This window comes from Anomaloglossus baeobatrachus, chromosome 1 (assembly GCF_048569485.1).
Source record: "Anomaloglossus baeobatrachus isolate aAnoBae1 chromosome 1, aAnoBae1.hap1, whole genome shotgun sequence".
Taxonomy (NCBI): Eukaryota; Metazoa; Chordata; class Amphibia; order Anura; family Aromobatidae; genus Anomaloglossus; species Anomaloglossus baeobatrachus.
This window is the reverse complement of record NC_134353.1, coordinates 179,100,836-179,172,924: the sequence shown is the minus strand read 5'-3', so window position 1 is coordinate 179,172,924 and position 72,089 is coordinate 179,100,836. Positions and strand designations below refer to the sequence as shown.

Below are 72,089 nucleotides of genomic sequence, written 5' to 3'. Positions count from 1 at the left end.
TATCGTCATCTGTAGCGTATCAAGCGGCCAACGTTGCCACATCTGAGTTACATCAGTGACGGTTCTCGTCAGACTTTTATGAACTATATAACATGAAGTTGCATTCAGGAACGTTTCCTGCTCACCGCTGCTTTGCAAAGGTTGGGTATTGTATATGGTTACTTTGGATTGTTTGGATGCATAGATTGAATAATAATGTTCTCTTTCTCGTATCACATAATATTCTATAGCGCTTTACTAATATGATATAATTTTAAAGTTATGGAATCTTAACACAAATTGTATGTCCATTTACAGAACTCGTTTTTTATATCTTTGATTAATCTGAAACATAAAGTAAATTTGGACATGGTCATTGCCGGTTCAAGAGACTTTGCATAAATCAAGAGAAAATAATAAACTTTGTAATATATCTTAATATAAATGTTTGCTTATTTTTCAACTTATTAGTTACTTTCTCACCCCCGCTTCCTGAACCCTTTATCCAAACTGCCGCTAGGACAAGAAGGGTTGTCAGTAGTGATGGGCGAACCTGAACTGTAAAGCTTGGGGTCTGTACCAGGAACCTCATGCTGCGCACAGACCCAGAACACAGATTTCTTAGGGAATTCCATGTTACTGTTTGAGTTCGGCCACCTGGATAAAAAAAAAATTAAAAAAAAGAAAAAGTAAGCTAAATGGGGTTTAAAGCAGGACAATTATACTTACAAAATGTCCGCATGGCTGTCACACTACTTCCACTTTTACTCACTAAAAGTTATGAATATTCACTGCTTCCCTGCCTACCCACTTTGACAGCGTCTGTGATTGGTTCCAGTCAGACTACCAGCATGCTCCTGGCAGAAAAACACATCAAAACCGCATTGAATTTTCTGTGTGTTTTTTGCCAGGAGATGCAGATTTTCTGCAACCAAATACTTAACGTGCACACATAGCCTAAGTCGGAAATCTGGCATTGAGTATTAAGTTCACCTCAGTTGAGTTTACTGAGTTCATTAAGTTCACTTGAGGTCACAGCTGGGGTACCATGGGAGCTTCCAGCAGTGACCTCAGGTGAACTTACTGATGTCACCGCTCTCCCAGCTGCAGCTCCATCAGTATGTCCCCATAGCTGCAGTGATTGGTCACTGTGTGGGACGTTGTGTCTGTGAATCACGTCAGACCTGCAGCAGTGTTTTGAGAATTAATAAATTGGTGAAAGAGTGTGGGTTATTTTTTTTTTAATAAAGGATTTAAAATTTGTGGTGCCCATTCAAACTCACATGTGGCATGTAGCAGATGTGGGCAATATAAAAATAACACTTGAAACCAGATAAAAAGGGGAGAATTTAACTCAATATTTGCATTGTGTAGCTGTGTGTGCCACACAATGCATGGAGAACAGAGAGAGAACAGAACTGTCTGAGGACTTGAGTACTAACACTGTTCAAAAATATCAACAATCTTAAGGTTACAAGTCCATCTCCAGAGATCTTGATGCTTCTTTAGCCATTGTACGCAACATAATCAAGAAATTTACACCCGATGGCACAGTAGCTAATCTCACTGGACATGTGCAGCAAAGAAAAATTGGTGAAAGGTTGCAACGCAGGATAGTCTGGATGGTGAATAAGGAAGTTTCAAAGAAATTCAAGATGTACTAAAGACTCAGGGTGCATCAGTATCCATTGACATTTGAATATAATTAAAAAGCTAGATTGCCGTTCACCAAAGTGTACGTGAGTAAGCCAAAATCCTTCTAGGAAAGTGTTGTGCATAGATGAGACCAAGATAGAGCTTTTTGTTAAAGCACATAATTCTACTGTTTACTGAAAAACAGAATGAAGCCTAAAAAGAAAAGAACAAAGTACCTACAGTCAAATATGGTGGAGGCTCAAAGATTATTTTGGGTTGTCTTGCTGTCTCTCACACTGGATGTCTTCAAAATGGAGTAGAGAAGGGGTTAAACGCCGCGCATCAGCCAAATGAAACTGTATAGATGTTGATGAATAAATATCTTTCCTTTATGTCATCGGTCTACGCGTTTCGAGCTCGAAACCTCTTCCTCAGGATCAGTACAGCAACAAAAGCAAAGCATAGATGTATATAGATCTGCTATCTGGATCTATGCTTTGCGTTTGTTGATGTACTAGTCCTGAGGAAGAGGTTTCGACCTCGAAACACGTAGACCGATGAAATAAAGGAAAGATATTTATTCATCAACATCTATACAATTTCATTTGACTGATGCATGGCGTTTAACCCCTTCTATACTCCATTTTGAATGCTTATCCACGTGGGGCTGCAGCAGACGCCATTATCTTATGCTTATCAGTGGTTGTAACTTTCACAACCGAATTAGGTAAGTGTATATTTCCTATATACTACACTTGTTCACCTCGTGTTACACTATCAGCGCTTCTTATTTTTAGATTTACACTGGATGTCTTGACTGTGTGCAAATAAGGAATAACGTTTGGAACACCATTCTAAGTCTAAACTGGGTGCAAAAATCTAAAAAAACATCACTATGGGGAGAGAAGGTATGCACACCAGTGACTATGTAAGGGGAATATATGCAATAGCAGAAATTGCTGTGTGAATACTGACTTGAAAAATCCAATAGCTATATGTAAGAGTGAAAATGTGAAAAATGGAACCTGCATTACTGCCATGAACATATGAATTAAGAGAAATTTAGCTACTGAATTGATCAATGCAATAGAGCCCCAACACTACTCCAAAGTATTTCTCTACGTTGGGGTCCCTAGCTTGTGTGTGTCCTCTCATGCAGTTAAAAAACTTACCGTGTATGGGAAGCTGAGACCCAGGCTATTTATGCGTATGATGTGGATTGGCAATAGGTGTGGTTGGGGAGGGTTCACAAACAAAAAACTACTAACAAATAAGGAATAACGTTTGGAACACCATTCTAAGTCTAAACTGGGTGCAGTCACTTTTCCCACCTCCAGGCCTGTGAACTCCTCTGTGGGTGGGGCCAACCGCTTGGCTTCACCCCACCTGGTGTGGACATCAAACACTGGAGGGAGGCAACAAGGGTTTTGTGTTTGGCTGGTGTCCCTGTCTAATGGGGGTGGGGGTGTTTGTGTGTTATCTGTGACGACCTGGCTAGTCCAGGGCGCCACACATGCTTCTGACCGGGTGTGTGGACTTGTGTCCTGTGGGCTATACGCCTTTCCAGGCCACATGTTTCTGTTGGCATTGGCTGGCCAGGACCAAATGACAACTCGCTTTCACAAGGAGACCACTAGAGTTCAGTTTCAACAACAACTCTTAATGGTTCATCTTCATCAACTCTACACGAGATAGCGGGTACACATATTCCAGCACGTTTTCAGTTTCAAAAATAATGTTCAGACACATTTGCAGTTCCTGCTGGGTTGTTTTGGTTCTTACTGCTCCTATGTGTTCCACCACAACCCAGCCTAACATTACAGTCTAATTTGTTATAGTCACCTTCCCTTCTCCATGGCTCCCTGTTTCTTCTCCTTATAGAGGAGAGAGTAAAGGGGTTTTGCCACTACAGCCAGAATAGAGTCTTGTGCTTCCAGACACCAGAATCCACATCTCTTCTATTCAAATATGAGGTGGGTAGGGGTAGCCAGTAGTACCAGAGTAAAGCCTTTTGCTCCCAGACGCTAGCAAGAATCTGCCCAGGAAAAGCCAACTTCTTAGCGCCTTCTAACCTGTTACCTTTTAGCCTCAGGGCCTTGTGGCTTGTAGTCTTTGGGCCTTGTGGCTAAAATCCGGTCCTCTGGACCTGTCTGCATTTGAAATCCATTCTCTAACCTCAGCATTGTCTCTTGTTCTGTGTCCTGGTCATCACTCAGGGATCATGCTATCTTGACTTCAGTCTCCTCTTTTCCTTCCTCCGCCACAAATCACTCACTGCATGCAACCGTAATGACCTACAAACTATTAGTCTGTATGTATTGTACACTAGGTCTCCAGTAACTTTTCTAGAAGGAAATATGATTTTGAGTTTAGATGGACAAACCACAATATAATGACCCTTGTGACCACAATAGAAACAGGCTCCCATCCCACAGCAAACTGCAGGTGACCTAGAATGACAGGAGGCATCTGCCACCAATGACTTTGGTGGCCTCCAGTGACTTTGGAGCAGCATACTGAACCAGAGAATCCCTAAACCCTGAACTGACTCCTGTGAGCTGGATCATTCCATTGGGTATTTATGGCCCATCTCTGTAACTCAGAGCAATACTCCTCAGCCGGACGCTCCCTCTGCTGGAGACTACGGATATTAGATTGTGCAAGAGACATGCAATCACCATAGACCAAGAACAGAGCCGCAAAAAAGACATCCACCGACTGTATCGCCAGAGAATTGGTCGGGAGAGAGAAGGCCCAGGACTGGGGATCTCCCCACAACAGAGAGACTACTATCCCCTTCCGCTGTTCCTCACTCCCTGAAGAACGAGGGTGAAGCCTGAAATATAATTTGCAGGCCTCTGGGAACACCACAAATTTATCTCACCCCCTAGAAAACCTATCTGAGAGCGTGATCTGGGGTTCAGGCTGTGTCTAGGCCGAGACCAGCAGACCCGCAATATCCTGCAGTTGTTGCACCATCTTTTATCTCAGATAGGTCCCATCTTGTGAAAGAGTCTGTATCAGGTGTGCGAAGGCTGCAGCCTGAGCCAAAAGGGCTGAGCAGAAATGCTTCGGCCAGTTTTAATGTCATTCATGGACTTAGGGAATGTCCGGCGTCGGGCAAAACACACAACAAACAGGGGTTTCACCACAACAAACAAGGGGTACACGAAGGGCACTTTAACAACGGTGGGCCCTAGTGCTAGTGAGAGGAAAGATGGACACCTCCTTAACTTACTTACTTACTTACCCTACACTCCTAGCAATTCCCTATACAGGTTCCTCACCTGTCGCCGATCAAGAACTTGAAGCCCTGAGTGACCCTACAATAGTCCTGGCTAGTGAGTGGGCAGGTAAGGATCATTAGTCCCACCACTGCACTAAAACAACACACAAGGGAAGGAAGACAAACAGGGGAATCAACAAAGGATCAACTCCAACTTCTTGGCTACAGTCAGGAACCAGGACTGAAACGTACACCACAACAGACAGAAAGGGTTCTAACAGCTAGTTCCATCTCCAGGCCAAGTCTCAGAATGAGGATTCAGTATGACTGGCCCCTTCTACAGGGAAAATAGTGTATATATAGGGACTGAGAGTGGTCCCAAACCGGGAGCACTTGAGGAGAGGTAATTACTATGCTGCTGGCAAGGAGCAACTGACATTAACCCATTACACGACAAAAGTAAGGAAACTACGTTTAATATTGAGAACCTTGCATGGTCATGACTCTCTAGCCCTGAATTTGTCACTAGTCTCATAACACAGAGAGACAGCCATGACAAGAGCGCCACAGTATCAGTCCACCTCCTTACAATTACTTTATACATTATCCTTAGCTTAAGACATGGTAAGTATCATATCTTGGTTGTGACATTATTATGTTTCTTAGTCATTAATTATTTGACACCATAATGATAACAATATTTTTTTTCTGTAACATCACTGAGTGCATTATTTATTTATTATGCACAGAAAGAAGCAAAAAATTCCAACTTACTGCTAATAGTAATGTATCCGCTGCTTCAATGCAATCACCCGATAATCTCAATCCGCACCAGGACAGGAGTCCACTGACAGAGAAGTAGCAAAAAGAAAAGGAAGGTCCAGCGAGTGGGCAAAAAATAAAAAAAAATATTGAAAAATATTATAAACATGAGAACATACCAGTAGTAGAAATCTGACAGTGTCAAAAATTATTAATCAAACAACTACGTGTTTCGGCTGAAGAGGATGGGGGGCATTATTATACAAAGGTGGATATTATTATAGGATGGGGACATCATTATAAGATGGAGGACCTTAATATGGGAAGGTGGAAAATAATTACATTATTGCAGGAATGGAGTCCTTATTAGAGGATTGAGGCTATTATTAAGGATTGGGACTAAAAGAGAAAGCAATATTACAGGACGGAAACATTATTACAGTGCGGGGCCCAGGATGGGGACCATTTTTAAAGAAAGGGGCCAGGACGGGGGACATTATTACTGGATGGGGCCAGGATGGAGGACATTATTACAAGATGAAGGATGTTATTACAGGATGGGCCCAAGAATGGAGGATGGAGGCAGTATGAGGCACATTATTACAAGATGAGGGCCAAGATAGGCAGACATTATTACATGATAGGTGCCAGGATTGGAGACATTATTACAAAATGAGGAACATTATTACTGTATGGGATCCAGGACAGGAGACACTATTACAGGATAGGGCCAGCATGGAGGACATAACAGGGGCCCATATGTCTTACAAACATGCTGGTTGGGGTCCATGTCCAAATTTTGGCTTATAGAAACCAAGCCACTCGTGGTGGTTCATGCTGATTGCTGAATTTGGTACATCTTTAGAATGTCTTGCCTAAATTTGAAAAAAATGTGAAATTTCTGCTCCAAAACAATCAGTAGGAACACACTCCAAAAGCAGAAATTCAATAAAATCTTCTCATAATCTTGAAACTATATTTTGAGAATTTTTCAGTTTTAACAGCAAGCACATTATAGATTGCTATATGATCAGAACCAGTCTTAGTACATGAATGCAGCACCAGAACCACCGTCAGACAACAAATAATACATTACCAAGCTTAGTACAGTGATCAATTGCAGTTTTAGGTCAGTCCCATATACAATTCACTTGTATCATGTGAACCTGCAACTTCCACTATGTGTTTAACAATGATAAGAAGATATTGGGAGTTGTTGTTACCAGCCATCATTAGACTACAGACCATATAGGAACCACAGCACTGATGAGACACAGGCAGTACCACAAATAAACATTAACATCGGGGGACTATATAGGTGACATCTTCGCTGACGAAGTCATTCTCATTTCCTTTCTCTCTAACCCTTTTGCTACAGTATAGACATCATGATGAGGTTTCATATTCAGAGCTCATCTCTCCAGACTTCCTTCTTCTCCAGCCTTGGGCAGCACGTGCCTACACAGTGCCCTTAAAAATAAAAGTATCATTATACATCCCCATAAATAAAAATATCACCTATGGTGTGACCCTGAATAAATAATTGCCCCTCACTGTGCTACATGCACAAAATATTCCTCCCACACTGCCCCTTCTCTATAATATCCCTCCAAACTGAACCTTTCCATAATGTCCCTCCACCACACTGAACCTCTCCATAACATCCTCCTCCCACTGCACCCATAGTGTTTCTCCCATCCTGCCCTTCTCCATATTATTCCCCAAACTGCCCTTCTCTGTAAGGTCTCCTGACTCTGTCCCTCTCTGTAATGTCCCCCCCACACTGTTCCTCTCCGGTTGACCATATGTTGTGCAGGCCCGGTTTAATACAACGATGGAACAAAAAAGTGTTGTGTCTGTTTAGAGACTGAAGATTTGCAAGTTTTGTAACAAACCAACAGACAACTGTGATGCCCTGGCCGGGCCAGGTAGTCACAGATAGGGCCCCGCACTACACCGTTCCCTAACAAGGTGACAGCAGCCAAACACATAAAACCCTAGTCACCCCCCCAGTGCTTGACTGACACACCAGGGGGCGGAACCAGGCAGTTGGAAGACACCCACCGAGGAGTCTCAGACAGCCTGGGGCGGGAAAGTTTAGTCTAGTCTGGTCTGTTCTAGAGTTCAAGCCTAGAGGTCGAGTGGAGAGGTGTGTGGGTTGGAGCTGTGAGCAGCTCCAGCAGAGGAAAGACCCGAACTGAACCGGTGCCAAGGTAGGAGCCCTGGTACTGCTGGCTAGGAGGCAGACAGTGGTCTCCATCTGCAAGAGCCGGGAAGACGGCTTGGTGGAACCATGGTGGACCGGGACAGGGTAGTGGCCCGCCGGTACCAACCCAGGGAATCGACTCGGAAACCGGAGCACAAAGGGGGTACACAGACCCTGAAGCTAGGTCCAGAAGCTACTGGGGGCTAGATAATTCACTGATTGCGGCCAGGACTAGAGGTCCTGTCCCACCCAAAGTCCCAACTGAAGGCAACAGCCCAACAAGGGGGATAGAAAGCCACCACCATGGGTCAGAGATCCCACGCGCCAGCATCTGTGGGCAAAGGGCTCCTCAGGCAACCAAAAGCCGGGAGCGGACTCCTGAAGTTGCAAGCGCAGGTAGTCCATCATCTCAAACAGGTGCGGGAGAAAGACAGAGACCACCAACCGGGTGGAGGACCAGACTGCAGCCAGCTGCGGGCACCGACCACCATCACCTTGATTTACCAGAGACCCGTGTGTTTACTAATCGGGAGTACATCAGTGCCCTCCGGCCACCCATCTCCCTGCACCGCCAAACACCCCCAATGGGTTCTGGGGACACCATCCCTGCCCACGGAGGGGTTAACAACTTGCTGCGCAACATCTCCCCCAGGTGCCCCCATAACTGCAGCGGTGGTGTCCACCTTCACCACATCCCTTGGGTGGCGTCACGAACTTAACCACGGCTCCAGCCGCACACCTACGTCCCCAAACCGCAAACCCATTTTGATTGACGTGACCACAGGACCCCCGAATCCGGAGACCCTCGAGCCACCCACTGAAGGTCCGGATCCGAGCACGGGGCGGTACACAACATCTTAGTGAGAAGAACTGGGACGTGAAAGAACACTCAGGCAAGTGGCATACTTGTGACTTGTGTGAGAGTTACTGTACAATAGGAGAATACTGGACAATAGGGTCATCATACTGTGGGGAGAAAGACTGTGAGAACATCATGCTGTGTGTGAGGTGTGTGACTTGGCCACTTCAGATATTATACTGTTTATAACGAGGGAGCTGTGGGTCTCTGTCACGTCCCCACCGGAGTCCGCTCCTGTGACTTCTGCTTTAATCACCAGGCAGCGCCGTGTTCCCGCTGTAGATAGTGTTGGTGATAGGAGAGCAGTCAGTGCCAGTGGCTCTGGTGGCACAGGCTCCGCTTATCCACTAAGCTGGGTTTCCCTGGGACCTGTAGTACCACTGGCTGACTGTAGGTGGTGTGTGTCTTCCAGCTGAAGTTACCACCAGACTGCCAGGACCCAAACACCACCTTTTCCCCCCTAGGAAGACACCACACAGTTCATTATAAGTTAAATTACTTTTATTTTCACTTATGGAGAGGCATAGGGAAAAAACACTCTCATCTTTTACTTTGGCGTAAATTATGGTCGCAGCTTTCAAATTAGGCATTACCAGCCAACACCATGGGGTTTTGGGAAATTTTCCGCCACCGGCCGTCCGGTGCGGGTATTTCACCACCACTTTTCCTACCCCTTCCGCTGCTGCGACTTAACACAAAGACACTCCACAAAAACTCATAAAACAAAGGGGAGGGAGGGTGGGAAACAGGTCCGGGTCCAGGAACAAAGAGACCGGAAGCTGGGCAACGCAGTGACCTATAACCGATCAGGTCATACCACAGGAGCCGGGGGTAGCTGGTAAGTCTTTCCAGGGGGAGAAACCACCTAGCATTAGCATAGGGAGCCTGCAGTCAGGTGGCAGCATCCTAAATTTTGGCTGCAGTGCCCCTCAGACTGCCAGGACCCAAACACCACCTTTTCCCCCCTAGAAAGACACCACACAGTTCATTATAAGTTAAATTACTTTTATTTTCACTTATGGAGAGGCATAGGGAAAAAACACTCTCATCTTTTACTTTGGCGTAAATTATGGTTGCAGCTTTCAAATTAGGCATTACCAGCCAACACCATGGGGTTTTGGGAAATTTTCCGCCACCGGCCGTCCCGTGCGGGTATTTCACCACCACTTTTCCTACCCCTTCCGCCAAGGAGCAGCACAGCGCTAGCAAGCTGCGACCCCCCCAAAAACCACAATACCTGAGCCATCTCCTCGCACATTCCCACTATCAACCCATCCGAAACCGCATCATTGAAGATGCACCCGCTCCCTTATAAGGACAACAAAGTTAATACCTTCCAGCTGGCGGTACCACACCATTTTTTTTTTTTTTAATTATATATATATATTTTACACAATCAACTTAGGTAGGCACTGGTTGCCCGTGCACCAAGGACAGCCCCGTAATACATCCTTCCTTGGATACGTTCCAATATGAGCTGAAAATCACCTCTGCCTTGCCCATTTTAAATTAGGAAAATAACAGGAAATGTTTAACCATCTCTGACCGGATGAGGGTACAAGGCAAAGCGCAGCTAGGTTGCAGGAGACCAAATCTGTGACATCTACTTGTGTCGCCAAGTCAACTGTGGAGGGCGGCTCACCAATCCCGAACACCTCAGATAGCACACTCAGCTCAACCAGCTCCCGGCAACTTCTCCAATCACATCCAGGCCAATGGAAACCACGGACCAACCGCCAGGGTGAGGATCACCTTTTCCCGCTGCCCGAAAAGTATGGGCATGACCTAAGCTTGAAACCTAGGCCGACTTACATCTGAAAAGGAAAATATTGTCAGAAAGGAAAAACTCTCGAAACCATCAAAATTCTATTAACCAGCAGACCCCCTTTCCCTTGGGGTGATTTGGCAAAAACTCGCGTTTTTTTTTTTTTAATATCAATACACAAATCTGGAACGTATGTAATGTTACGCTAGCCTATATGACAGTCAGTAGCCTCTTGCCCTTCTACTAGTGATGGTTTATAAAACAAACTCGGTACGGACGTTCCTCAAAATGCATTTGCTTTGCCAAACACATCCCATTGAAACCACGCTTATACACACTTGCCCCAAAGCTTCAGCAGCACCCCAGTTCTGGGGGGGGAAGGGAGGGGTGTTTACATCCCAGGTACTGCGACTAGCGCACCCACAATAACAACCATCACCAATTTACCGCCATGAAATTGTCCGTCAAATATGGGAAAAATTCTTCCTGGTTAAAAGATGCTCACCGTCAACCCTGTTCGTCTGAGGGCTATCACTAACACCTTAGGCATACCAACCAGAGGTGGGGAAAAAGATCTCAAAATGTGAGGAAAGACAGGCTTGGCTAGATAGACCTAGGCCTTTCTTCAGCCTGTGTGACTAAGCTTTAAGATCAAAACCACAATGGGCGTAACCACCCGACCCGGCACCTTATAAGATCGACAAACAGCCAGGAGTATTAGGCCTCCTGACATCCACCCACCTGCCGCTAAACCACTACCCATTCCATACCGTGGGTCCCACTAGGCCTTGGTCGCGCAGGTCCAGTTCCGCAACTAAAGAATTGCAGGGCAAAAATCCCATACCAGTTTGCTCACAACAGGAAAAAGTGGTACCCGTTGGTGAAGTAGAATCACTAAATACTGCCGGTTATACATTAGCAAGGGATCGCTTGAAAATCATCATGCTTTTCACCCGCCTGGTAAACCCCACTCGCTGCATACCCTACTATAGGCCCATCATGTCTGTGTTTTAACGAGAGGCCGGGTCATCGGCCTCCTTTCGATGGGAGTACCATTACGAATTTAAGGAATCAAAACCCTTTGGACCTGCCAGCGGACGGAGTTAAGGAGAATACCTGGAATTGGAAAATCAATAGGGAGTAAACAATCCTATCACGGCAACTGGATACCTGGTATGACTTTAACCTTTCGTTAACTTATGCGCATTCTAAAAACCGAAAAACGTAAACAGCCCACTACTGATAAGGAAAGTCGTAAACAGGTGGTTAGGCGGGTTTTTTCCCCGGGCTTGGTAACCAACTGATAATACCACTTGTTTTTTTTTTTGTTTTTTTTTTTAAAAAACGTTATGTTGAAAGCAAACCCAAACAGCCAAACCTGCTGCTGTTAAATACACCCCCTATCGGTTCAGCCGTTACTGCTCTTGAAGCGAATGTAGCCGTTGAAGCCTAAAGAAAAATTCAGCTACCCAATCAGTTCCTCCTTTTAAGGTGCCTGATTCCATGTAGCGGAAAATAAAGTTTAATCTTACCGCACCTAGGGTTGGACCAATGTACCGATACCGGGTAACGTGATCCTGCCGCTTAGTCCTACACCGGAAGCCTAGGAAAGGCGCCTTGGAAACAATGACAGCAATAGAAATGACCTTAACTGCAAAGTTGAAGTTCATACCTATGGAACCGCAGGGGCCAAAAGATAAACCTCCATACGATGGGTAAAAGCCGATAAACGCTATTTTCATGCGGCAAAACCTTCCAAAACAAAAGTCAAACCCAAAGGGAGGGGCTTTTCCATAATTTTTTTTTTTTTTTTTTTTATAATTCATAATAGGTGCTTCAAATAATAAAGCTACTTGACACCCTCTATAGTCTAGTATTAGAATGATTGTTGTCTACTACCACATGGGAAAGCACTTGTCAGTTGTGCACACCTAAGACCTAAACTAAAATTGTGTAATTTTTTTTTTTTTTTTTTTTTTGAGGCTATTTATGTGGACCTAATTGCTCAGGAAATATTAGCCGGCATAATTATGCACTTACATAAAATGACCATTTTTGCATCTCACCTGTTCATTTTCGTCTGTTGAGCTGAAACTCCAACACGAAAATGCACAGAAATACACTTTGCTATTACCATAAAGTTATCAGTGACGAACATAGCTTACACCTTGTTAACTACAGCACTAAGTTAGGCTAGCGCCACACATCCGTGCCTCCGGTACGTGTTTGGCATTTTTTACACGTACCGGAGACACGTGCTTATGTTGACACAGTCATTTGGATCTAAATAGCCTCACGTCAGTGTTTTGGCACGGAGCGTCCGTTTCCGTTCCGTGGCTACGTTTGACCGTGCCGAAAAAGCGCTGACATGTCCGTTTTCCACCGGCATAACGTCCTCACGGATCCATTACATCCTATGGGTCCGTGTTTACACGTACGTGACACGGATGGCCTCCGTATGCTATCCGTGTGGTCCGTGTCCGTGTTTTAAATTAGAAGATTGTTACAATTTCAAATACTTTCAGGTGGCGTAGCTAACATATTTTTTTTGCACAAAACTTACTTTGCATTTGCAGAAGGAGTGAGCAAGCAAGCAGTTGTGTTTGTGTGTAGTGAAAGACCTATTTTGAGCACAATTTCTGCTTCCAAATATAATAATGGCTCCACGGGTGGACACGGAGAAACTGATATCAGCTGTCGAGACTCACCCACCATTATGGGATACACGTGTTGATGGTTACCATGACAGACTGACAGTTGACCGGCATTGGCTTCAAGTTGCTGAGGAAGTGTACCCCAATAATGCATGGGATAGATGTTCGCCTTCAAAGCGTGCTAAATATGGTAAGATTTTTTTTTTTTAATTTTTTTTTTTAAATATAATTTTTTTTTTAATAATTTAAAACTGTGAATTTTTTGTTATTGTAATGTTGTTTTTAATTAGAATTAACATTATGAAGAATTGTTATATGTATTAATCTATTTATTGAGCTAATGTTAAATGTACCAAAAGGTTACCTAACATTTCCAAAGTTCATTAATTCAAATTAAACCTTAATTTTGAATATGATTAATAATTCTTCATGAAGTTAATTAATTAACAGATCAAACTGTGATGTGATTTTCAATTCCATGTTTTATGAGTCTAATTTTTGTTTAACAATTACTAATCATGTTTGTTTTTTTTTTCATACTAACATTTCAATATCATGACCTAAAATAATAAAATAATATTTCTCATTTTTTTACCATAAATTATATTGTTAATAACAAAACATACCTTTTTAATATCTCTATCACAATTACTTCAAATTGTTTTGTAAGAGAAATATTATTTTGTTATGTGTGAATGTATCAAAATTTTTTTAAGTGAACGATATATAAAAGAATTAATTTTCCTCTAATGTATTTGTCCACCTTTATTTTTTAAAATTGTATATTAGATTTAGCAAACATTATTATCATTAATGTGTGCAGAATTATGCAGAATGTTGAAAGATACATATTTTGTTATATTCAACAGTTGACTTGGTCAAAAGACGTTGGCGGTCAGCACGTGATCAGTACAGAAGGGAGTACAACCCTATACCAACCTCATCCAGCCAAGGCCGCAAACGCAGATATGTTTATTATGAACAAATAAGCTTCCTAGCACCAATCTTAGAAGTAACACAGTAAGTTTATTTTTTAAAATTTTTTAGTTTGTTCCTTGAGAAATTTTTTCATACTAACACCTTTTTTTACAGAAGTTATTTTTTAAAATATAAATGTTAAGATTGTAATATGTTATCTAATTGATTCTAGAACGGAGGATAATCTCGACGAGTCTGATGACCAACCAACAGCTGGCCCCTCTGCTACAGCCACCTCAGCATCAGAACAAGAACCTGGCAGAGAAGACAGTGAAAATCAAGAGATTCAACAAGATGCAGCAGCAGCAACTGAATCACATGATGGTGGGACTGACAGTGCACAAACCAACACCCAAGGCTCATCAACACAACAAACAACAACACCAGCAACACAATCAACACAAACAAATGTACTTCCACGTTTTGCACCACAACCTCTCCGTGCAAGAAGAATTCGCCGACCTGAGGAAATGAGATCCTTACCGGAAATAATTGACACACGCATTATTCACATCATGAACACTTTAATTCCCGAAACCGATGCCGAGCGTTTTTGTCGGTCTTTATCTACTAGCTTAATCAAAATTGCATCCGATAGGCAGGAACGTGTACGTGCTGCTATGCTTACCCTACTTTCAGCTAGTCAGGCAGAACAGGAACCAGTGCAAGTTTATGAGGCCATAGAAAATTGGCGTACCATTATGCAACAACATACAGTCCCAAACACAACAGACATTCAAAATACCATTTCAACACAAACAACAATGGCAACAGTAAATGTCACTAATCCAGTATTACAACAATCAGGTCAACCTTCTATTGCTTCAAGTACGTTATTCCCAACACCAATTAGACAAGGGTATGTTGCTACCAATACTGGTGCCTTAAGCACTGTACAAAGTGCTACCTCACAGCAACCCATAAACTATATGAATTTACAACCCACTCCAAGTACTAGTTACTTTACTCAACCCACAAATATTGGTGGTTTACCTAACATGTTTCCTGGTTCAACATACCCACAATCATTCATGATGCCTCATTATCCAATCTCAACTATGTTACCTACACCACACTTACAAACAACAGTCAACTATCCTCAAGGTCAACAACATACACACACACAATACCCACTTACCCATGTAGACCCACAGGTGTACTCTACAGCAGGCAATGTGTTGGCCCAAAGCAGCATGCAACAGACTGTTCCACACACTACTGTAGTTAGTAATAGTAATGTTGTTCAGCAAACAACTGCTTCAAGTTCTGTTAATACTATTTCTGAGGCCACACAAAACAACATACTCAGCAACACTCAGGTTACTTCCCTAGAAGATCTTGTAGACTTATGATACACATTTTTGGTAATCTTTACATTCAACAAACAAAGATGATGATTGTGACCCCAAAAAAAAAGGGATTGCCAAAAATGTTTACAATCTGAGTCTTCAATTAAAAAAAAAAAAACTGTGATTATATTTTGGGCAGGATGACATATATGTTTTAGCACATGGATAAGTTTATTGTTTTAAGAACACATTTGTAACCCACAAAATTGATGGCTAGATGAGGTCATCTATTCACAAAACCAAGTTTCAAAAGATTATGTCTATGTAAATGTCCAACATGAGACCAACATAATTGTTTGACAATTTTCAAACCTTGCAAGCAATGCCAAAATTTTTGCAAGTGTACTATTTGAAGTTAAGTATCTTAAAAATTTGTCAAGAAAAACAAAAAAAAGGTTAACTTGGTAAACGTTTATACAAGATGATCAAGATTTTAATTTTTTATTGTTAAAAAAAAAAAAACATCATTACTTTATGGAATGATAGGCATATTCGTAATAAAAAAATATGTTTTCAAATTAAAGATTCTGTTTCTTTTTTAAATTTATATAAAATATTGCATTTTTTAAATAGGCGATTAACATTATTAATTTTGTAAGTTTTATCAAACAAAAAATCAGGATACTAACATAAAAATGTACAAACACATACATACAACATTCAGAAATCCATGTTGGTAACAGAAATGTAAGTTTGTGATTAACGCATTTTCACTTTAAGACAAGTAAGCTTTTAGCTCTTAGATTGTTTAAACTAATTAAACATTTTCATCTAAGTGATAATAATACATTTTAAAAAAAAAAAACCCATAACAATGTTAACAAACATCAATATTATCATTAGCATCAAAACAATTGAAGTAATCAGTAAATAATTTTCGAATTTGTAAGCCAGATGTCACGGAATTATGAGACATAGGTTCACCTGTTGGATTAACAACATGGTTTATCTGAGATTCATCATCAACATAAGTTCCTCCATCATGTATCCGACAGAAATTGTGAAGCACTATGGTAGCCTTGATGACCGATTTGACAGAGTTTGGCTGCAACTGAATAGTTGTGTGATAAATGCGCCATTTGTTAGCTAAAATACCAAATGCACACTCCACATAACGTCTTGCTTTAGTTAGCCGATTATTAAAGTACTGTTTCCTGTCATCAATGGATCTCCTTGGATATGGTCGCATAACATGTTTTGATAATGCAAATCCTGCATCTGCCACCATCACATATGGTGCCAACGGTCCAGATGTACCAGGTAGGGCAACTGGGGGTGGGATCAATAATGAATTTTCTTGCAGGCGTTGGGCTAATCTTGAAGAACGGAAAATACGGGCATCTGAGGCACTACCATAGGCCCCAATGTCAGCATAAATAAAACGGTATTCTGTGTCAACCAATGCCAAAATAACAACCGAAAAAAACTTATGAAAATTGAAATAACGTGAACCAGAGTTTGGTGGCTTTTTAACTCTGAAATGCTTGCCATCCAAAGCTCCTATGCAGTTAGGAAAGTCAACAGAGTCCTTGAAGCCCTTAGAGATTTTCAACCAATCTTCTCTGTTTGGCTGAGGCATCATTTGGTCTTTTAAATGTTGCCATATCATGTCGCATGTGTGACGTACTATAACGGCAATGGTTGATCTCCCCAACAAAAAATCAAAATGTAAAGCACTAAAAGATTGACCAGTCGCCAAGAATCTATGAACACAAGACAAACAATGAATTTCAGTTAGCATTATGTTTTTTTCTAGAAAACCAAACCAAAATAAACACAAACATTGTTTAAAAACTGAGATTAGATAAAGAAATATCAATTACACATTTCAATGTGAAACAGAACACATTTTCAAAAACATTAAATTAAACAATATACCTCAGAGTCACCATGAATCTCTCCTCAGGGGAAATGGAAAGCCGCATCCAAGTGTCCTGATGTTGCAAATGAGGTCGTAAAATATTTAGTAAGTAATCAAAACTCTCAACTGACAAACGGCAGTATGAAAAAAACTTGTCTGGGAAATTCCTTAACTCAACAAATAAAGTATGGAAATGACCATGCATAGGCCGCATCATGATTAGTGGATGCACCCACAATCTGTTTCTTCTTACATTATCATATTGCAACATGTGCCGTCTAACGCCAAAACGACGAGATATAATCCAACATAAAAACACTAAGGCCTCCGTGGATAATGGCATTGCGAATAATTTGTCACAACACATAGGTCCTCCAAGGCAGAATACAAGCAGGAAACACTTTATAGGTAACTTATATTTATGCCCTAATCACATACACCTATGTGTCATTTAATTCCAACTGATCACCATTATCTCAATGTGTGAAACATGTTAAACACGCACAAAAAAACGGACTGCACACGGAACACACACTGACGTATCTCACGCACAGGAATACGCACACACGTACACACGTATGACACACGATATGCATACGGACACTACACGGAGGGGAAAAACGGACTGAAAATACGGAACACGGACACAAAATACGGACTACAGCACACGTACGTTTTTTACACGTGAGTGTGGCAGAAGCCTTAGAGTGTATACCAGGGAGAGGTGATCTCCTGTGAGCCCACATAATGTAACCCTCCTATAACTCACTTGACAGGCCACATCTAAAATCTGGGATCCAATTTTTCTCAAATTTTTTTTTTTTTTTTATTTATCAAAAAAGGCGGTGGGGGGACATTCTGAGATTAGTCGGTTCAAGAAGACAACTAGATTATTGCGAGGAATGGAGGAGGAGATTCCATTTTTTTTTTTTTTGCATAAATCGTGTGTGGTCACTATAAAAGACTGGAACATTACTTCCTCCTACCGCAGCTAAATGTGAAGGGTTCTTTACAGTAAAAGCAATCAGACTGCGGAATGCCGACCACAAGAGGTAGTAATGGCAGCTACTATAGCGCCTATTAAGGCAGGTGTATGATTTCCTCAGTACACCTATAGTGTCGGTCAAACATAACTTACTTAAATAATGTTGAATAGGGAGGAAAACCTGTTGCCTGGTGACATCACGTGACCCCCCCCCGGGAGCTTATTCCACCCCGCAATCCCACGTAACGGTACTTGCCATAATGTGCAGAATAAAAAGGGGGGGCGGCCGGACTCCGGATGTTCCTGCCCAATTCCAACAGCACTCCGCTGTCCAGACCAATGTACACCCTGATGCTCATCATCCCGCCGCGGGACCCCACCAGGGGTTAGTCTGAAGAAAAAAGGGGGGGTCTAAATCTACATGTGACTCATGCGCCCGGGGCCCCAACGCCCGTGCATATCCCCAGGTGGGGGGAGGGGGACAGAGTCCGATCCAAGCCGCTACCCACAGAAGGGGAGGTAGGGGATTATACCAGTGAGTGAGGGTTGAACAATACACATGTCACAGCTTACCTCCCCCCCCACCCTGCACAGTTGGAGTGAGGCCTGACCACACCCCGTAATTCACCCCACTGGCCGGGATACCCAGATGACCCCTAGCTCCTTCATGACTAACAGCTTTTTTTTTTTTTTTTATTTATAATTTATTTATTCAATTTATTTATTTATAATTTAATTACTTAACGGGGTTTTTTATTCACACAAATGCCGGCGGTTCCTCCGCTGCAGCGCTTCCACCTGCGCTGCATCAGGGACCGCCCGGCTCACAGCCTACACTCGCCCCCACCTCTGGCAGAGGCAGGACGGCGGGCGGCCGGCACCATAACCAAAGAGCGCTTTCGCGCTCTTTTCAAAATGAGGGGCGGGCTCCAGCTGACCGGCGGGCGGGTAGTTCACTCAGAATGCCGCTCGCTGGCACACCTAGCTGGAGCCTCAGCAGGGAGGAAGCCGCTCACAACTAACAGCGCTGTGAGTAGGACGCTTCCTCCCTGCTGATGGGGGATTTGCGATGGACGGCGAGCACAGGCGGACCGGCGGGCGGGTATTTCCCTAAAAACACCGCTCGCCGGCACATGTCACTTTTCCCTCAGCAGGGAGGGAGCCGCTCACAGCTAAAGCACCGTGGGCAAAACTCTCCCTCCCTGCTGATAGCTCTCTTACCGCCCTCCGAAGCGGGTACACGCCACCGGCCGCCCAAACAGGTCCGGGTCCAGGAACAAAGAGACCGGAAGCTGGGCAACGCAGTGACCTATAACCGATCAGGTCATACCACAGGAGCCGGGGGTAGCTGGTAAGTCTTTCCAGGGGGAGAAACCACCTAGCATTAGCATAGGGGGCCTGCAGTCAGGTGGCAGCATCCCAAATTTTGGCTGCAGTGCCCCTCATTCAGCTACAGCCAATGGGAAGACACCAAACCCTTCTAATTCCCCCTTCTGTCTGCTGGTCACTGCCAAAGATAGTTCTTAATTATGCTTCCTGGTTACCATTCTGTTCTGTATAGTGATTCCTGTGTTTTGACCTCTGCCTGTTCTCTGACTACCCTCCTACCTGCCGTTTTTGTACCTCGCTACCCGGTCCGGATTTGACCTCTGCCTGGTTTCCTGATTTCATCCTTGCCTGTCTGATTTTGTCCCTGTTCTGCATTTCCTGGTTTGACCCTGCCTGACTTCTGCTCTTATCGGACTGCAGTCTACCACAGGTAGTGATCTCCGGGGCCCTGTGTAATTCCAAATCACTGTATGGGGTTAAAGGGTTTCAGGATTCTCAGGGTCCTGCTTTGTGAGTCGCTTTCCTCTAGCCTGTCCGTTACAGTCAGTCTGAGTCTGTGGTTCCAGGCAATGCGTTACAGTCTCATACTGTGTGATGGTTACTGTGGGGACAAAGAAAGCAGTATCAAACTGTATGGGACCACTAATGGAGAAATACTTGTTTTGTGGATACTTATAAAATGGACTTGGCTCAGTTAAGGAAGTGGCTCAACGTACAATATAAACTGCCACAATGCCCTTTGCGGTCCACAGTATGAATCTCACTTTGCTAACTTTAAAAGTTGTAACGTACGGATATTGGATAAGTATACAAGATTTTGATACATAATATATAGGGCAATTTGCTTCTAAACAATATTTGATAGAAACGTTTGTATGCCACATGACAAACATGCACATGCCTCTTACCATGCAGGCTATATGTATTAAATCCATTACATACTCAACATGTTTTAAGTTCAAGTAGCACTTAAGGGCCTATGAAAGCTTATATAACTGAATTCTGATTAAACATTCAGCAGTTCAATCTCCAGTATATGTCAGTGGAGCTGAACTAATATTGACCTTACTATTCAAATGCACTTAATTTTAACAGCAGTGAATCATGTGGAATTCCTGAGTAACGGGGAAGCAAAATGGTAAGTGCCATGGCTTAAGCTGAAAATACAGAACAAAGCTTTTTATCATATTTATTATAATATAGGTATGTACTGTATACATAGTTGGATTATTATAAAGGCAGACTGGGCAACCACGCGGAGCCCAAGACTCTAGAGAAACACATCGCCAGATTGCCCTAATTATATTGTTTTGTGCGCCACCAACAGCAGCAGAGAGTATATCATTATATAGGGTAGTGATACCTCTATGAATGACGGAGCACTAATACCATCAGTATAAATTGGTCCAGTCTCGGACCGCAATGCGCAGTCTAGCCATGGGTCTCCCAACCAGAGTATGACAGCTTCATATACATCTTTTGGGTCGGGAGAGCCGCAACCAGTCCATGCATGGCGGTCCAAGATCAGGCCGATTTGCACAAATGTCTGCATAAGTTCTATAACTTTTTTTTTTTTTAATCAGCGCTGGATTCGTGGTCTGAGGGCCCTTTAAATTTGTGGACCTGTAGCCCAGGAGAGCCATTTTTTAATACATATTAAGTTGAGGGTGCCAGCAAAGAAAATTACGCTTTGTCACCACTGGTGGTCATGAATTAGCCAAATTGTGGACTAGGTACCTTCATTTTATATGGGTATTCTATACTGAACAAAAATATAAACGCAGCACATTTGTTTTTGCTCTTATTTTACATGGGCTGAACAATAAAAGGCCACTCTAAAATGTACAGTTTTACAGTATTGGGGCATTCGGGGGTGCGGGGGGTTCAGTAAAACAGTCAGGATCTGCTGTGACCACCACTTGCCAATTTACCAACTGCCCTATACAGTGGAAACTGGAATTCATCTGTGAAGAGTACACTTCTGCCATGTGCCATACATCGTCGAATATGTAGTCAGGTGGAGACCTCGAAGAGGACGAAGAGCAGCAGATGAACTTCCCTGAGAGGTTTCTGACAGTTTGAGCATAAATTCTTTGGTTATAGAAACCAATTGATGCAGCAGCTGTCCGGTGGTTGGTCTCAGATGATCAGGGAGGTGAAGATGGTGGATGTTGAGGTCCTGGACCCATGTGATAACACCCAGCCTTTGGTTGTGTAGATGAACAGACAAATTCTCTCAAATGCCTTTGGAGACATCTTGGTAGAGAAAATTTATCTCTACTGGCTATCACGGTACAAAGATATATTTTACCGGTAGAGAAATAAACATTTAATTCACATGCAACAGCTCTGGTGGATATTCCTGCAGTCACCATGTCAAGTGCACACGGCCTCAAAACTTGCGGCATCTGTGCCACTGTGCTGTGTGATAAATCTGCACATTTTAAGTGGCCTTTTATAGTGGCCAGCCTAAAGCCTGCTTTACACCTTACGATATCACATACGATATCGTATACGATCGTACCCACCCCCATCGTATGTGCGGCACGGTCAATTTGTTGACCGTGTCGCACAAACGATTATTTCCCTTTACACGTACTTACCCTTCCATACGACCTCGATGTGGGCGGCGAACATCCACTTCCTGGAGTGGGAGGGACGTTTGGAGTCACAGAGACATCATGCGGCAGCCGGCCAATAGAAGCGGAGGGGCGGAGATGAGTTGGACGTAAACATCCCGCCCACCTCCTTCCTTCCGCATTGCCGGCGGGAGCTGCGGGACACAGGTTAAGATCTGTTCAATGTTCCCGGGGTGTCACACACTGCGATGTATGCTGCCTCGGGAACATTGAACAACCCGACGTGCAATTTTAAGGAAATGAACGACGTGTATGCGATGAATGGTTTTACGTTCAATCGCAATCGCACGTAGCTGTCACATGCTACAACAACATTAACGATGCCGGATGTGCGTCACTTATGACGTGACCCCGCCGACACATCATTAGATTTGTTGTAGCGTGTAAAGCCCGCTTAAGGCACAACTGTGCAATAATCATGCTGTCTAATCAGATTCTTGATATGCCATACTTATGAGATAGATGGATTATCTCAGCAAAAGAGAAGTGCTCACTAAGGCAGCTTTCACACGTCAGTAATTCTGATACATATGTGCTAGTTTTTATACGTACCAGAATCACGGACATACGCAGACCCATTATAATCAATGGGTCTGTGCACACATCAGTGACTTTTCACTGACCGTGTCCCCGTGCGGCGTACACTCGTGTCCATGTGCTCTGCACGGAGACATGTCTGTTTTTTTCTGGCATCACTGATGTCCCATGGGCCGCACTATGGTGTGGTCCGTGAAACACGTACCAGAAAAACACGGACATTGAAAATAAAAAGCATTTTAAACTCACCTTCTCCAGCGACACTGTCTCTGGCCGCTGCTCTCTTCAGCTTCCTGCCCGGCCAATTACTGGCATGCATATTCATTTATGCATGCACAGTCGACCCGGAAGCAGCTGCAGAGGTCAGACAGTGGCAGCCAGATGCTGCATTGTGGGACTCCAGCACCACGGACAGCAGGAACAGGGACAGGTGAGTTTATCAACATGTGCAATCACGGATCGCAGAGCATGGATCACAGATTGCAAATGGACAACCCTTGTGTGCCGTGAATCCACAGAACATGGAGGGACACCTGCATTTTTAACACGTCAGTGAAAAACGTCTGTGTTTTTCACTGACATGTGAAACAGGCCTAACACAGATTTAGACAAATTTGTGAAGAATTCGGGAGAAAAAAAGGTCTTTTGTATAGATAGAAAAAGTCTTAAGCCTGCTTTACACGTTGCAATTTCGCAATTTGCAACGCCCCCATCGTATGTGTGGCACGTTCAATTTGTTGAACATGCCGCACAAACGATTAACCCCCGTCACACATACTTACCCGTCCATACGACCCCGATGTGGGCGGCGAACATCCACTTCCTGGAGTGGGAGGGACGTTCGGCGTCACATCGACGTCACGCGGCAGGCGGCCAATAGAAGCGGAGGGGCGGAGATGAGCGGGACGTAAACATCCCGCCCACCTCTTTCCTTCCGCATTGCCGGCTGGAGCCGTGGGAGGCAGGTAAGATCTGTTCAATGTTCTCGGAGCGTCACACACTGAGATGTGTGCTACCTCGGGAACATTGAACAACCCGACGTGCAATTTGTCAGGATTCAACGACGTGTATGTATAATTTGCCGCACCGCCTTGTGAGAAGCCGGGCCTACTACCTCAGAGGATGTTCAGGTCACGGTGTCTCCGATGGCTCAAGCAAATCCCTAGGTTAGGTGGCAAATTATAAAGAGAAAAATAACAGAGATCGGAGACTGAGTTGTGGTGATATCTGCCAGGTATAAGGCCGCTGAAGGAAGACAGACACTGAGGATTCTATGAAAGCGTAAATGAGGAACTTTACTTAAATCTTGTAGCCAACCTTTAGTCAATCAAAGTTGTTTTTTCCATTTCCAATAGACAGTCATTTCATAGCAATAAATAAAGAGATCTCTTACACAGTGGACTAGTTCAAGCGTTTTTCCTATCCCGGCCTTGGGAGGATGGATGTCACTATCAATTGGATTAACTGCGTTTTTCAGTACTCTGTTGTTGCAGAAACGGGGTGCTCTGAATAGTGTGATAATTACACTCCCCGCATATCTCAATGGAGGTCTTTTTTTTCTGCTGCATCACAGCAACTCAACCGCATCTAACCGTTTTTCTTTTTTTAACTGCCTCCTCAAGCTCCGCCCCCAACAGCCACTTCCTTGCTTTCAAATCAATTGCAATACCAAAGCAAGGCAGTACAGGGCAGCGCAGCGCTAAATAATTTACCTCCTCCCAAGGTGGGGAATAGGTGTCACAAATGTAATCACATAGATAATACAGAACACACATTAGTAGTGGCTTTTCTGGTCACTACATGTGCGATGAACGTTTTAACGTTCAATCGCAATCGCACGTACCTATCACACACTACAATGTACCTTACGATGCCGGATGTGCGTCACTTACGACGTGACCCCGCCGACACATCATAAGATATATTGTCGCGTTTAAAGCGGGCTTTAGATCTTTGAGTTCAGATCATGAAAAATTAGAGCAAAAACAAAAGTGTTGTGTTTATATTTTTGTTCAGTATACATAGCAGTAATGCAGAAAAAAGGAGATAAGGCACAGAGGAATGATTCAAATTTTTTTTATTAATGATTAACCTCATAACGACGGCCGTACGACTTAAAGCGGCGGCAAAACAGGGTACTTAATCTGTTCCGCCGCTTTAAAGCGGCGGCCCGAAAAAACCCTGTAGCGCCCCCCAGCGACCGAAAATCTCGGGGGTTTCAGCTACCGGGGGTAGCTGAGACCCCCCAGATTATGAATCGGGGTGTTTTTTTTGGACCCCGATCATGTGATCGGCGGTATACACTGTATACCGACGAACACATGAAAAAAAAAGAAATGGCCGGTAAAACTGATTTCTTTTTCATCTGACATGGTCAAACATGTCAGATGAGAAAGAAATCTAACCCCCTAGTGCCCCCAAAGCCCCCGGTACCGGAGAGTCCCCCCACCCCCACCCCTACCCCCACCGGACATCCAAAATGGCGCCGAAGCGCACAGAAAACTGCCGCCGGCGCCGGCTCTGCAGTCATTTCCCTCCGATCTGAAATGATCAAACATTTCAGATCGGAGGGAAATGTCCTCCCCCTGACCCCTCCTCCGGTCCACCGGAGCCCTCTGGTCACCGGAGCCCCCTCCGGTTCTCCAGAGCCACCACCCCCCTCCCCCCTCCGGAGCGTGGAAGATGGCGGCGCACAGCGCGCGGCCGCCTTCATTCTGCTCTTTCTGCCGCATGTGACACGTCACATGCGGCAGAAAGGTGTCCCCAGGTCCCACTAGGTCACCCCCCCCCCCAAGCCCCCGGTTATACGTTACCTGTCTGCCGCTCCGGGCCCGCGATCGCCGCCTCCTTCTTCAATGCTGGTGGCGCATGCGCAGACAGTGGCTGTCAGCTGGATCCCTGCAAGCAGGGATCCTGCTGACGTCGCAACTGCACAGGCTACTCCACTGTGGACCGGGGGAGGGTGAGTGCAGTGATCTGCAGCCACACTCCTCACATGGAGAGGCTGCTGTTCCAGAAAATGGGGGGTACGTTCTGTGAGCGTGCCCCTCATATTCTGGAATGAGGTTACTGCAGGTCACTCTGCCCTAGGTTGGACCGGGGCAGTGTGAGTGCAGTATTCTCAGATTACTGCACCCACACTGCTCATGGAGAGCTTGCTCTTCCAGAAAATGGGGGATACGTTCCCTGAACGTGCCCCCCATATTCTAGAAGATCCAGAGTCGGCGTGGGACCTCCAAAATGGATTACAGCGACCGGAATTTCTTTATTTTCAATAAATTGGTAAAAGAGGAATGTTTCGGGGAGTGTTTTTTTCAAATAAATTTTTTTTTTGTCTTTTTTTTTTCTATTACTGACTGGGTTAGTGATGTCGGGTATCTGTTCAGATGCCGTGACATCACTAACCCCAGGGCTTGATGCCAGGTGACATTACAGCTGGTATCAACCCCATATATTACCCCGTCTGCCACCGCACCAGGGCGCGGGATGAGCTGGGGCGAAGCGCCAGGATTATCGCGTCTAATGGATGCGCCACTTCTGGGGCGGCTGCGGCCTGCTATTTTTAGGCTGGGAAGAGTCCAATAACCATGGCTCTTCCCACCCTGAGAATACCAGACCCCAGCTGTCCGCTTCACCTTGGCTGGTGATCTAATTTGGGGGGGACCCCACGTTTTTTTTTTTTTTTAAAAAACGCTTGGGGAGCCCTCCAAATTGATCACCAGCCAAGGTGAAGCTGTCAGCTGTGGTTTGCAGGCTACAGCTGTCTGCTTTACCCTAGCTGGCTATCAAAAATAGGGGAGACCCCACGTCGTTTATTTTAATTATTAATTTTTTGGGGGGCTAAATACAAGGCTAGGCACCCTTTAGTGCCACATGAAAGGCACTAAAGGGCGCCAGCTTAGAATATGCAGGGGAATGGGACGTTATATTTGTTTGACATCTATCCATTCATCCATTGTAGCATTTTACGCTGTGTGCCCACAATCAGGGTTTGCAGCGTTTTGGGCGCAGAGTGTTTTCCCTGCGTCCATAACGCTGCGTTTTGCAGTAGAAGCACAGTGGAAGGATTTTTAGAAATCCCATGCCCAATGTGCTTCTTTTCTCCGCAGCATAAACCGACCTGTGGCGCAGCTTCCCGAGCCTCAGCATGTCAATTTATGCTGCGGAGATGAGTGTTCTCTGCAAGTAGCATAGAGCTCCACAGCGGCCTGAACCCAAATCGTGGGCTTGGGCAGCTGCGTTCTCCCGTGGACAACACTCACATCTCTGCAGGAAGGCTGACACTGTGTACTAGACGCCGTGTCGCTGGATCATGGCCACATAGCCTAACAGTGAGACATTTGTTGCTACAGCAACATTTTTGTGAAGTACCTGTGGATTCAAAATGCTTACTATACTCCTGAATAAAATCCAGTTTCCAAAATGGAGTCACTTGTGGGGGGTTTCTGATGTATAGGTACCCAAGGGGCCCTGCTAATGTGACATGGTGCACGCAATTTATTTCAACTTTTCCAGAATTCAAATGGTGCTCCCTCCATTCCAAGCCCTCCCATTTATCCAAACAGAGGTTTTTGGCCACATGTGGGGTATCCCTGTGCTCATAAGACATTGGATAACAACCTGTGGGGTCCACGGTTTGTTGTTGTCTCTTGAAAAAGTGAGAAATTTGATGCTAAAGCAACAGTTTTGTGAAAAAAATGAAAAATTTCAATATGGCAACCTAAGCTTATCAAATTCTGTGAAGTACTCGTGGATTCAAACTGCTCACTATACACCTTGATAAAAGCCTTGAGGTGTCTTGTTTCCAGAATGAAGTCACTTGTGGGGGACCGCCACTGTTTAGGCACCTCAGGGGCTCTCCAAATGCAACCTGGCGTCCGCTATTGATTCCAGCCAATTTTGCAGTCAAATGGCACTCCTTCCCTTCCGAGCCCTGCCATGCGCCCAAACAGTTGATTTCCACCACATATAAGGTATCGCCAAACTCAGGAGAAATTGCACAATAAATGTTATGCTGAATTTTTTCCTTTTACTCTTGTAAAAAAAAAAGCTACCTGGTTGAAATAACAATTTTGTGGTAAAATTTTATTTATTTTTTTTCATGGCTCAACGTTATAAAATTCTGTGAAGCACCTGAGGGTTCAGGGTACTCACCAAACATCTAGATAAATTCCTTGAGGGGCCTAGTTTCCAAAATGGGGCCACTTGTGCGGGGTTTCTGCTGTTTAGGTCCAAATGCGACATGGTGCCCGCAATCTTTTTCAGCCAAATTTCCTTTCTAAAATTCAAATATTGCTCCTTTCGTTCCAAGCCCTCCCATTTGTCCAAACAAAGGTTTCAGACCACATGTGAGGTATCACCGCGCTCATAAAAAAGTGGTTAACAAACCTTGAGGTCATAGTTTTGGAATTACCTCTTGAAAAAGTGAGAAAATTGATGCTAAAGCAACATTTTTGAGAAAATTATTAAAATTTTCAATATGACAACGTAACGTTAACAAAATCTGTGAAGTACCTGTGGATCTAAAATGCTCACTATACCCCTAGATAGAAGCCTTGAGGGGTCTAGTTTCCAAAATGGTGTCACTTGTGAGGGATTTCTTCTGTTTAGGTACCTTAGCGGACCTGTAAATGCAACATGGTGCCCGCAATCTATTTCAGCCAAATTTGCTTTCCAAAATTCAAATATTGCTCCTTCTGTTCCGAGCCCTCCCATTTGTCCAAACAGAGGTTTCTGACCACATGTGGGGTATCGGCGCGCTCATAAGAAAGTGGGGAACAAGTTTTGAGGTCCATTTTGTTGTGTTATTTCTTCTAAAAGTGAATAAATTTGGGTTAGAGCAACATTTTTAGGTAAAATTTAATTTTTGCTTTTTTTCATTCCACATTGCTTTTGTTCATGTGAAGCACCTGAAGGGTTAATAAACTTCTTGAATGTGGTTTTGAGTACTTTGGGGGGTGCAGTTTTTAGAATGGTGTCACTTTTGGGTATTTTCTATCATCTAGGCCTATTGAAGTCACTTCAAATGTGATGTGGTCCCTAAAAAACTGGTTTTGTAAATTTTGATGTAAAAATGAGAAATTGCTGATAAACTTTGAACCCCTCTAACTTCCTAACAAAAAAAAATTTTGTTTCCAAAATTGTGCTGATGTAAAGTAGATAAGTGGGAAATGTTATTTATTAACTATTTTGTGTCACAGAAATCTCTGGTTTAACGGTATAAAAATTCAAAAGTTGAAAATTGCTAAATTTTCAAAATTTTTGCCAATATTCAATTTTTTTCATAAATAAACACAAAAAATATTGTCCTAAATTTGGTACTAACATGAAGTCCAATATGTGACGAAAAAACAATCTCAGAATCACCGGGATCCGTTGAAGCGTTCCAGAGTTATAACCTCATGAAGTGACACTGGTCAGAAGTGCAAAATTTGGTCTGGTCATTAAGGTGAAAATTAGCTCCGTCACTAAAGGGTTAAAAGACAAGTAAAAAACAATACAAAAAGACATACAGGGACAGGTAAACAAAGCGTGGAGGGACATCACATAATGAACAAGCTAAACTTTATTAGCATAAACACGCTGTGTGGAGATAACGGGACAATCCATAAGAACTCAGTGAAGCCTGGTGTATTGAAGAGAGAATTCCGTCCCAATGTAGATTGGCATTAAAGGACCTACAGGGGAATGATAAATATAGAAAGAAAAAGAAATTATAAAAAGTGTTTACAACACAGAGCAAACACGCAATAAAACGTAATTATGCATGATTACCAGCACCAGGTACTGCATAAGCTCTTCTGACTTTAACTGCACTGTGCTTTCTATTCTCTTGCATGCTGCTCCCATCTTGGGCATTCCCCAATTACTCACATTGTTCACAAAGATTTAAAGGGTGCTTTACACTCTGCAACATCGCTACCGATATATCGTCGGGGTCACGGTTTTTGTGACGCACATCCGGTGCCGGTAGCGACATCGCAGCGAAGGGTCGGACTGGGGTGTGAGGGGCCTACCAGGGAAATTGCCTCTAGGGGCCCGCACTATAACTACTGTAAACGTTTTTATTACTTGTACATTTTCGGCTTCTCTCAGTATAACGTGCGCCTTTTAACAAACTACAGTGCGCATAGAGCCCTGTCCTGTGCCTGCAGATAGCGCAGTAGAGCCCTGTCCTGTGCCTGCAGATAGCGCAGAAGAGCCCTGTCCTGTGCCTGCAGATAGCGCAGTAGAGCCCTGTCCTGTGCCTGCAGATAGCGCAGAAGAGCCCTGTCCTGGGCCTGCAGATAGCGCAGTAGAGCCCTGTCCTGGGCCTGCAGATAGCGCAGAAGAGCCCTGTCCTGTGCCTGCAGATAGCGCAGAAGAGCCCTGTCCTGTGCCTGCAGATAGCGCAGAAGAGCCCTGTCCTGTGCCTGCAGATAGTGCAGTAGAGCCCTGTCCTGTGCCTGCAGATAGCGCAGTAGAGCCCTGTCTTGTGCCTGCAGATAGCGCAGTAGAGCCCTGTCCTGTGCCTGCAGATAGCGCAGAAGAGCCCTGTCCTGTGCCTGCAGATAGCGCAGTAGAGCCCTGTCCTGTGCCTGCAGATAGCCCAGAAGAGCCCTGTTTTGTGCCTGCAGATAGCGCAGTAGAGCCCTGTCCTGTGCCTGCAGATAGCGCAGAAGAGCCCTGTCCTGTGCCTGCAGATAGCGCAGAAGAGCCCTGTCCTGTGCCTGCAGATAGCGCAGAAGAGCCCTGTCCTGTGCCTGCAGATAGTGCAGTAGAGCCCTGTCCTGTGCCTGCAGGTAGCGCAGTAGAGCCCTGTCTTGTGCCTGCAGATAGCGCAGTAGAGCCCTGTCCTGTGCCTGCAGATAGCGCAGAAGAGCCCTGTCCTGTGCCTGCAGATAGTGCAGTAGAGCCCTGTCCTGTGCCTGCAGATAGCGCAGTAGAGCCCTGTCCTGTGCCTGCAGATAGCGCAGTAGAGCCCTGTCCTGTGCCTGCAGATAGCGCAGAAGAGCCCTGTCCTGTGCCTGCAGATAGCGCAGAAGAGCCCTGTCCTGTGCCTGCAGATAGCGCAGTAGAGCCCTGTCCTGTGCCTGCAGATAGCGCAGAAGAGCCCTGTCCTGTGCCTGCAGATAGCGCAGTAGAGCCCTGTCCTGTGCCTGCAGATAGCGCAGAAGAGCCCTGTCCTGTGCCTGCAGATAGCGCAGTAGAGCCCTGTCCTGTGCCTGCAGATAGCGCAGAAGAGCCCTGTCCTGTGCCTGCAGATAGCGCAGTAGAGCCCTGTCCTGTGCCTGCAGATAGCGCAGAAGAGCCCTGTCCTGTGCCTGCAGATAGCGCAGAAGAGCCCTGTCCTGTGCCTGCAGATAGTGCAGAAGAGCCCTGTCCTGTGCCTGCAGATAGTGCAGTAGAGCCCTGTCCTGTGCCTGCAGATAGTGCAGAAGAGCCCTGTCCTGTGCCTGCAGATAGCGCAGTAGAGCCCTGTCTTGTGCCTGCAGATAGCGCAGTAGAGCCCTGTCCTGTGCCTGCAGATAGCGCAGAAGAGCCCTGTCCTGTGCCTGCAGATAGTGCAGTAGAGCCCTGTCCTGTGCCTGCAGATAGCGCAGTAGAGCCCTATCCTATGCCTGCAGATATCACAGGATTTCTTGTAGCCTCTTATTTATTGTAGTTAATAATGGAATCTGTTATTTAGTCAGTCGCAGTTTTTCTTACACACGGACGTTCCTTGTACTAGGAAAACCACCGAGTCCATCAGCTAAAATATATTCAAAGAAGCAGAACGTTATCCAGCATCTTCGCATGGAAACATTTACTAACATTAATCCCCCTCAGCCTCCATCTACCTGGGAAATCCCCTGTAAGGGTGCGTGCCCAGCTGTCCACGATCAGTGTTTGCAGCATGTTGGCTGTAGCATGGTTCAGCTGCATCCAAAACGCTGCGTTGTAAGTACAAGCACAGTGGATGGATTTCTAGAAATCCCGTGCCCAATGTGATTCTTGTTTCCGCAGGAAACACTGACCTGCGGATCTTCTTTCTAGACCACAGTATGTCAATTGTTTGCTGCGTAATTGCATGCTCCTCCGTATGGAGGACACAAGTGAAAGACCGCAACACACTGAACCCTGATCGTGGGTACAAGCAGCTGCGGTCTCCTGCGGAGGAGACGCGCGGCCCCGCAGGTCAGGACCCGCTTCATGCAGAACACAGTCCTGATCGTGGGCACATACCCTAAAGGGGGCTTTACACGCTACGATATCGTTAATGTTTGGTCGTCGGGGTCACGTTGTTAGTGACGCACATCCGGCGTCATTAACGATATTGCAGCGTGTGACACTGACCAGCGACCTTAAGCGACCTCAAAAATGGTGAAAATTGTTCACCATGGAGAGGTCGTCCCAAACTCAAAAATCGGTAAGGGTTGTTTATCCAGGTGGTTCATCGCTCATGCGGCAGCACACATCGCTATGTGTGACACCGCAGGAGCGAGGAACGTCTCCTTACCTGCCGCCGGCCACAATGCGGAAGGAAGGAGGTGGGCGGGATGTTACGTCCTGCTCATCTCCGCCCCTCCGCTTTGATTGGCCGGCCGCTTAGTGACGTTGCGGTGACGTCGCTGTGATGCCAAACGTCCCTCCCCCTTGAAGGAGGGATTGTTCGGCAGTCACAGCGACGCCGCCGACCAGGTAAGTATGTGTGACGCTGCCGTAGCGATAATGTTTGCTACGGCAGTGATCACAAACAATCGCATGCACGACAGGGGCGGGTGCTTACACGCTCGCTATCGCTACAAATTGCTAGCGATATCGCTACCGTGTAAAGCCCCCTTTAGAGTCAGTATGTGTTGGTGTGAAGCATTACCACCCAATACACTTTACCATTTGGAGACTCTGGTGAATATTTGTCTTCACTATAGTTTCCAAACTAGAGCTACATGTTGGTTAAACCCTTTACTAGTCCTGTGTATTCTGATAATACTGCTCTATAGACAGATCAGGCTTTTTTTTTTTTACATATACAGTATTTATACTGAAGCTCCTCCTGTACTATCATCACATATAGAGGCCCCCTGAAGAGTAATTACATAGCCTAAGATAATAACACTGACACTGGGGGTACAGGATAATGACACTGACACTGGGGGTACAGGATAATGACATTGACACTGGGGTACAGGATAATGACACTGACACTGGGGGTACAGGATAATGACACTGACACTGGGGGTACAGGATAATGACACTGACACTGGAGTACAGGATAATGACACTGACACTGAGGGTACAGGATAATGACACTGACACTGGGGGTAGCAATGGGCCCCCCAGCCTTGTGTCCTGTAGCAATGGGCCCCCCAGCCTTGTGTCCTGTAGCAATGGGCCCCCCAGCCTTGGGTCCTGTAGCAATGGGCCCCCCAGCCTTGTGTCCTGTAGCAATGGGCCCCTCTTCCTGTCCCCTATTATGCCATTGTTCACACACACACACACACACACACACAGGTTCTCACCTGTCCTCCGTTCCTGCGCTGTCCTTACCTTACCAGTCTGCAGGCTCATGGACCCCTCCATGATCTCGTCCGGTGCACGGAGCCGCCGTCGCAGGATGCCATCATGGCTTTACTGCAGTTAAATGCTTTGCGGCGCCGTAAAGCATTTAACTGCAGTAAAGCAATGAAGTCACCTGCAGCGGCGGCTCTGTGCACCGGACGGGTCACTGAGGGGGTCTGTGGCTTGCGGTCTGGAGCACCACGGGAACAAAGGAGAACAGGTGAGAATGATTACTTTTTTTTTTTCTTCGGCTCCTTCTGAGCGCTTACCTCTGCAGCCCTGCGCGTCCTCTCCTCTGCTGCTCTGTCGGCAGTGTGATGACGGCCGTTGTGTCGGTGCGAGGATGAGCAGCTCCTCCGCCTCCTGTCACCGGCCGCACTGTTCACATGTACGCGCGTCTGAAGGATGCACGTACATTTGAATAGCGCACGGTGCAGGACCTACGGTGAGTCACATGACTGTCTGTGATGTCACCGCAGGTCCTTCTGCACCCGCAAAAACTGCAGCGATAGTACAGAACTTGTGCTATCGCTGCAGTTTGTAATTGAAAGGCTGGGGGGCCCTCAGAGTGTGAGAGGGGGGACATCAGAGCGTGGGGGCCCTGCCCAGTCTGCCACACATAGCGCCGGCCGTGAAAAACCGGCGGCCCCGCGGCGCTGTACACAGCTCCGTACTAAATAAGGCACGTGGGGCCCACTGAGAGCCCGTGGCCTACCGGGGGATTCCCCGGTACCCCGGCAGGCCAGACCGAGCCTGTCGCAGCGTGTAAAACCTCTGAGTGACCTAAAACGATTGCAAAAGAGGTAAAAATCGTTGGTGTTGGAGAGGTCGCTCCAACACCAAAAATCGTTGACAGGTGAGTAGCGATGTTGTTCGTCGTTCGTGCGGCAGCACACATCGCTATGTGTGACACCGCAGGAGCGACAAACATCTCCTTACCTGCGTACACCGGCAATAAGGAAGGAAGGAGGTGGGCGGGATGTTACGTCCCGCTCATATCCGCCCCTCTGCTTCTATTGGCCAACCTCTTAGTGACACCGCAGTGACGTCGCTATGACGCCGAACGCACCTCCCCCTTGAGGGAGGGATTGTTTGGCGGTCACATCGACGTCGCTGCACAGGTATGTGCTTGTGACGCTGCTGTAGCGATAATGTTCGCTACGGCAGCGATCACCAAATATCGCACAAGCGACGGGGGCGGGAGCTTTTGCGCTCGACATCGCTAACAATCGCTAGCGATGTCGCAACGTGTAAAGTACCCTTAAGTCGCTTGAGCAGAGCTGTGGTTGCTGTAGATTGGGCTGCACTTTGCATTCAATTTATGTGATGTATTTATGTGGGGTGCACGACTTTTCACATGCATGATTACAGGTTTATATATACATATATTCCTCCAACGTGCGCCCCCATTGGTTCATCACATTTGATCTTTTGTATATATCTTACACATTTCTTACTTCACATCATGATACTGGTGTATGTATAATTAACATTCATTTAATTTACATATATAAAAACTAGTTCATGGCTGGTTCTGTTTGGTAATTTTGTCACCCCCTTAAACCACTTTATAAGGAAAAATCTTTTCCTTTCCACACCACTGGCGACCCATTCCATATACTGTATGTCTTTTTGTACTGTTTTTTACTTGTCTTTTAATCATTAATAAAAAAAAATTTAATCATTCATCTGTGCCTTATCTCCTTTTTTCTCCCTTTTTGATATGTCTTCCGGAGTTGGCACCATTCCCGAGTGATATTATTTAGTTATTTCCTCGGTGTACTAATCATGGCCAAATTATTTGTATTTTATAGCAGTAATGCAGCCCAAATATCAATGTTTGCATATATCTTAGATCCACGTACAGAGTACTGCTGTATTCTTTTATTTGTAAATGTACTATATATAAATATAATTTTTATATAAGAATCAGATGAAGGCATGCAGGACTTTTTTGTTTGTTCTAAAAAATTGACAACAAATCAAAGATGCATCCAGGGTTGTCAACCGTCCAGAAAATCATTGATAGTCCATAAAAATAGGATACTGTTTCCCCTTCCTTTACCTCCTTCACCCCCAGCCTGTTTCACCTTCCTGACTAGACCAATTTTATTCATTTCTGGCCAGTGTCACTTTATGAGGTTATAACTCTAGAATGCTTCAACGGATCCCAGTGATTCTAAGACTGTTTTTTCGTGAAATATTGTACAGTACTTCATGATAGTTAAAATTTTAGGATGATATTTTTTATGTTTATTTGTGAAAATATCAGAAATTTGGCAAATTTTTTTAAAATGTCACAATTTTAAAACTCTGAATTTTTATATCCTTAAACCATAGGTATGTCACACAAAATAGTTAATAAATAACATTTACTACTTGTCTACGGTACTTTACATCAGCTCCATTTTTGAAATGTAATTTTTTTTTGTTTAGGAATTTACAAGTATTAAAAGTTTATCATCAATTTCTAATTTTTCCAACAAAATTTACAAAACCAGTTTTTTGAGGGACCACATCACATTTGTTGTAACTTTGAGACATAAAATACCCAAAAGTGATATTTTAAAAATTGCACCCATTAATCTGCTCAGAACCACACACAATAAGATTATTAACCCTTTAGGTGTTTTATAGGAGCTAAAGTAATGTAGAAGGAAAAAAGGAAAATTTTACTTTTTACAAATTTTGCATTTTCACAAGAGTAACATGAGAAAATGGACCATACAATTTGTTTTAAGTTTCTCCTGAGTGCACCGATACCCCATATGTGGAGGAAAACTACTGTTTGGGTACACGGCATGACTCGGAAAAGAAGGGGCACTATTTTAATTTTGGAGCGAAAAATTGGCCGGTATAGATAGCGGACACCATGCCGCGTTTGCGGAGCCCCTGATGGGGCCTAAACAGCGGAAAGCTCCCACAAGTGACCACATATTGGAAACTAGACCCCTCAAGGAATTAATCTAGATGTGTGAATTGCATCTTGAACCCACACATGCTTGACAGAATTTTATAAAGTTGGGCTGTGAAAATGAAAAAAATTGAATTTTTACACTAAAATGCTGCTTTGCCCCAAAGTTTTAGTTTTCAAAACATTGGAATAAATGAACCATAACATTTGTTACACAATTTCTCCTGTATTCACTGATATCCTATGTGTGGCTGAAAACTACTTTGGGGCACAGTGCAAAGCTCTGAAGGGAAGGAGCGCCATATTGGAGTTCAGATTTAGTTGGAATAGTTGGGGGTGCCATGTCACATTGGCAGAGCCTCTGATATGTCAGAAAAGCAGATCCCCCATAAGTGACCCCATTTAACAAAATACACGGTGGGGGGCAGCCAGGGACAATGATGTAGTTAGTTTCATTAATTTTCCTTACAACCTGATAAGGGCCTTCCCACGTTTCTTGAAGCTTGTTGGCAGGGAAAGCAATAATCATGAGCATCTGTTGGCTTTCCATATATTCCTGGGTCCTGGCTTTATGGTCATACCAGGTCTTTTGTCTGGACTGGGCAATTTGCTGGTGTTCTTTATCCAAAGTAGCTAGCTGGGTGAGACCGTTTTGGAACTCTAGAACATAGGAAATGACAGGCACTCCAATGTCTGAGATATATCCCTCCCAGTGTTCCTTTAAAATAGCGAGAGGCCCATGGACCTTCCAGGTCAAACAGTAGTTCAAAGGGAGAGAATCCTGTGGACTCTTGGGGAACCTGCCAATAGGCCATGAGAAGATGTGGCAGGTATTTTTCCCAGTCCTTTTCAAAGTCAGCAAAAGCCCATAACATATTTTTTAGTGTTCCTTTAAAGCGTTCACATAGTCCATTGGCCTGCGGGTGGTATAGGGTGTTGTGAATAGCTAGAACATCACAGGTATGACAGACGGACTGGACCAGGTCTTACATAAACTGAGTCCCTTGATCTAATAATATTTCACTGGGGAAATATACCAGGGTAAAGATGGTAACAAGAGCCTCAGCTAATTTTAAGACTGTAAAACTGGATTGGGCTATGACTTCAGGATACCAAGCCACCACTGTCAGGATGTATTTTTTCCCTGACCAGTTGGGGTGGGCCAGAGGTCCAATGATGTCCACAGTTACACCTTGAAATGGTTCTTCAAGTTTGTGCAGGGGTTGCAGAGGTATCTTATGTCAAGCTTGTGGATTCCGCATTTGCTGGCACATAAAGCAGGTGCAGCAATAATGGGCTACCGACTATGAGATGTCAGGCCAGTAAAAACTTTGGGTGAGTCTCTTTTCAGTCCTTTTCATCCCTTAATGCCCAGTAAAGGGGATGTCATGGGCCAGTTGAAGTAGCTGTGCCCTGTACTTCTGGGGGATAATGAGTTGCCTGATCGCCGCATCATGGATGCCCTTGCTACTAACCTTCATTACGTGATAATACAATCCCTTTACTCAAGTGTAGCTAGCCCCATTATCTCCCACATGCCAAGTTTCTGCCCTTAGCCTAAGGGCTGCCAAGGTAGTGTCACCCTCTGTTTCTCTTCTAACCTCCTCTCTGTCCCAAGACTCTCCCAATGTAGTAGCAGGGGACAGATTGCTTACCAACTCTGATGGGGGTCGTAGTGGTTGCTCCCCAGTGAGTGTTGTGGTGCTTACATGGCCTGTAGCTGGGTGACGGAACTGTAACTCTCCAATGTAATTTCCCAGGACGGCAAGACGTCCTCTCATAGCTCATATCCACCACAGTTTTTCCCCATAACCATAATTCACATGCACAGAAGCTTGCTTTATATGTTTGCATATTCCCCCACTAGGGCAATGGAGATTCCCGAGCCTTGGTGAATTGTCTTGGGTTGAACCACACAGGAGTCAGCAATAGGCAGGAATGCCCCCATGTCTCTAAATCCTGACACTTTGTATCCATCAATTAAAATATCCTGCAGATGGCATTGCCATTTCTCTGGGTAGCTTGGAGTCAAAGGTCGGAACGGAAGCCGTACACTCTAGATGGGATATCTATAGTGCAGGGGTCGGTTGTCTACTCTGGTGGAGGGAGTGGCAACTTTTCCTCAGGTGGGATGGAGTGCAGAAGATGCATTGGACGAGTTGGGGGTACGTGGGGCTCCCTCCAATTCCTTGAGGGTCATCCGAATTGCAGGTGCCTAGGTTGCCTGCACCCATAACATCTACTCTCTGTGATTTCCTCAGGTTGTGGTCAGACTTGTTGGGGCCCAGGATTGTGAGACATTGTTGTCATCGGCCTGTGGCTGGGTGGAGGGGCAGATATAACCAGTGGGGGCCAGAGTGCAGGAGCAGGCTGTGGTTCATTTTCCAGAAGCCTCCTTCATGGCGGTCGGATAGTAAGGGTCTCATCTGCCAGGACTGCAGCTGTTTCCAAGGTATGCAGAGTGCACTTTTGGTGGACCCATTCCCATATTTCTGAGGGGCACTTGGCAAAAAATTGTTCTATAAGAAATGCTTGTATAACATCTTGCACAGTAAAGGTGTTTTCCGCTTTCAGAAAAACCATAAAGGGAGTACGCCGTTAAAATTTAACTTTTAATAATATCATTAAAAGGTCAAGTGACAAACAAATAAAAAACGCACAAAAGAAAAATGGTAAGGTATAGGGTATATACTGATAGTAACCAGGTGGGAGGTAAACAATAGAAAAACACTGGCCCTAATTGGCCCTAAAGTGTCTCTACCTACCTGGCAATGGAGGGTATGAGGTCCTAGGGTTGTGACGCCCCCATTCAACGACGGGAAACCCTCACTAGCCCTATTAAACCCTAACAAACAATACAAAATAAAAACAAATTATCAATAACCCCCATTGCAATGCAGTGGTGGGTAATAGAGTACTTATCTGAGCTGTAGTTCAGAGGCACAGGCTGTGGCCTGGTTATAAATGTTTTCCACTTTCAGCCATCTCCAACATGCCTGGAACATCTCAAGGGCATATATCCAAAGTGATACCCCTGTGCTGCATGGGAGGTCACGGAACTGGGCCCTATATGAATCTGTGGTGATAGCATGGTAATCCAAGATAGTCTGTTTTACAATAAGACTGGAAGTACGGCACTCCTGAAGTTATGACTGGTGCCCAGATAGGGTCCAACCCCGTAGTATAAGATTCAAAGAATCCGGCACTCAGATGTATTAAAATGAAACAAAAGATCCCTTTAATTGGTTGCACCATGGGTAGTGTACAAATTAAATTGACATTTCGGTCTCTCTCACTGACCTTTTTCAAAAATACACTGTCAGTAGTGCTTGTGATGGATGGCCTGTAGGGCTATGAGAAGAGCCCCAGGTGGGGATCACTGCAGTGCTGATGAGCCTATTGGTATGCCTGGGTATTGCGATAGATCACTGAGGAATGTCTGTTTTAGAATGTTATAATCCCGGTTCCACTATGAGTCAACAGTTCAGTAAGCCTCCACTATGCTTCCATTCAGTAGTCCCACTAACAAACGCATCAAGCTAGAGTGGGGCACCTCCATCACGGCACGATGCTGCTCATAGTCCTTTAAGAGCCCCCTTGACATCTCAATAAACTTCATCAAATGGCTTGATATCTGTCCTGGTGATCCGTACAGACTCACAGATTGTTGGGTTTACACTCCAAGTCACATTACTCCCTCTTTGGGCTCCATTACTTTTTGTCTATACTGTGCTCAGCAAGCAGCCTCCTCCTTATATTCCTGAGAGATATCGGGGCCCAGAACCACTATCTATTCCTCGTACCACACCAACCACTGGCTTTTTGGGGTGGGGGTCCCTGTCTCCAGAGCTTGTCCATTAAACATCTGGAAAGAGGTGGTCTGGCTAGCACCCACCAGTAGATCAATTAAGACCTCTTCAGTCAGTCGCTGGCAGTTCAGGCAGAGATCTCTAACTCTCTGCTGTAGACTGGATGCTGTCCAGTTTCAGTTTCTATATTCACTCTGTAGGTGGTTCTCAATTGGGCTATACTCTGTTGATCCCACTGCTGCCATCAGTTGTCTGGGGTTCTTCTCTGGTATCACACAACCAACAGAGCAAGAGATGGGTGAACAGTCCCCAGTACCTTTATTACATGCAAACCGAAAACTTCATAAAACAATCCACCACACAGAGATTGAAATAGTCCAGGAACATGGATATAGTCCAGTAACGGGATAAATCCCCTGGGAGATGAGAGTCACAATCCTCCACTTAGAGATTGATATGGGGCTCAAGATACTTATTCTCCTCAGAGGCTCCTCCATCAGCTTTTTCTAGGGTAATCAGGGTTTCTCCAAGTCTCTCTGGGGTGCTGGCCTTAGCATCAATGTCCCACCAATTATGAATCTTACTGCCATCCTTGTCCTCCTCAGGCCCTCTCCAGGGGTAGGCAAACAGGTTGGATGGTTTTCAGGCCCCCCAAGACATTAGAAGGGCACCTCAGGGATCAAGGCACTACAGGGGGCGATTTGCAGCATTTGGAGAACAGAGGGGTTATGAATAGACAGCCAGGAAATATCAGCAGGGGGTCATCAAGAAGCATTGGCACATCCAGGCTGCAGATGGTAACTGAACTACTTCAATTATCGGACCTTCTGTAATGTGATTAAGTAAAAATATGAACTTAAACAAAAATTATACCAAACCCACGATATTATTATTATTATTATTATTATTTATTATTATAGCGCCATTTATTCCATGGCGCTTTACAAGTGAAAGGGTATACGTACAACAATCATTAACAGTACATAACAGACTGGTACAGGAGGAGAGAGGACCCTGCCCGTGAGGGCTCACAGTCTACAGGGAATGGGTGATGGTACGATAGGTGAGGACAGAGCTGGTTGCGCAGTGGTCTACTGGACTGAGGGCTATTGCAGGTTGTAGGCTTGTTGGAAGAGATGGGTCTTGAGGTTCCTCTTGAAGCTTTCCACGGTAGGGGAGAGTCTGATGTGCTGAGGTAGAGCGTTCCAGAGTAGGGGGGATGCACGGGAGAAATCTTGTACGCGATTGTGGGAAGAGGAGATAAGGGAGGGGCAGAGAAGGAGATCTTGTGAGGATCTGAGGTTGCGTGCAGGTAGGTACCGGGAGACTAGGTCACAGATGTAGGGAGGAGACAGGTTGTGCATGGCTTTGTATGTCATGGTTAGTGTTTTGAACTGGAGTCGTTGGGTGATGGGAAGCCAGTGAAGGGATTGGCAGAGTGGCGAGGCTGGGGAGTAGCGAGGGGAGAGGTGGATTAGGCGGGCCGCAGAGTTTAGGATAGATTGGAGGGGTGCAAGAGTGTTGGAAGGGAGGCCAGAGAGCAGGAGGTTGCAGTAGTCGAGGCGGGAGATGATGAGGGCACAGCTGGTATAATGTATTCCAATGTACCAGTATCGCAATACATTATACCTATCAGTACTGCACTGAAGTCTGTTAGACCATGCTGGCTGAAGCGGATTTCATCATACCGACATGCAGTTACCATGACAATGATAGGGCCCCTATGATCACATTGCAGGGGTTCCGGTCGGGTGGGAGAGGGAGCGTACTCCCTCTCCCAGCCCCCTAAATACCCCCTAAATACTGCTATTGATTGTCGCATTTAGGGAGTTAACATGGCGCGATTGCCATGACATACCTATACATCATTGGTCTGGAACCCATATACAACAATGATGTATAGGTGCATTAAATTGTGAAGGGGGGTAAAAAAATGGATGCTTTCATTATTTTTATGAAGCTGGAGAGATTTGTACAGATTTTAATGACTGCATTTATCACCCTTTTACAGTTCACAGTGAATGTAGCTAATGTATTCATACAGAATGTATGGGCTAGACATGCATCAAATCTGTAATCTTAATGATTTATTATGGCCATCTAATGTGTATATAAAAAAAAAACATTGTCTGTTCATGATTTTTTCAGAAGCTGTCCGTAAAAAATAAAGTTGGCAACCCTGGATGGACCCTGTAGTAATCAGTGGGGCCTCTATGCATCCGATAGATCACTTTTGCTCTGGAATTCCATTTGCCTGTGCTTAAACCAAAGCAGACAAATGAAATGTCCAGACATACGTGAACTTAGCCTTTTGGCTCTTGCACACGATGAGCGTATAAATCGAACAAGTGCAATGCTAGAAAAATCGAATTGAACTCAATGCTATTCTATTGGGCAGATCAGATCTGCAATTATTTTTCTCATCGGCATGAGAAAAAAAGTGCAGCATGCTGCGAGTGCCTCTGCAAATCAGTTCACATGCACTCATACAAGTCTATGGGTGCTTGTGAAGCATTGGACTGCACCGGATGACATCCGAATGCAGTCTGATATACACCAAGACAGGCAGCAAAGAAGATGTAAAGATTGATCTCTCCATCTTCTCCGCACATGTGATCTGGTTCTCGTATACAAAAGAATCAGATCACAGTGAATGATTTTCAGATCACGCTCACAGCAAAGTTTGAACCAAGCATCAGATGCTACCCTCTCATGTGATCTCGGCCTTAGTTTATATCTCTATCATCCTATATGTTTTTACCGTCCACTTTCACCGCCCCGTCCCCCCTCCATCACCACTCATCCACATCAGTCCCTCTCTCCTCCCCTCTCCTATGTACAGCTCCCAGGCTCTTTCACCTATCTGTATACTCTCAATCCATCATGCTCCAGGGTCTTGCCGAAAAAGCCATGCCACAAGTCCAAAAACCATTCTGATTTTTCTCCTTCTACTGCTACTTCTCTCAGGCGATATCTCTCCTAATCCCGGTCCACCCCATGCTAACTTTACCCCCTTCCCCACCTCCCATAGAAACCCTGATAATCTTATTAACATTACTTGCACACCCTCACTTCCCTCTATTAATTGTGCTCTCTGGAATCCACGGACCGTATGTAACAAGCTTCCTTCCTTACATCCACAACTACTTTCTCAACTCTCTTAACCTGCTAGCCCTCACTGAAACCTGGATTCAGGATTCTGACACTACTTCCCCTGCTAGCATTTCTCACGGTGGTTTACACTTTTCCCATTCACCAAGACCTGAAAACAGACATGGTGGTGGAGTCTGTTTACTCCTGTCCCCACAATGTACTTTCCAGGTCATCCCCCCAGCTCCATCACTCTCATTCCCATCCTTTCAGGCTCTTCCATCCCCTCTCCCTCAGAGTAGCTGTCATATACCGTCCCCCAGGCTCACCAACCCAGTTCCTTGACCACTTTTCAGCCTGGCTGCCGCACTTCATGTCCTCAGAATTACCAACCCTCATCCTAGGAGACTTTAACGTACCCATGAACAGCCACTCCTCCCCATCTGCATCCCAGCTTCTATCTCTCACCACCTCCCTTGGCCTGTCACAGCTCACATCCTCTGAGACACATGAAGATGGTAACACCCTTGACCTGGTCTTTATCCGCCTCTGCTCAATCTCTGACTTTGACAACTCACATCTTCCCCTCTCCGACCACAACATTCTCTCCTTCAAGCTCACAATCCCTCGTCCACCCCAGCACACTCCCACCTATCACACATTCAGAAACCTACAGGCCATTGACTCTCAGACCCTTACAGGCTCTTTACACTCATCATTGTCCCCTATCGTCTCACTTTCCTGTCCTGATCTGGCTGTAAACCACTACAATGACACATTCAGAAGTACCCTTGACCAAGTAGCACCCCTCACCCTCAGAACCTCCAAACACAGAGTAAAAAAGCCTTGGCTCACATCCCAAACTCGATTTCTCCAGCGATGCTCTAGGAGTGCTGAACGCCTATCGAGGAAAACCTTTACACCAGAAAACTTCATCTACTACAAGTTCATGTTAAGGACCTACAACTCTTCCCTTCATCTCGCCAAACAGACCTACTTTACCACCCTTATTTCCTCACTATCCAACAATCCAAAAAAGCTCTTCGACACCTTTCACTCCCTCCTCAGTCCCAAAGTACAGACCCCCATCACAAACCTTCATGCTGATGACCTGGCCCCGTATTTCACAGAGAAAATAGAAAACATCCGCCGAGAGATCAGCTCCCAGCCACCAAGCTTTGTGAATCCCATCCCTCCCCATATCCCATCCAGCTCACTTTCAACATTTGACCCAGTCACAGAGGAGGAAGTCTCCGGGCTCCTCTCTTCGTCTTGTCCTACCACTTGCCCTACTGATCCCTTTCCCTCACACCTACTCTAGTCCCTCTCTCCGGTTGTTACCACTCACCTAACTAAAATCTTCAATCTCTCTTTCTCTCTCTCTTCTGGTATCTTCCCCTCCTCCCTCAAACACTCTATCATTACTTCATTATTAAAAAAAACCTTCCCTTGATCCGTCCTGCACAAGCAACTACAGACCAGTCTCCAATCTCCCCTTCATCTCCAAACTCTTGGAGCGCCTGGTCTACTCTCGCCTCACCCGCTACCTCTCCTCTCACTCTCTTCTAGATTCTTTACAGTCTGGCTTTCGCCCTTTACACTCAACAGAAATTGCCCTTGTCAAAGTGACCAATGACCTGTTGACAGAGAAACGTAGCAGTGACCACTCTCTGCTTATCCTTCTTGACCTTTCTGCCGCTCTCGACACTGTTGACCACCATCTCCTTCTCTCTATGCTCCATTCTGTTGGCCTAAAGGACACTGCTTTCCTGGTTCTCTTCTTATCGTTCTGGCTGTTCATTCAGTGTATCATTTGCTGGCTCCACATCTTCTCCTCTTCCTCTCACTGTTGGGATCCCTCAAGGTTCAGTCCTTGTCTCTCTTCTTTTCTCCCTCTACACTGCCCCAATTGGAATGACCATCAGCAGATTTGGCTTTCAGTACCATCTTTATGCTGATGACACACAGCTATACACCTCATCTCCTGAGCTCACCCCCGGTGTACTACAGAATACAAGTGAACGCCTGACTGCAGTTTGCAATGTCATGTCTGCTCTCTATCTGAAACTTAACCTTTCGAAAACTGAACTTCTTCTTTTTCCTCCGTCTTCCAACCTTCCTAAACCTGACATCTCCCTCTCTGTGTGTGGCACAACGATAAGTCCTAGGCAGCAAGCCCACTGTCTGGGTGTTATACTTGACACTGATCTCTCCTTTACCTCCCACATACAATCTCTTGCCTGCTCCTGCCGCTTGCACCTGAAGAACATCTCTAGAATCCACCCATTTCTCACAATGGAAATAACAAAAACCCTCACCGTGGCCCTGATCCACTCTCGCCTTGACTACTGTAACTCTTTATTAATTGGTCTCCCCCTAACTATACTCTCTCCTCTACAGTCCATCCTTAATGCAGCAGCCAGGGTCACCTATCTAACCGCTACTCAGATGCCTCTGCTTTGTGCCAGTCATTGCACTGGCTGCCCAATGCCATATATCACAGGATGCAATTCAAACTGCTTGTTCTCACCAACAAAGCTCTCCACAGTGTGGCACCCCCCCTACATCTCCACCCTCCTCTCTGTCTATCACCCCACCCGTTCTCTACGCTCTGCAAATGACTTTCGACTAACATCCACACTAATTCGAACCTCCCACTCCCGGATTCAAGACTTCTTCCGAGCTGCACCAATCCCCTGGAATGCCCTACCCTAAGAAGTTAGGACGAATCACAACTTACTCAGCTTCAGACGCACCCTAAAAATGCATCTTTTTAGGGCGGTCTATCACACACCCTAATCAAATCCAATTCACACAGTCCCTCTACAACTTCTCACAACATAACCCTACGTCAAACTCCATGGAACCCAAATGCATCTCAAGGTTCAGGCCAATTGGTCCAGGAAGGCATAATCTATCCCCCATTTCCTTAATATGGCTGGATTGTCATTGTAAATAAGCACTTGTACCTTGCCCCCCCCATATCTCATTGTAGATTGTAAGCTATCACGAGCAGGGTTGTCTTTTTTTTTTCCCTCTAAATATTGTATCTTCTATAACTGTTACTTGTTTGTATATGTTCCTCCTGAATTGTAAAGCGCTGCGGAATATATTGGCGCTATAGAAATAAAGATTATTATTATTATTATCATTTATTATTATTATTATTATTATTAGTTATTTGGTTAACTGAAAAGACAACTGAGCTCAGATTTTGTTTTTTTGGGGGATGATGTGATGGAAGCCAGTAAAGTGGAAATCCCCTACATTTCAGTTAACAGATGACAGAGGTGAGTGGTGATTTGGTTTTGTGGGTTGAGTGGAATGCTATTGGTAGCAATTTGGGGTAATTTGAATCAGTCCCCATTTATCCTGTGCTCTAGGCTGAGCACTTACATTTGGGTTTCCATCCACATCTCTGAAATACATGAATCAGGTGAAACCCACGAGAGCTCCATTCACTAATGAGGCAGCAAAGTTACTACAGACTCCGTTTGGCCTTTGTTCAAGCTGTGTCCTTTTTTTCAAAGTTGCACAATAAAAATGTGAAAAGATGGACAATCCCGAAACCACAGGCAAGACAGACGTTCAAAGTGACTCCATTTGCCTCATCACAGTGAATTTTCCATTTCGAATGTTGTCTGAATCACGTTTTTCACAGATTTAAACATAAATCTGATGTAAGCGCTCAGCGTAGAGCACAAGATAAATGTGAGCTGAGCCTAAGGGGTGCTTCACACACAGCGAGATCGCTGCTGAGATCGCTGCTGAGTCACGGTTTTTGTGACGCAGCAGTGACCTCATTAGTGATCTCGCTGTGTGTGACACTGAGCAGCGATCTGGCCCCTGCTGTGAGATCGCTGCTCGTTACACACAGCCCTGGTTCGTTTTTTTATTGTTGCTCTCCCACTGATAAGCACACATCACTGTGTGTGACAGTGAGAGAGCAACAATCCTGAATGTGCAGGGAGCAGGAGCCGGCATCTGGCAACCTGCTGTAAGCTGTAACCAAGGTAAACATCAGGTAACCAAGGTGGTTACTCGATATTTACCTTCGTTACCAGCCTCTGCAGCTCTCACGCTGCCAGCGCCGGCTCCCAGCTCTCTGCACATGTGGCTGCAGTACACATCGGGTAATTAACCCGATGTGTACTGTAGCTAGGAGTGCAGGGAGCCAGCGCTAAGCAGTGTGCGCGGCTCCCTGCTCTCTGCACATGTAGCTGCAGTACACATCGGGTAATTAACCCGATGTGTACTGTAGCTAGGAGAGCAGGGAGCCAGCGCTCAGTGTGCGCGGCTCCCTGCTCTCTGCACATGTTGCAGCACAGCGACGCGTGTCGTTATGATCGCTGCTTCGGTTGCTGTGTTTGGCAGCTAAGCAGCGATCATAACAGCGACTTACAAGGTCGCTGTTACGTCACAGAAAATGGTGACGTAACAGCGACGTCGTTGTCGCTGTCGCTTAGTGTGAACCCAGCTTAACTGGGATCTGTGGGAAGCAGAATAAACAAATTTGAGAAGAAAAAGAGCAGTAGAATCCAGCAGAATACACAAATTATCAATAGTTGAAGAATTGGCTTTATTTATTTATTTATTACGCCGTTGACCTTGCAATTTAAGTGATAAGGAGGCTTTATTCCTCAGTCAGTACGATTACACCGATACCAGATTTCTATAATTTTTTTTAGGTTTGGCTACTATAACAGTAAAAAATGCTTTTTTACAAAATAAAGGTTTTTGGCATCACCGAATTTTGAAAACTATAGTTTTTTTATTTTTCTACCAAATCATGTGAGAGCTTGTTTTCTGCAGGATCAGTTGAAGTTTTTATTGGTGCTGTTTGGGCCACATAATATTTTTTAATTGCTCTCTATTCCACTTCTTGCGAGGCAGAATCCAGAACAAACAGGAACTTAGGAGTTGTTTTTTCGTTGCTTTTTTCACCATTCCCCTTGTCATAAAGGTGATAAGCTGGCAGATAGCCGTGAGCCACACATCATAAGCCTGTGAGGCATATGTGGCTCCTGAGCCACAGTTTGGAAACTCCTGGTTACAGGAATGAACTACATTTTTACAATAAAGAGTTATTTTCTGAAAGAGACGGCATCTATTAGTAAATATCTGGCGGCAGTACTTAGCATATCTCAGTTGGATAGGGTTGATAAATTTCAGGACTGGAATCTACAGCAATTGCACAGTCCGTATGTGCCAAGTCATGTATCAGTAAAGGTTCTCCATTATATCGGAAGCGCCTTTCTTAATTTCTGACTCAAAATATGTTGTTTGTTTTGCTCTAAATACTGTTTTTCTATTGTTCCACTTAAGAAAAGCTAATATAGATCTAAAGCAAGGAAGGAAATGCATCTTGTCCTTATCATCATATATATTGAATCACTTGGGCAAGATAAGACCTAAAAGACCTTTAAATGTTTCACTCTTTGTTTCACTGCAGCCATTTGGTAAATTCAAAAAGGTCATTTTTTTTCTCATTAATGTACACAGAAATGTAGACATTTTTGCAAATTTATTGAACAAGAAAAACTGAAATATCACATGGTCATAAGTATTCAGACCCTTTGCTCAGTATTGAGTAGAAGCACCCTTTTGAGCTAGTAAAGACATGAATTTTCATGGGTATGATGCAACAAGTTTTTCACCCCTGGATTTGGGCATCCTCTGCCATTTGTCCTTGCAGATACTCTCCAGTTCCGGCAGGTTGGATGGTGAACGTTTGATCCATTTTCAGGTCTCTCCAGAGATGCTCAATTGGGTTTAGGTCAGGGCTCTGGCTGGGTCAGTCAAGAATGGTCACAGAGTTGTTCTGAAACCACTCCTTTGATATTTTAGCTGTGTGCTTAGGGTCATTGTCTTGTTGGAAGGTGAAGGTCTAGAGCACTCTGGAAGAGGTTTTCTTCCAGGATACCTCTGTACTTGGCCACATTCATCTTTCCTTCAATTGCAACCAGTCATCCTGTCCCTGCAGGTGAAAAACACCCCCATATCATGATGCTGCCGCCACCATGTTTCACCATTGGTATTGTATCGGGCAGGAATTAAGAAGTGCCTGATTTTCTCATACATACCACTTACAATTATCACCAAAAAGTTCTATCTTCATCTCATCAGACCAGAGAATCTTATTACTCATAGTCTGGGTGTCCTTCATGTGTTTTTTGCAAACTCTATGTGGGTTTTAATATGTGTTGCACTGAGGAGAGGCTTCTGCCATAAAGGCTCAACTGGTGGAGGGCTGCAGTGATAGCTGACTTTGTGGAACTTTCTCCTATCACCCTACTGTATCTCTGGAGTTCAGCCACAGTGATCTTGGGGTACTTCTTTACCTCTCTCACTAAGGCTCTTCCCCTATGATTGCTCAGTTTAGCTGGACAGCCAGGTCTAGGAAGAGTTCTGGTGGTCCCAATCTTCTTCCATTTAAGGATTATGGAGGCTATTGTGCTTTTAGGAACCTTGACTACTGCAGACATTCTTTTGTAACCTTGGCCAGATCTGTGCCTTGCCACAATTTTGTCTCTGAGCTCCTTAGGCAGTTCCTTTGACCTCATGATTCTCATTTGATCTGACATGTACTATGAGCTGTGAGGTCTTATATAGACAGGTGTGTGCCTTTCCAAATCAAGTCCTATCAGTTTAATTAAACACAGCTTGATTCCAATGAAGGAGTAGAACCATCTCAAGGAAGATCACAAGGAAATGGACAGCATGTGACTTAAATATGAGTGTCTGAGCAAAGGGTCTGAATACTTATGACCATGTGATATTTCAGTTTTTTTTGTTTAATACATTTGAAAAAATTTCTACATTTCTGTTTTATTTCTGTCAAGATAGGGTGCAGAGTGTGCATTAACATTAGAAGTCCCAGAAATTTCGAGCTCCATAGGGTTCCAATGGTAGAAATGTTAAATGACCCCTCTCTGGGACTTCTAGTGTTAATGAGATAAAAAATGAACTTTTTTGAATTTACCAAATGGCTGCAATGAAACAAAGAGTGAAAAATGTAAAAGGATCTGAATACTTTCCGTACCCACTGTAGTAATTTTACAGATCTTCACTAGTTAAATCCTAGAATTTCAGTCCATGTCCAATAAATTATACTTTGCTGCAATTATCCCGAGACTAAGAAAGTATATGCACAGGTAATTAGAAGGTATTAATTTCAGATACATGTCACAAAGGATATAATACCTTGACCAGGTGAACACCTAAGACAATAACAGCACCTACACACCCTGCACAAAAATGCAATATTCTTTGTCTTAATCGACAAGTTACTCTACACCCAAGAGGTAACCTTTGTCTACCTGGGGAATTGTGTATCCTTTAAAAATGACAGCTCCAACAATCAGTACATATTTCTGTGACAATTTGATAAATCTTAATCACAGTTGAGTGACTTGCACGTTTAACCTATGTTTGTCCTGAGCCGCTCTGAAATCACCATTCAATGGAACGTAACAGACATCAGCATTTGTTACCTGCAATAATAAAAACATGTCAGAGCCTAATCTGCCTGTCTTCTTAATGCATGCCCTCGCCGCATGTGCTAACATGACTGCCTGCAGTGTTATTGGATTATATAATCTCCTAATGACAGACCAGGGTTTTATTTTATAGTTCTAGAAATTTCCAATGTAAAACTTTCTTAGTGCTTCAGGTAATAGATTTGCACAATAACAGGTTACAGTTAGACCATAATGTTTCCAATTTTATTTTTTCTTATTTTTTTTAATATGATGGTAAAGGCAATGTAAAAAACAGAGGTGTAATGGCTGAGCTCTCTGCAATGTGATCATTTTATAATTCCCTGTAGATACTGTCAATTTGCTATAAAATGTGTCGACCAGAAGAAAATAGACCACCTACATTGCAGATAGATGTATTGAGATAAAGCACATCATCTTAAAATGATGTTTCCCCCAGGGCTTTCCACTAAGTGCTACAATACATATGATGGTATTTGCATTGTGGATTATTTGCAGCTCTCTCCTCTAGAATTACATTAACATATTGTACATTACCACCCAAGAAAAAGGGTTTGTGGGATAGTTGTACATAAACCATAGCTCTATGAAATATACAAAACTTTTTTTTACTATGATAGTTAATGGGGGTTTACCATTAAAGGGGTGGCCTTAAACACAAATTAATTTTCCTCCAATTGCCTATCTATTTAATGCCATAATCTCATCTATGTTCTAATATACTTTAATTAAGAGTCCATACCATTCCCTCACTGCTTATTTAAATGCTTTAGTAATTTTTTTTACTACTACTACTACTTCTTTTATTATGACACTTTGCTTAAGAATCCTAGTGCATGCTGGAATATTAAAATGAACCATCATTAGGTGGCAGAGGCTGCAGTCACTGAAACTAAGCATTACTAGTGATGCCTGTTTGAGGGGCTGGGCTGATCCCTGCTGGCCTATTACCCGCTCTATTTTATTTGGGTTTCCCAGCATGCAGTGGGATTCTCAAATGAAGCGTCATAAGAAAATTAAGTAGTAAAAAAAATATAAGAAAGCAGTTAGTGTAGTAGGGGAACAGTAGGAACTTTTTAAGATTATGGCATTAACTAAATACGTAATTATAATGAAGAAGAATTTGTGTTTCAGACCACACCTTTAAAGTAATGATTTTAACTAGTTCTCAAAATGGTATATTACCCCACCCCCATCCATAGTAATATACTGATCCCTGGAGTTCTAACCATTGGACCCTCAGCAATCTGGAAAATGTGACTCTGCAAAGCCCTGTGCTCAATGGGGTGTAGGTATGAAGGCTTAACCTCTACTCCATTTGTTGTCTATGGATTGATGGAAGCCAAGTACAGCTCCATAGATAGTGAGTGGACTGAAGGTCATGCATGTACCCCCATGCTCCATTCAAGACGGGGCTGTGCAGAGGCTGGTTTGTAAAAGTAAGGTATTGCTTATATTATGCATAAAGGATAAATTACTATTTTGGGAATAACCCTTTAATGTGAATACATATAGTTGAACCGTTAAAGGGAACAAAAGCAACAACATATAATTTTGTTGGGCATTCATTTGCATTGGCCCCATTTAGAAAGAACTGGGGCTGTATGTATGTAATACTTTATTTCAAGTCTGTCCCAAGTAAAACAATTATCCAATTATGATGCACATCTGTACAGCAGTAATCACCACATCTTGAAGTTTCACTCAAACATGTTTCGATGTGCTACTAGTGTCCTCAGGGGTTCAGGACAGGAGCAATGTTTGAAACTTTGCTTGGGGACTTTGAGATATGGCTGCAATAACAAGGCCCATATAATAATAATAATAATAATAATAATAATAATAATAATAATCATGTGTTCACTGACCAGAAAAGTGAATCAATTTATTAAATTATCAGTGGTTGTTTTAACTACAAGGTGGACTCAGTTAATAACAATAAGTGATGTCATGTACATAATTTCTCATAAATTGCTTGGCCAGAAAACCTAATAGGAGATATTTTAATCTATGTTATGAATATTGGCAGGACAATAAACATCCATGTCCGTTGCACTTAATAGATCTAATATACCAAAGCCCACAGGACTCGTTTACATACATAAATGTTATCAACATGATGAGCTGATTACTTTTGTAGCAAATAGAGTCCATTTCAGAGAAAGGCTGGCACTCACCGAGATCCAGTAAATTCTTTATTTAAAAAAAGGTGCGAGTAGAGCTGACAGCGGGCCCCCTCACAGATGACGGCCATTTCACGTATGAATACGCTTCCTCGGGTCCATGTGGACAGGCATAGACCGTCGTCTTATGAGAGGGCAGTGTGAGGTCTACGTCACTGTCTATTAAAAACAGGTGAGGAGTGCAATTAAAATCAAAGTGATACACATTGCAACCATGGTTATACAATATACCATTAAAAGCAACACCATACAAAACAAGTACAAGACATACATAAAAGTACAAAAGGATACATGGAAATATGCGATATAATTTTTACAAGAACACAGACATGTCAATTCTGTCATTTAACCCCAGATCTTCCTGGGCTCTATATTTAATAATCAGTTTGGCTTCGGTTTGAAGGAGCAATTTGTGGAACTCCCCCCCTTGTGGAGGGAGGGAAACCCTCTCTAGGCCTGCAAAACGCAATGCGTTTGGATCACCATTGTGCACACTACAAACATGATCAATCAAGCTCTTTGAACCTTACATATACAGTACAGACCAAAAGTTTGGACACACCTCATTCAAAGAGTTTTCTTTATTTTCAGGACTCTGAAAATTGTAGATTCACATTGAAGGCATCAAAACTATGAATTAAAACATGTGGAATGAAATACTTAAAAAAGTTTGAAACAACTGAAAATATGTCTTATATTCTAGGTTCTTGAAAGTAGCCACCTTTTGCTTTAATTACTACTTTGCACACTCTTGTCATTCTCTTCATGAGCTTCAAGAGTTAGTCATCGGAAATGGTTTTCCAATAGTCTTGAAGGAATTCCCAGAGATGCTTAGCACTTGTTGGCCCTTTTGCCTTCACTCTTCTGTCCAACTCACCCCAAACCATCTCAATTGGGTTCAGGTCTGGTGAATGTGGAGACCAGGTCATCTGGCGTAGCAGCCCATCACTCTCCTTCTTCGTCAAATAGCCCTTACACTGCCTGGAGGTGTGTTTGGGGTCATTGTCTTGTTGAAAAAGAAATGATGGTCCAACTAAACGCAAACCGGATGGAATAGCACACTGCTGCAAGATGCTGTGGTAGGCATGCTGGTTCTGTATGCCTTCAATTTTGAATAAATCCCCAACAGTGTCACTAGAAAAGCACCATCTCACCTCCTCCTCCATGCTTCACAGTGGGAACCAGCCATGTAGAGTCCATCTGTTCACCTTTTCTACAAAGACACGGTGGCTGGATCCAAAGATCTCAAATTTGGACTCATCAAACCAAAGCACAGATTTCCAATGGTCTAATGTCCATTCCTTGTGTTCTTTAGCCAAAACAAGTCTCTTCTGCTTGTTGCCTGTCCTTAGCGGTGGTTTCCTAGCAGCTATTTTACCATGAAGGCCTGCTGCACAAAGTCTCCTCTTAACAGTTGTTCTAGAGATGACAAGGTGTGTCCAAACTTTTGGTCTGTACTGTATATCGGTCTGATGGTCTTGCCGATGTAGAAATGACCAGAACCGCAGAACACAATATATACAACGAATTTAGTCCTGCATGATATAAAATGCCTGACATGGTGCACAAAGGGACCGATTTTTATGGGATTACCTATATGGTGCAAGTGACAAAATCTGCAACTTCCGCACCTATAGTTACCAACTGGGCTGCTTCTTTCTAACCACGTAAGGGGGTAACATATTCTATTTTTCACCAATGCATCCTTTAAATTATTGCATCTCCGGTAGATAAACGTAGGAATTGTTCCTGTTAAAATTTATGATTTCTCCTATATCAATAAAATGTTTTTACTTGCAAACCAAAAAGTGTGCAGTGTATTTCCATGGACAGGGTATGTAATGACAGGACAGGGGCCCCATAGACTGGCTCTCAAACTAGAGTCCCTGCACTGTCCCGTATCTTGGAGGTACTTTTGATGGTAACCAGGTCCGAGCCCCTAGCATGACCCTAACTCCTGCCTGAGCCCTGATCTTACACCCCCTCTCCCACACTCTCGGGGTAGGCCAGAAAACACAAATACAGAACCCCACAAAATGACACGGACAAGGGAGAATGGAAACTCATACTCACAGCACTCAAAACACACGGGAGAGACAATATATGTACTAGGAAACAACAAAAAAAGGGGGGGGAGTAACGCACAACAGGGGCACGATCACATTACTCAGACGCGTAACACAGATCACAATAAACAGGAAAATCACCAAGACCAGGATCGCTGGAGCAAAAGCTGAAGCTATCATCGGCACATACAGGAAGGAAGCTTTACATAGGGAGGAGACAGCTGCACAAGGCAATTAGCAACCTAAGCTCTTAGTTCCTGCTCACCAGTCTGCAGATATTACCTCCTTCAGAGCTGAAGATCAGTGAACCTGAACCAGCCGACACCCGACTCTGGCTGAACAATCCCGAAACCTCAGATTGCCTGTTAGACTTGTTAGACTGTGGTGTGAACAGAGTCTGATGGGGCTGTGCCAGCAGGTGTGTGCAAAGCCGAACAGTGCATGGCAATTTACATTTGTAAAAATTGCCTGGTGAAGGAGCCTCTGTGCTCTGAAAACTATAATTTTTCTGGCTAGGCACTAAAGGTATCACTTTTGTCTTTTTATTTGCAAAAGAATCTATAAAGATTTTTCTGGCCATCAGGTTACCACAGTGTAATTTTTTATTGTACGACATAAAAAGTGTATTAAAAAGTATGATATTGTAATTGTTTTTCATTATTTTTTAATAATGTAGGTGATAAAAATGGATTGACTTTTATTTTATCTATAGTGTACAGATTTATAGGAAAGCACTGGTAATACAGAAATGTATTGCTTTGAAGAAGTACAATATCCCTGTAAATAAGAATACCATTTAGCTCTTTAGACAGAAATAAATAATCCCTTCTTTATTTTACGGTAAATTGCCTCCCACACAGCTGTTTCAGTTTCAGTTAATGATGGTGTTTCAACCTACATTTGTAAATGATGATCTAATCACCTCTTTGGTATAATTGGTTACTCATATACCTGACTATAATACTACAAAATCCCTGATTGTGTACAATTGTACCTAGAAAATTTGATGTTTTTTTTAAAGCAAATGGTGGTTTCTAGTGATGATTGAGCACTAGCATGCTCGGGTGCTCGGTACAAGAAACGAGTAGGTTGGACGCTTGGACAGGCTCGACTCCAGTACAGAGAATAATGGAAGATAATGGGAAACGAGCATCTTTCCTAAAGATCTTAGGCCGGCTTTGCACACTACGACATCGCAGGTGCGATGTCGGTGGGGTCAAATCGAAAGTGACGCACATCCGGCGTCACTTGCGATGTCGTAGTGTGTAAAACCTTTTTGATACGATGAACGAGCGCAAAGCGTTGTTATTGTATCATCGGTGTAGTCTCCGACATTTCCATAATGCCGATGCAGCGACAGGTACGATGTTGTTCCTCGTTCCTGCGGCAGCACACATCGCTGTGTATAAAGCCGCAGGAGCGAGGAACATCTCCTATCTGCATCCCGGCTGCTATGAGAAGGAAGGAGGTGGGCGGGATGTTTACATCCTGCTCATCTCTGCCCCTCCGTTGCTATTGGCCGCCTGCCGTGTGACGTCGCTGTGATGACGCCGCACGGCCCGCCCCCTTAGGAAGGAGGCGGTTCGCCGGCCAGAGCGACGTCGCAGGACAGGTGAGTGCATGTGAAGCTGCCGTAGCGATAATGTTCGCTATGGCAGCTATCACAAGATATCGCATGTTCGACGGGGGCGGGGATTATCGCACTCGACATCGCAGCATCGGCTTGCGATGTCGTAGTGTGCAAAGCCCGCCTTACAGAAAAATTCTTGGGTTCGCCTTTGAATTCCCTTCTAATCGGCACGCAATCAAGCACGTCTAAGCATCAAAACTACTCATTTCGAGTACCAACCATGGTAGTGCTCGCTCATCACTAGTGATGACACCAAATATTGATTTGATTTAATACTCTTATTTATTCACTGGATTTTAATTGATAAAATAAACTATTACCGCTTCTATTTTTTAATGTATTCTTACTTTGCAGTATTTTTTCCACACCTGCCTAAAACCAGTGCACAGTACTGTATATAAACCTTTATATCCACTTACCAGGTTGTCATGATGGACACGCCATTTCTGATCTATTTGCTGTATAAACATGCTTTGGATGAGTGTAGAGACAGAAGTCTCCTCTATTATAGAGCGGTCGGCCAGCTGTGCCCTATATCAGTTCAGTGTCTTTCTGCACATGCAGTTTCTTCTTGCCCAATACAGGTTACCTGTATAAACTTGCATTGTCTCACAAGTCAGATTAAGTGATTTTCTTGTAGAGTTGGAGCCAGTGATTACAATCGCCAGCATTCAAAGACAATTAGGAATTTTAACGACATGTTTATCCCAAATTCTTTTGCTGTAGTTGTATACTTACCGTATGTGTTTTCTATTTTGCAATAATTACCTATTGTATTTTTTTTTTAATTATAGCTTCTTTGCTATAATGAATCAGTTTGTATCAATATACTTGTGTTTCTTGTGACTGTAGAGGAGTGATCTGAAGTGCACTTTGGCTTACTGGCTTCCATTAGCCTGAAGGTGTGTCCTTATCTCACCTGGCATTTACGTGAAGGGTGTGTACATTTGTCCTAAAGGCAAACGATATGTAATTAGGAATCTGTGCTAGTTGTTATAATGACAGCCTGCTCCGTATTATATGCTGATTTATATTTTTGTAGTATTTGGAAAATGTTTATTATGAAGAATACTGTCATGATAATAAGGCTATTTGAGCAGATTTGGCGTAGAGATTTTCTGCATGAAATCTGCACTTTCTAGCAGAAAACACACCCAAAAACTCATGCATTTTGCTGCGTTTCTGATGCCTTTTTTGGTGCGTTTTTCTGCCATGTGTTTTTTTTTTGCTGAAGTTAATGGTTGGAAAAAACACATGACAAAATACACCAACAATTGACAAGCTGCAGATTATTTTCTACAACGAATCTGCAAGTAAAAAAAAAGCAACGTGCGCACAATAATTCAGAATTCTCATTGACGTCCCTGGCATAAAGACAGACATTCAGATTTGTGTCACAATCTACATAAAATCTGCATCAAAAAATGAACTGTGCGCACAAGGCCTAAGATAAACATAATCTAGGAGTCAAACCTTATTGGCAAATAAAAATTATATTTGCAAACTTTTGGAACATAGAGGTTCATTCATCAGGCAGTAATGAATGACTGAGACAAGGGCACAATATTTGCATCGTAAAAATAAGCCAAAATAATAAAACTGATTATTTTAAAACTTTATTACAGATGGAGAGGCAAAATAGAGGCATTGCCTTATGAGTTAAGGGATGTGGAGTCAGTTTGATGGCGGTATGAAGTGTGACCATGTAATGGCATGTCACACTAGGCTGTCACTGTCTAGAAGGAGAAACCTTACCCCTTAGATCCCAATCTTAAGCCACTCACCTAGCTGTGCATTGACGAAACATTGTGCCTGAAAAGTGAGATTCTGGTTTGGCTTCTACCGTGTTTCCCTGAAAATAAGACCTCCCCCGAAAATAAGACCTAGCAGGAGTTTTCTGCAAGGCCTAAATATAAGACATCCCCGGAAATTAGACCTAGTCGCGGTTCAATAATAAAGTGTCCATGTAGCTAAAAAAGTTAAAGATACTGCAGGACACTTCATTATAGAAAGCAGATACCCGCCCCCAAAAGAGAGAAGAAAGAAGACAGAAGACCCCGCAAATATACTTACCAGACACTGACTGGGAGCAGTAGAATGCATCAAGAACCTGTGGCGGAACACAGACATCAGATCACACACACATCAGATCATACACACAATCACACATCAGATTGCACACACAAATCACCACATCTAGTGATATCGATTGCTTATCGGCGGCTTAAGGACCTGTGATGCTGTGCAGTGGAGCTTCCAGGACCTGCGGGTGGAAGGCATCATGGAGACAAGAGAGCAGAGAGTCCCCTGCTGGCCAGAAGCAAGTGCTATCACCGGATGTGGTGAGTGTGTGCATGCGCGATTGTATGTGCGATATGTGGTGTGTGTATGCAATCTGATGTGTGAGTGTATGCAATCTGATGTCGTAGTGTGAGTGTGCATGTGTGCCATCCTGTCACAGACCGGGGTGCTGGGATCCGGGGTGGTCGTGGCTCGAGGGGTCCGGACTCAGGCTCGGCACTCCCTCCGATCCTTGAAAAGGGGATATTTACAGGGAAGAAGTTTGTGATGCCACCTGCGGGTTGCAGTAATGGGAGTACCACCGCTGCTGGAAGGAGTACCGGGGCAGATGGTGTGCAGCAGCAAGGTGTCAGTCCCCCCGCAGGTAGGGAAGGCCCCGGCCTCTGGAGTTTTGGTGATTATTTGGGAGCGCAGGGTACAGAGGACCAGAGTACTCACTGTGGGTAGTCATGGTGCTGGATGAGGATTATAAAGTAGACACTCACACTGAAGATAAACCAAAGTCTCTGTGCATCACAGTCACTACGGGGAGCCCGTCCAGGTGTCCGCTCCCACCGGTGTCACTTGGTAATCCGGAGCCGCCTCCGTGCACAATTTAGTTCTCTGTTGTGGCCCCTCGGCTTGAAGCTACTGGGGCCCCGCTCACTATATTTAGTGTAGCCGTGCTCTTGATGGCTGGCACTTGGGATTTTAGTGGGCCGCTTTATTGGAAAACCCTATCCCCCGCAGTATGTTGTCGCCTTCAATCTCTGAGCTCTTAGGGAAGTTCATGAAGATACTCTCCTTCCCAGGTTAATTATCAGGACATTGAATCGGCTCCTGACCTAGGGTCCTGTACCCCGTTGTGCTCAGTACCGGTCAGTTCTTTTGGGTTTCTAATGCCGAACGTCCTCCTAGACTATGTCCGTCGCACCCTTTCCAATGTCACTGCCACCAGTCCCCGACTCCTCTGGTCCCGGACCACCGTCTGCGACCCAAGCTCGGTCAAGCTCCCCGGGAGCTACCACTCTAGCGCCTCACTCTTTGAGGGCTCTCACGCAACTCTCCTCTCACTTTGAGAGCTGACTCTGAACTGACTTCCTCCATCCCACTAGTCTGCCTGACCCCTAGGTGGGTGGCCCTATTCCGCTTAACCAACACACTGGTGTGTCTGACAGGTCATGATGTGAGGTGTGATTGGGATTTGTGGTGCTGATAGTAGTGACACCAGTTTCTTAGGAACCTGGAACCATGGGGGGTAGGCCCTGCTACATATATACTGATATACTCAGGGGCGCCACACGTGTGTGTGTGTGTGTGATCTGATGTGAGTGTCGGCCAGAAGCAGGAGAGGATGGCATGCAGCATACCTGCTGGGAGAACCCGCTGAGAATTGCAGAAGGACCTGGGAGTCACGCAGACGCCAAGGGTCTGGTAATTATTACGATCCTAGGAAGGGGGATCTGAATTTTTTGGGGGGTAAACTTACGCCGAACGATATCTCCCCAAAAATAAGCCCTCCACCGAAAAGAAGACCTAGTGCTTTTTTCAGGGCAAAAAAAAATATAAGACAGTGTCTTATTTTCGGGGAAACACAGTATCCTAAAGGCCCCTTTACACTAAACAACTTACCAGCGATCCCAACAACGATACAACCTGATAGGGATCGTTGGTAAGTTGCTAGGAGGTTGCTGGTGAGAGGTCACCAGCAACCAGTGACCAACCCCCAGCCAGCAGCGACGCACTGAAGCGATGCTGTGCTTGGTAACTAAGGTAAATATCGGGTAACCAACCCGATATTTACCTTGGTTACCAGTGCACGCAGCTACACGTGCAGAGAGCAGGGAGCAGCGCACACTGCTTAGCGCTGGCTCCCTGCTCTCCTAGTTACAGCACACATCGGGTTAATTACCCGATGTGTGCTGTAGCTACACGTGCAGAGAGCAGGGAGCAGCGCACACTGCTTAGCGCTGGCTCCCTGCTCTCCTAGTTACAGCACACATCGGGTTAATTACCCGATGCGTGCTGCAGCTACACGTGCAGAGAGCAGGGAGCAGCGCACACTGCTTAGCGCTGGCTCCCTGCTCTCCTAGTTAAAGCACACATGGGGTTAATTACCCGATGTGTACTCTGCTACACGTGCAAGGAGCAGGAGCCGGCACTGACAGTGAGAGCGGCGGAGGCTGGTAACGAAGGTAAATATCGGGTAACCAAGGACAGGGCTTCTTAGTTACCCGATGTTTACCATGGTTACCAGTGTCCGCAGAAGCCGGCTCCTGCTGCCTACACATTTAAGTCCCCTTTACACACTGAGACTTTCTAGCAATCATGCTGCACAGCGGGAAGCAAAGGACCAAAGAATGGTCCTGAACGATTTGTAGTGATCAGCAACTTCACAGCAGGGGCCAGGTCGCTGATGTGTTTCACACACTGCAATGTCGCTGGGGAGGTCGCTATAACGTCACAAAACCGGTGACGTTACAGCGATGTCGTTTGCGATGTTGCAGTGTGTAAAGCCACCTTTAGTCATATAACAAGGCTTGTTGACGGTCAATATTGACTTTTAGGATTGCTACTTCCAATAGGTGGCACTAGAATTCAAGTCCTCTTCCTCTCTAAATAATTGATTTGCACAGTTTATAATACTAATGTAGGTGCTATATGGACAATAAAAGATTTATCGATAGTAGGTTCTGTTGGATCTGTATTTCTGGTACGTGTATAAATACTTTCAATATTTGTATAAGCTAAGTACTGTTCTATTTGATGTACAGAAATGTGATAGGCAACACTATTTGTTTTTGCTGTTATATATAATGTGATAACTGTGAGTCACAGTATCTCCTGCCTTCACCATTTTCTGGGTAAGATGGTTTCCAAAAAAAAGAACTTTCACTCCAATGCAGGAAATTATGTTACTGACTGGTGGCAAGCAGCTTCTTTATTTTCATATGCACTTGTAGGAGGCTATCCTTGCTTGCATTTATTATTTCTCTTTTTTTCCATTAGTGCATGTGCTTTATCTTTGTGCACCTTGGGTTCCCTCCATGAACACGTCTTTAGCCCTGTGTCTTACCCTCTGCTTGTGTGCACGTTTTTACAATACACTTTACAATACAGAATAAATATGTAAGATGTTTGGCCACTAACCAAATATCAGCAGGTTTCCTCATCACCTATAAGGAAAACAATGGCAAGCCATTCCCACTAAGGCCCCGTCACACTAAGCAACATCGCTAGCAACATCTCTGCTAACGAACAACTTTTGTGACGTTGCTAGCGATGTTGCTGTGTGTGACATCCAGCAACAACCTGGCCCCTGCTGTGAGGTTGTTGGTTGTTGCTGAATGTCCTGGGCCATTTTTTAGTTGTTGCTGTCCCGCTGTGAAGCACAGATCGCTGTGTGTGACAGCGAGACAGCAACAACTAAATGTGCAGGCAGCAGGAGCCGGCTTCTGCGGAGGCTGGTAACCAATGTAAACATCGGGTAACCAAGAAGCCCTGTCCTTGGTTACCCGATATTTACCTTTGTTACCAGCCTCCGCCGCTCTCACTGTCAGTGCCGGCTCCTGCTCTGTGCACATGTAGCTGCAGCACACATCGGGTTAATTAACCCGATGTGTGCTGTAACTAGGAGAGCAAGGAGCCAGCGCTAAGCATTGTGCGCTGCTCCCTGCTCTGTGCACATTTAACTGCAGCACACATCGGGTAATTAAGCCGATGTGTGCTGTAACTAGGAGAGCAGGGAGCCAGCGCTCAGTGTGCGCTGCTCCCTGCTCTCTGCACGTGTAGCTCCGTGCGGTGGTAACCAAGGTAAATATCGGGTTGGTTACCCGATATTTACCTTAGTTACCAAGCGCAGCATCTTCCACGCGGCGCTGGGGGCTTGTCACTGGTTGCTGGTGAGCTCACCAGCAACTTGTGTAGTGACGCTCCAGCGATCCCTGCCAGGTCAGGTTGCTGGTGGGATCGCTGGAGCGTCGCAGTGTGACATCTCACCAGCAACCTCCTAGCAACTTACCAGCGATCCCTATCGTTGTTGGGATCGCTGGTAAGTTGCTTAGTGTGACTGGACCTTTAGTCCACATGACTTCCTGGTCTCGGACCCAGTTTGAGCTAACTGCTGTCACTTGATAGAGAATAATGAGCTTCACCTAGAGCTGATGGACACATTACACATAGAGCTATTCATCAAAGCTTTTACTCCAGAAATCTGATGTAAAATGATTTGAAAAGTCAAAAACGTTTTGTACAATGCAGAGTTGTGCAAAAGATGTTGCAACTTTTGATGTTTTCAGTTTGGCTGCGTGGAGCTGGAGAGGAGCCGGGGTGGGTCAGGTGGTGGATATGCCCACCGGTCACTTTCTGCCAAAAGGACATGGTGGTGCATGTTAACGAGAACATGTGCCAAATTCAGTGATGTGTCCCTCATAATGAATTTGAAGCATTGTACTCTAGCAAATCTTTCAATAAACCTAGAGTAGGAAACGCCAATCTTAATGAATTTGCCTAATACTGTAAGGAGTGGAGTCAGAGTGGAAGGTTTCAATATCAACCTACTTATCACCTCAGAAATATCTAGGTCCAGAAACTAACGTTTTAACCAAAATCCAGAAAACTATTTTAACTGAGAAAATTCAACTTGAGCTCCAGGTTTATTATAGACGATTTTTCCAATTTGTACTTGCAAACATTAATTTCAGAGAGGTGAAAATGAAAACTATCTCTGTAAAACCCACAATCATTCTGTATTTACATATTTAAAGGGAACCTGTCAGGTGTAATATGCACCCAGAACCACAAGCAGTTCTGGATGCATATTATTATTATTATTATTATTATATTCTGGATGCATATATTGCTAATCTCTGCCTAACTGGTTTTTGGCTCAGTGCGCCAGTTTGAAGTCGGGACTACTGATGAGCGAGTACTAAAAAGCTCGGGTGCTCGAAGCTCGGCCCGAGCCTCCCAAGATACTCGTGTACTCGGGCCGAGCAACGAGCCCAATGTTATCCTATGGGAGACCCGAGTATTTTTGTGAAATGACCCCCCGGCAGCATGTAGAAACCCTAAAAATGTCACAAAAGTCTCAGAAGAGTGCTCAAATGACATGGCAACAGCATGGGGAAGACCCCTTGAAGCATTTATCACTCAAAAGTCACAGCTGTGAACAATTTTGTCCGCGTTTCACGCCATTTTTACGGACTCACCAGAAAACCTTCCAAAATGACCCCAAAATGATTTTTCATGGCAGAAATGTTAAGGGCACATACCCAATAGTGAGATAGAGCTGGTGTATGTTACTTTTTGAGATTAATACATGAAAGATTTTACGTGAAAACATTGTGTGGCACTCCGATGTCCCTGAGAAGAGACGTACATGAAGGCCTCTTGAGTCTAATGTGCCCATTTTGAGGAAGTGACTGAGTCTTTGTAGTATTTTCATTTGCCAGGGCAGTCCAAAATTGTGAGGTTCACCAATGCCCCTGCATACAGACGTGCATGAGGGCCTGTAAACCTGAAGTGCCCATTGTAAGGAAGTGGGTGTATTATAGTATAGCCCTTAGGCAGGGCAGCCAAAAATTGGGAGGCTCCACGTTGTCCCTGGATAGAGACGTGCATGATGGCCTCAAAACATTAAGTGTCCATTGTCAGGAAGTGGGTGTATTATAGTATAGCCCTTAGGCAGGGCAGCCAAAAATTGGGAGGCTCCACGTTGTCCCTGGATAGAGACGTGCATGATGGCCTCAAAACATTAAGTGTCCATTGTCAGGAAGTGGGTGTATTATAGTATAGCCCTTAGGCAGGGCAGCCAAAAATTGGGAGGCTCCACGTTGTCCCTGGGTAGAGACGTGCATGAGGGCCTCAAAACATTAAGTGTCCATTGTCAGGAAGTGGGTGTATTATAGTATAGCCCTTAGGCAGGGCAGCCAAAAATTGGGAGGCTCCACGTTGTCCCTGGGTAGAGACGTGCATGAGGGCCTCAAAACATTAAGTGTCCATTGTCAGGAAGTGGGTGTATTATAGTATAGCCCTTAGGCAGGGCAGCCAAAAATTGGGAGGCTCCACGTTGTCCCTGGGTAGAGACGTGCATGAGGGCCTCAAAACATTAAGTGTCCATTGTCAGGAAGTGGGTGTATTATAGTATAGCCCTTAGGCAGGGCAGCCAAAAATTGGGAGGCTCCACGTTGTCCCTGGGTAGAGACGTGCATGAGGGCCTCAAAACATTGTTCCCATTGCAAAGGAGCGGGTCTCCTGTCGTTGTAATGTCCATTCTGCAAAGAATGGGCGAAAAAATTTACCACTGGGGGTATACCTGAAACAAAGGCCTAAGTATTGCAATTTGTAACGGTCATCATCATGGTGGCGCATGAGGAGAAGGAGGAGCAGTCCAGCGATTATCCAAAGTCCAGAAGTGTGTACCCATGGGTGACTGGAGGTACATGGCAAACTTTAAATTCCGCTCTCATTTGCTGGTGGTGTGGTGAAGTCTGGCCCAATCCAACCCTTGTTCATCTTGATCAGAGTCAGCCTGTCAGCATTTTCAGTTGACAGGCGGGTGCGTTTATCTGTAATGATTCCACCTGCGGCACTAAAAACACGCTCTGACAAAACGCTAGCAGCAGGGCAGGCCAGGACTTCCAAGGCGTAGAGAGCCAATTCATGCCACGTGTCCAGCTTGGATACCCAATAAATGTAAGGCACAGAGGAATGTCGGAGTACAGTTGTTCGATCTGCAAGGTACTCCTTCAGCATCTGGGCAAACTTAGGATTTCTTGTGGCACTACCCCGCACCTCAGGGGCTGTGGTACGTGAGGGGCTGAGAAAACTGTCCCACATCTTAAAGACTGTTCCCCTACCTCTGGCGGATTGGACTTGTGCCTCTCTCGGCTGTACGCCTCGGTTGTCCACTGATTCCTGACCTATGCCGCTAGCGTTTTGTGAGGGGAATGCTTTGCCTACTTCCGTGACTATGGCCTTCCGGAACTGCTGCATTTTGGTTGACCTCTCCTCCACGGGAATAAGAGACAAAAAGTTCTCCTTGTAGCGTGGGTCTAACAGTGTTACCAACCAGTAATGATTGTCGGCCAAGATGTTCTTAACGCGAGGGTCACGAGACAGGCAGCTTACCATAAAGTCAGCCATGTGCGCCAGACTCTTAACAGCCAGGACTTCAGTAGCCTGACCAACAAGATGACTGAACATGCTGTCCTCCTCCTCCTCCTCCTCCTCCTCCTCCTCATCTACCCTGTCCTCTGGCCAGCCACGCTGAACCGAGGATATGACTGGTGTGCATGTCATATCCTCAATTTGGCCGGAGAGTTGCTCCATGTCTTCATCCTCCTCCTCGTCATAGTCCTCCACTGCACGTTGTGATGAGACGAGGCTGGGCTGTGTGTTATCACCCACACCCACTACTGTTTCTTGCTGCAACTCATCGCGCTCCGCCTGCAATGCATCATGTTTGTTTTTCAGCAGAGACCGTTTTAGAAGGCAGAGTAGCGGTATGGTGACGCTAATAATGGCGTCATCACCACTCACCATCTTGGTGGAGTCCTCAAAGTTTTGGAGGATTGTACATAGGTCTGACATCCATCTCCACTCCTCAGGTGTTATGTGTGGAGTTTGACCCATTTCCCGACGGCTTAGGTGATGCAGGTACTCAACAACTGCCCTCTTCTGCTCACATATCCTGACCAACATGTGCAGAGTTGAATTCCAACGCGTGGGGACATCACACACCAGTCTGTGAGCCGGAAGATGCAAACGGCGCTGAAAGCCGGCAAGGCCGGCTGAAGCAGTAGGTGACTTTCGAAAATGTGCAGACAGGCGGCGAACTTTTACCAGCAGATCAGACAGCTCTGGGTATGACTTTAGAAACCGCTGAACCACGAGGTTGAGCACATGGGCCACGCATGGAACATGTGTCAGCTGGCCTCGCCTCAAAGCCGCCACCAGGTTACGGCCATTGTCACACACGACCTTTCCTGGCTTTAGGTTCAGAGGTGTGAGCCAGTGATCTGCCTGCTGTTTCAGAGCTGTCCACAGCTCTTCTGCATTGTGGGGTTTGTCACCTATGCAGATTAGCTTCAGCACAGCCTGTTGCCGCTTCGCCGAGGCAGTGCTGCAGTGCTTCCAGCTTGTGACTGGTGTGGAGGGTACAGTGGATGAGGATGCGCAGGAGGAGGAGGAGGCTGAAGAGCATGACATTCCGGAGCTGTAGAGTGTGGGTGAAACACTGACTGAGGTAGGGCCTGCAAACCTTGGTGTGGGAAGGACGTGTTCCGTCCCTCGCTCAGACTGGGTCCCAGCTTCCACAATATTAACCCAGTGTGCCGTCAACGAGATGTAGCGGCCTTGCCCACAAGCACTTGTCCACGTGTCTGTGGTTAGGTGGACCTTGGGTGAAACAGCGTTGTTCAGGGCACGTGTGATGTTTTGTGACACGTGGTTATGCAACGCGGGGACGGCACACCGGGAGAAATAGTGGCGGCTGGGGACCGAGTAACGTGGGACAGCTGCCGCCATCAGGTCACGGAATGCTTCTGTCTCCACCAGCCTAAAAGGCAACATTTCCAGCGCAAGCAGTCGCGAAATGTTAGCATTTAGAACTGTGGCATGTGGGGTGTTGGCAGTGTATTTGCGCCTGCGTTCAAAGGTTTGCTGAATGGATAACTGAACGCTGCGCTGGGACAAGGACGTGCTTGATGATGGTGTTCTTTCTGCGTAGGCAACTGCAGGTGCAGGAGTGGAGGAGGCTTGTTCGCAGGCAGCATGGACAGGGGATTGGCTCGCATGCACAACCAGCAAAGACGTAGCAGTGACATCAGCAAGCACTGCTCCTCGACTCTGTTGTACTTCCCACAAAGTCGGGTGCTTGGCTGACATGTGCCTGATCATGCTGGTGGTGGTCAGGCTGCTAGTTTTGGTACCCCTGCTGATGCTGGCACGGCAGGTGTTGCAAATGGCCTTTTTTGAATCATCTGGATCCAACTTAAAAAACTGCCAGACTCGGGAAGACCTAACATTTGTACAGGCACCTTGTGTCGTCGTGTTGTTCCGGGGAACGGTTGCCTGACTTCTGCCTGGGGCCACCACCCTGCTTCTTACTGCCTGTTGTGATGCTACGCCTCCCTCCCCCTGTGCACTGCTGTCCTCGCTCTGCATATCCTCCTGCCAGGTTGGGTCAGTTACTGGATCATCCACCACGTCGTCTTCCTCTTCCGCACCCTGCTCCTCCTCCTGACTTCCTGACAATTGTGTCTCATCATCGTCCACCACAGACACGTTGCCAACTTCGTGAGAACGTGGCTGCTCAAATATTTGGCCATCTGTACAGACGATCTCCTCATGACCCACTTCAATATGAGCTGGCGAGAGGCCAGAATGTGTGAATGGAAACGTGAACAGCTCTTCCGAGTGTCCAAGTGTGGGATCATTAATGTCCGAGGAGGACGTGTACTCAGCCTGGTGGTAGGAAGGAGGATCAGGTTCAGAAATGTGCGGTGCAGTATCACGGCTACTGACACTTGACCGTGTGGAAGACAGAGTGTTTGTGGTGGTGCCAATCTGACTGGAAGCATTATCTGCTATCCAACTAACAACCTGTTGACACTGGTCTTGGTTCAAGAGCGGTGTACTGCTGCGGTCCCCAAGAATTTGGGACAGGACGTGCGAGCGACTAGATGTGGCCCTTTGTTGTGGCGAAATTAGAGCTTGCCCACGACCTCGGCCTCTGCCTGCACCACCATCACGTCCACTTCCTTGTTCCTTGCCAATGCCCTTGCGCATTTTGCAATGCTGTGCACTGCTGACGTGTATATTCACTACTTGTGCGTTATATCAAAGTTTCTGGAAATTGCACACAAGTGCACCTGTACGCTGCCACCAACAGGCACACACGTGCGGTTTTAAAAACCAAGCACGGACGCAATAAGAACCTAACAGGTTTTTTTGGGGAGCGACAATTACAGACAAGTCAGACACTATCTGGACTGTTTTACACTGTGTACACCAGCCCCAGATATGATGAAGGCTGGTATACGGTCACCACTACCCTGCCTGCCTGTATACTAGTACAATAGTCCTGACAAGGACTCTTTTGGTCACTAGCCTGTATTCAGACCTGGCTATACCCTGCCTGTATATAGCAACAATAGTCCTGAGAAGGACTCTGCTACTGTACTCCGACCTGGCTATACCCTGCCTGCCTGTATACAACTAGAATAGTCCTGAGAAGGACTTTTGGTCACACTGTTTGCAGCCCTGCAACTGAAAAAGCTATAAAGGGCCGCAAAGCTTTCCCTGAATCAGCGACACTCTCCCTGCACTCACTGTCTGGATAGCTGTGAGCAGAGCACAGCGCGCCGGCCGATATAAAGGCTCGGTCACGCTGTGCAGGCCGGCCAATCACTGCAATTCCACAACTAACAGGGCTGTGGCATTGCAGTGGTCTGCCAGCCAATCCCTGCATGAGGGCTGGCTCTCAAAAGAGCGCCAACATGCAGAAATGAAGACCACGAGTACAGCACGAGTATCGCGAAATTACTCGGTCCCCGCCGAGCAGCCCGAGTACAGCGATACTCGTGCGAGTACCGAGTAGTTACAAGCATGCTCGCTCATCACTAGTCGGGACGCATACACCTGGCTTCATAGTACGCATGACTGGAAGTCTGAGACTTCTGATCATGTGCACCATGGCAGCAGAGAGCGATGAGATCGACCATACCTCTGATGCAGTGCGTTCATTAGCATGATAGCATGCCCACAGGGGTGTGCTTACATGCTAAGGGGGCCGACTAGCAAAGGGAACTAACACCCTTGCTACTAATGCCCTCGTTCATTAGCATATGATAAAAGACCTTTAGAAATACTTTTCTAAAGATCTCTTTATCTATGCTAGTGTATACGGGAACGGTTAGGCAGGTATTAGCAATATGTACCTAGAACTACTCGTGGTTCTGGGTGCATATTGCACCTGACAGGTTCCCTTTAATATTAGTTTACAGAATAATTCCCCAGTGATTTTGTTTCTCATCACTATCCTTAAGTTTTTAGTTATTTTAGTACATTCAGTAAGTTGTAAATATGTCCCAATGCTTCATCTTCCCCTAAACTAAGGCCGCAAAACATTATAATGCCACATTCCACTTCAATACTAATCATAACATACCAGCATTTCTTAAAGTTGACTTCTAGGGATAAACTCTGTTTGATCACTTTCGTAATTAGCACCAACAGCAGGTCCTGATTGTGTCTAAATTCCTTATTCGTAGATCTCCTGAAATTGTATGGGAACTATGGCTCCAGACAGACCAACACAATGGAGAATGGAAATCTGTTCTTCAGCCAAACTTGTACTCTTCTGTTTAATGATAATTTGGATATAATAGTAATAATGAAGCATGATGCGGTTATCTTACAGGGAGGTTCTCACAAAATCATGCCTCTACCACATTACGTGGAATTAAAATGCTTGTTTTTTAAGCCGCTGTAGGACTTTAGCCTGTGCCATCCACAATACTGTGTCTACGCGTCTACACTTATTCATTGATATGTTCTTACCTTCTTGAACATATCTTCTAGGCTCCCTCAGTGTAACTGCTTCTACACGGTCTACTGGGGCAGAATTGAGAAAGCAACTAATGAAAATATGCAACCATATTTGTTGACTTTTAATACTACTGACATCATACTAAGAAACTCTTGAAAGTCAGAAGCTTTTGTAGGATCTGTAACAAAGAGACCTTGGCATAATCTGCATGTTTCCACCTAGCAATGTCCTGCAAACATTCTAGGCTTTGTGTTTAACTTGATAAAGACCAGATTTACCATTTTCAACATTGCATACAAAATGCAGCCATGAACAAAACTTAAATAGGACCTTTTACCACCTGAAAGAGTTGAGCCATCTGTGCTCTAATCTCCCAGCAGTTTCTGGGAGACCCGTTGAACCTCATAGCGAAACGGCCATCGCCCTGTTTGTCCGCTGCTTATCTTCCACACTGAATGTAATGCCGCAATAATATTTTCCTACAGAATGGTGAGCACCGCTATATTTTTTTTTGCTTGCATGTAGGAGTGTAACTAGAGTCCGATGGGCCTCAGTGCAAAACGTGGACCCGGGCCCCCATCTTCATGTTGGTCATATGTATGGGCCCTTCTAACATTCTATAAAGACATATGTAATCACCTACCATGTAATTATGATCACATCCTGTAATAATGTCCCCCATCCTGATATAATGTCCTTCATACTGGTCCCATTCCTGGTATAATATCCCCCATCCTGGCCCCTTCCTGTCAAATTGTCCCCTATTCTGAGCATCTTCCTGGTATAATATGCCCCATCCTGGCCCCTTCCTGCCATATTGTCCCCTATCCTGAGCATCTTCCTGGTATAATATGCCCCATCCTGTCCCCTTCCTGCCATATTGTCCCCTATCCTGAGCATCTTCCTGGTATAATATCCCCCATCCTGGCTCCTTTCTTCCATATTGTCCTCTATCCTGAGTCTCTTCCTGGCATAATGTCCCCCATCCTGACTCCTTCCTTGTATAATGTCTCCCATCCTTGACACATTACTGTTATGTTATCCATCCTGGTCCCCTTCTTGGTATAATATTCACCATCTTGGTCTGTTCCTATCATATTGCCCCCTATTCTGAGCATCATCCTGGTATAATAGCCCCTATCTTGGCCCCTTCCTTCCATATTGTCCCCTGAGCCTCATCCTGGCATAATGTCCCCTGTCCTGGTGCCTACCTTGTATAATGTCTCCCATCCTTCACACATTCCTGTTATAATGTTCTTCATCATGGGCCCATAACTGGAATAATATGCCCCATATTGGGCCCCTTCCTGGTATAATATCCGCAATTTTGCCACTTTTCTCAAACACATTAAAAAAAATATTACCTTCCCACATTCCCTCGATGTATGGCACTCTCTTCTATACCATGTGCAGAAGCTATATGCTGACTTTTGCTTCCTGCCACAGTGCATGTCACTTCCATGAGCCACCTGTGATGTGCATGCCAACTATGCTGCCTGCCTCTGATTGGCCAGCGTCATGTATTACAGTGCAGGGAGCTGGCGGGTCTCTATGGCACAAAAAATATCTACTGCATGTACATCCCTGGACATACATCCCTGACATCGGCGACCCCACCTTCTGCACAGGCCCATTTGCAGTTGCACACTTTGAGAACCCGATCATTACATCCCTGAGAATTGAAGAGATTACTGGTTCCTTCCAGATAGTAGTGTGTTTTAATATAGTGGAACATATTTAAATTCCCCCAACACCAACCACCAAGAAAAATATGAAAAG

General features: G+C 44.9%; 1 protein-coding gene across 1 annotated transcript; it reads left to right on the top strand.

Annotated features, from left to right (window-relative positions):
• Window positions 1-13,070: 13,070 nt before the first annotated feature.
• LOC142292175 (uncharacterized) lies at window positions 13,071-70,129 on the top strand. Its single transcript, XM_075337384.1, has 4 exons — window positions 13,071-13,276; window positions 13,956-14,106; window positions 14,237-14,474; window positions 69,989-70,129. The coding sequence occupies exons 1-4, from the start codon at window positions 13,090-13,092 to the stop codon at window positions 70,127-70,129; spliced, it is 717 nt and encodes a 238-aa protein (XP_075193499.1). The 5' UTR covers window positions 13,071-13,089.
• Window positions 70,130-72,089: the final 1,960 nt, after the last annotated feature.

Coding starts and splice junctions, on each gene's coding strand:
- LOC142292175 (XM_075337384.1), top strand. CDS start 13,090: ATGGCTCCACGGGTGGACACGGAGAAACTGATATCAGCTGTCGAGACT. Junction 14,107..14,236: donor CCAATCTTAGAAGTAACACA/GTAAGTTTATTT, acceptor AATTGATTCTAG/AACGGAGGATAATCTCGACG. Junction 14,475..69,988: donor CACAATCAACACAAACAAAT/GTACTTCCACGT, acceptor TTTCGTAATTAG/CACCAACAGCAGGTCCTGAT.